A 72,089-nucleotide genomic window follows, 5' to 3' on the forward strand; every position below is an offset into this window, starting at 1 on the left:
CCTTGACTGGTTCACTTTGAAGCTGGATGCAGACAACAAGGAATTTGACGACTGAAAATGTATGTCGTTGTCTGCATCTCCATCTGGAACTTTGGCTGGCTGAAGTTCTGATGATCTGCAAATATATGAGGCTGACTGTTTGTATGCAGCTTTGTAACAGGTAAGTGATCATTCAGTTTCTATACATGTTTTGACTCTCTTTCTTCTCATACATTTTCGCAGGACACCATGACCAAATCCCTTTCTAAAGGTGGACTAACAAGGTTCCTTACATCTGCATCTCAGTTTACAACTATGGCTGGCTGGCTGACATTCTGTCCATCTGCAACTGTATGAGGATGACTGTTCGTATGCATCTGTGTAATAGGTAAGTGATCATTCAGTTTCTATACATGTATTCTCTATCTTTTTTTGTCATACAAGTTCGCCGGACCCCTTTGACTGGTTCACTTTGAAGCTGGCTGAAGTTCTGATGATCTGCAACTGGAGGAGGCTGATGGTTCGTATGCGTCTGTGCAACAGGTAAGTGATCATTCAGTCTCTATACATGTATTGACTCTCTTTCTTGTCATACAGGTTTGCAGAACAACATAATCGACTCCATCTCTGCATCACCGTTTACAACTATGGCTGGCTGGCTGACTTTCTGTCAATCTGCAACTGTATGAGGGTGTCTGTTTGTATGCAGCTGTATAACAGGTAAGTGATCATTCAGTTTCTATACATGTATTGACTTTTTTTCTTGTCATACAGGTTCGCAGGACCTTTTGACTGTTTCACATTGAAGCTGGATGCAGACAACAAAGGACTTGCCAACTGCAAATGTATGTGGTTGTCTGCATCTCCATCTGGAATTTTTGGCTGGCTGATGTTCTGATGATCTGCAACTGTATGTGGGTGACTGTTCGTATGCATCTGTGTAACAGGTCAGTGATCATTCAGATTCTGTACATGTATTCTCTATCTTTTTTTGTCATACAGGCTCGCAGGACCACACAAGTGGCTCACTTTGAAGCTGGATGCAGACAACAAGGGACTTGCCTTCTGCAAATGTATGTGGTTGTCTGCATCTCCATCTGGAATTTTTGGCTGGCTGATGTGCTGACAATCTGCAACTGTATTAGACTGACTAATACATACTGATCGCATACACCTGTGTAACACGTAAGTGATCATTCAGTTTCTATACATGTATTGATTTTTTTTCTTTTCATACAGGTTCGCAGGACCTTTTGACTGGTTCACTTTGAAGCTGGATGCAGACAACAAGGGACTTGCCTTCTGCAAATGTATTTTGTTGTCTGCATCCAGCTTCAATCTGGAACTTTGGCTAGCTGATGTTCTTATGATCTGCAACTGTATGAGGCTGACTGTTCGTATGCAGCTGTGTAACAGGTAAGTGATCATTCAGTTTCTATACATGTATTGACTTTCTTTTTTGTCATACAGGTTTGCAGGACACCATGACCGAATCCCTTTCTGAAGGTGGACCTGCAACTGTATGAGGATGACTGTTCATATGCATCTGTGCAACAGGTAAGTGATCATTCAGTTTCTATACATGTATTGACTTTTCTTCTCATACAGGTTCGCAGGACCTTTTGACTGGTTCACTTTGAAGCTGGATGCAGACAACAAGGGACTTGCCTTCTGCAAATGTATTTTGTTGTCTGCATCCAGCTTCAATCTGGAACTTTGGCTGGCTGATTTTCTTATGATCTGCAACTGTATGAGGCTGACTGTTCGTATGCAGCTGTGTAACAGGTAAGTGATCATTCAGTTTCTGTACATGTATTGACTTTCTTTTTTGTCATACAGGTTTGCAGGACACCATGACCGAATCCCTTTCTGAAGGTGGACCTGCACCTGTATGAGGATGACTGTTCATATGCATCTTTGTAACAGGTAAGTGATCATTTAGTCTCTATACATGTATTGACTCTCTTTCTTGTCATACAGGTTTGCATAACCACATAATCGACTCCCTCTCTGAAGCTGGTCTAACAAGGTTCTATGCATCTGCATCACCGTTTACAACTATGGCTGGCTGGCTGACTTTCTGTCGATCTGCAACAGTATGAGGGTGATTGTTCGTATGCAGCTGTGTAACAGGTAAGTGATCGTTCAGTTTCTATACATGTATTGGCTTTTTTTCTCTTCATACAGGTTTGCAGGACCCCTTGACTGGTTCACTTTGTAGCTGGTTGAAGTTCTGATGATCTGCAACTGTAGGAGGCTGAATTTTCGTATGCATCTGTGTAACAGGTAAGTGATCATTTAGTTTCTATACATGTATTGACTTTTTTTCTTGTCATACAGGTTCGCAGGACCCCTTGACTGGTTCACTTTGAAGCTGGATGCAGACAACAAGGAATTTGACGACTGCAAATGTATGTGGTTGTCTGCATCTCCATCTGGAACTTTGGCTGGCTGAAGTTCTGATGATCTGCAACTGTATGAGGATGACTGTTCGTATGCATCTGTGTAACAGGTAAGTGATCATTCACTTTCTATACATGTATTCTCTATCTTTTTTTGCCATACAGGTTCGCCGGACCCCTTTGACTGGTTCACTTTGAAGCTGGTTGAAGTTCTGATTATCTGCAAATGGAGAAGGCTGACGGTTCGTATGCGTCTGTGTAACAGGTAAGTGATCATTCAGTCTTTATACATGTATTGACTTTCTTTCTTGTCATACAGGTTCGCAGGACCCCTTGACTGGTTCACTTTGAAGCTGGTTGAAGTTCTGATGATCTGCAAATATATGAGGCTGACTGTTCATATGCATCTTTGTAACAGGTAAGTGACCATTTAGTCTCTGTACATGTATTGACTCTCTTTCTTGTCATACAGGTTTGCAGAACCACATAATGGACTCCCTCTCTGAAGCTGGTCTAACAAGGTTCTATGCATCTGCATCACCGTTTACAACTATGGCTGGCTGGCTGACTTTCTGTCGATCTGCAACAGTATGAGGGTGACTGTTCGTATGCAGCTGTGTAACAGGTAAGTGATCGTTCAGTTTCTATACTTGTACTGACTTTTTTTCTTGTCATACAGGTTCGACGGACCCCTTTGACTGGTTCACTTTGTAGCTGGTTGAAGTTCTGATGATCTGCAACTGTAGGAGTCTGAATTTTCGTATGCAGCTGTGTAACAGGTAAGTGATCATTCAGTTTCTATACATGTATTGACTTTTTTTCTTTTCATACAGGTTCTCAGGACCTTTTGACTGGTTCACTTTGACGCTGGATGCAGACAACAAGGGACTGGCCTTCTGCAAATGTATTTTGTTGTCTGCATCCAGCTTCAATCTGGAACTTTGGCTGGCTGATTTTCTTATGATCTGCAACTGTATGAGGCTGACTGTTCGTATGCAGCTGTGTAACAGGTAAGTGATCATTTAGTCTCTATACATGTATTGACTCTCTTTCTTGTCATACAGGTTTGCAGAACCACATAATCGACTCCCTCTCTGAAGCTGGTCTAACAAGGTTCTATGCATCTGCATCACCGTTTACAACTATGGCTGGCTGGCTGACTTTCTGTCGATCTGCAACAGTATGAGGGTGATTGTTCGTATGCAGCTGTGTAACAGGTAAGTGATCGTTCAGTTTCTGTACATGTATTGACTTTTTTTCTCTTCATACAGGTTTGCAGGACCCCTTGACTGGTTCACTTTGTAGCTGGTTGAAGTTCTGATGATCTGCAACTCTAGGAGTCTGACCGTTCGTATGCAGCTGTATAACAGGTAAGTGATCATTCAGTTTCTATACATGTATTGACTTTTTTTCTTTTCATACAGGTTCGCAGGACCTTTTGACTGGTTCACTTTGAAGCTGGATGCAGACAACAAGGAATTTGACGACTGCAAATGTATGTGGTTGTCTGCATCTCCATCTGGAACTTTGGCTGGCTGAAGTTCTGATGATCTGCAACTGTATGAGGATGACTGTTCGTATGCATCTGTGTAACAGGTAAGTGATCATTCACTTTCTATACATGTATTCTCTATCTTTTTTTGCCATACAGGTTCGCCGGACCCCTTTGACTGGTTCACTTTGAAGCTGGCTGAAGTTCTGATGATCTGCAAATGGAGAAGGCTGACGGTTCGTATGCGTCTGTGTAACAGGTAAGTGATCATTCAGTCTTTATACATGTATTGACTTTCTTTCTTGTCATACAGGTTCGCAGGACCCCTTGACTGGTTCACTTTGAAGCTGGTTGAAGTTCTGATGATCTGCAAATATATGAGGCTGACTGTTCATATGCATCTTTGTAACAGGTAAGTGACCATTTAGTCTCTATACATGTATTGAGTCTCTTTCTTGTCATACAGGTTTGCAGAACCACATAATCGACTCCCTCTCTGAAGCTGGTCTAACAAGGTTCTATGCATCTGCATCACCGTTTACAACTATGGCTGGCTGGCTGACTTTCTGTCGATCTGCAACAGTATGAGGGTGACTGTTCGTATGCAGCTGTGTAACAGGTAAGTGATCGTTCAGTTTCTATACTTGTACTGACTTTTTTTCTTGTCATACAGGTTCGATGGACCCCTTTGACTGGTTCACTTTGTAGCTGGTTGAAGTTCTGATGATCTGCAACTGTAGGAGGCTGAATTTTCGTATGCATCTGTGTAACAGGTAAGTGATCATTTAGTTTCTATACATGTATTGACTTTTTTTCTTGTCATACAGGTTCGCAGGACCTTTTGACTGTTTCACATTGAAGCTGGATGCAGACAACAAAGGACTTGCCAACTGCAAATGTATTTGTTTGTTTGCATCTCCATCTGAAATTTTTGGCTGGCTGATGTTCTGATGATCTGCAACTGTATGTGGGTGACTGTTCGTATGCATCTGTGTAACAGGTCAGTGATCATTCAGATTCTGTACATGTATTCTCTATCTTTTTTTGTCATACAGGCTCGCAGTACCACACAAGTGGCTCACTTTGAAGCTGGATGCAGACAACAAGGGACTTGCCTTCTGCAAATGTATGTGGTTGTCTGCATCTCCATCTGGAATTTTTGGCTGGCTGATGTGCTTACAATCTGCAACTGTATTAGACTGACTAATCGCATACACCTGTGTAACACGTAAGTGATCATTCAGTTTCTATACATGTATTGATTTTTTTTCTTTTCATACAGGTTCGCAGGACCTTTTGACTGGTTCACTTTGAAGCTGGATGCAGACAACAAGGGACTTGCCTTCTGCAAATGTATTTTGTTGTCTGCATCCAGCTTCAATCTGGAACTTTGGCTGGCTGATGTTCTTATGATCTGCAACTGTATGAGGCTGACTGTTCGTATGCAGCTGTGTAACAGGTAAGTGATCATTCAGTTTCTATACATGTATTGACTTTCTTTTTTGTCATACAGGTTTGCAGAACACCATGACCGAATCCCTTTCTGAAGGTGGACCTGCAAGTGTATGAGGATGACTGTTTGTATGCATCTGTGCAACAGGTAAGTGATCATTCAGTTTCTATACATGTATTGACTTTTTTTCTTGTCATACAGGTTCGCAGAACCACATAATCGACTCCCTCTCTGAAGCTGGTTTAACAAGGTTCTATGCATCTGCATCACCGTTTACAACTATGGCTGGCTGGCTGACTTTCTGTCGATCTACAAAAGTATGAGGGTGATTGTTCGTATGCATCTGTGCAACAGGTAAGTGATCATTCAGTTTCTATACATGTATTCTCTATCTTTTTTTGCCATACAGGTTCGCCGGACCCCTTTGACTGGTTCACTTTGAAGCTGGCTGAAGTTCTGATGATCTGCAACTGGAGAAGGCTGAAGGTTCGTATGCGTCTGTGTAACAGGTAAGTGATCATTCAGTCTTTATACATGTATTGACTCTCTTTCTTGTCATACAGGTTTGCAGGACCCCTTGACTGGTTCACTTTGAAGCTGGTTGAAGTTCTGATGATCTGCAAATATATGAGGCTGACTGTTCATATGCATCTTTGTAACAGGTAAGTGATCATTTAGTCTCTATACATGTATTGACTCTCTTTCTTGTCATACAGGTTTGCAGAACCACATAATCGACTCCCTCTCTGAAGCTGGTCTAACAAGGTTCTATGCATCTGCATCACCGTTTACAACTATGGCTGGATGGCTGACTTTCTGTCGATCTGCAACAGTATGAGGGTGACTGTTCGTATGCAGCTGTGTAACAGGTAAGTGATCGTTCAGTTTCTATACTTGTATTGACTTTTTTTCTTGTCATACAGGTTCGACGGACCCCTTTGACTGGTTCACTTTGAAGCTGGCTGAAGTTCTGATGATCTGCAACTGTAGGAGGCTGACTGTTCGTATGCATCTGTGTAACAGGTAAGTGATCATTCAGTTTCTATAGATGTATTGACTTTTTTTCTTTTCATACAGGTTCACAGGACCTTTTGACTGGTTCACTTTGAAGCTGGATGCAGACAACAAGGGACTTGCCTTCTGCAAATGTATTTTGTTGTCTGCATCCAGCTTCAATCTGGAACTTTGGCTGGCTGAAGTTCTGATGATCTGCAACTGTATGAGGATGACTGTTCGTATGCATCTGTGTAACAGGTAAGTGATCATTCAGTTTCTATACATGTATTCTCTATCTTTTTTTGCCATACAGGTTCGCCGGACCCCTTTGACTGGTTCACTTTGAAGCTGGCTGAAGTTCTGATGATCTGCAACTGGAGAAGGCTGCCGGTTCGTATGCGTCTGTGTAACAGGTAAGTGATCATTAAGTCTTTATACATGTATTGACTCTCTTTCTTGTCATACAGGTTTGCAGGACCCCTTGACTGGTTCACTTTGAAGCTGGTTGAAGTTCTGATGATCTGCAAATATATGAGGCTGACTGTTCATATGCATCTTTGTAACAGGTAAGTGATCATTTAGTCTCTATACATGTATTGACTCTCTTTCTTGTCATACAGGTTTGCAGAACCACATAATCGACTCCCTCTCTGAAGCTGGTCTAACAAGGTTCTATGCATCTGCATCACCGTTTACAACTATGGCTGGCTGGCTGACTTTCTGTCGATCTGCAACTGTATGAGGATGACTGTTCGTATGCATCTGTGCAACAGGTAAGTGATCATTCAGTTTCTATACATGTATTGACTTTTTTTCTTGTCATACAGGTTCGCAGAACCACATAATCGACTCCCTCTCTGAAGCTGGTCTAACAAGGTTCTATGCATCTGCATCACCGTTTACAACTATGGCTGGCTGGCTGACTTTCTGTCGATCTACAAAAGTATGAGGGTGATTGTTCGTATGCAGCTGTGTAACAGGTAAGTGATCGTTCAGTTTCTGTACATGTATTGACTTTTTTTCTCTTCATACAGGTTTGCAAGACCCCTTGACTGGTTCACTTTGTAGCTGGTTGAAGTTCTGATGATCTGCAACTGTAGGAGGCTGAATTTTCGTATGCATCTGTGTAACAGGTAAGTGATCATTTAGTTTCTATACATGTATTGACTTTTTCTCTTGTCATACAGGTTCGCAGGACCCCTTGACTGGTTCACTTTGAAGCTGGCTGAAGTTCTGATGATCTGCAACTGTAGGAGGCTGACTTTTCGTATGCATCTGTGTAACAGGTAAGTGATCATTCAGTTTCTATACTTGTATTGACTTTTTTTCTTGTCATACAGGTTCGACGGACCCCTTTGACTGGTTCACTTTGGAGCTGGCTGAAGTTCTGATGATCTGCAACTGTATGAGGATGACTGTTCGTATGCATCTGTGTAATAGGTAAGTGATCATTCAGTTTCTATACATGTATTGACTTTTTTTCTTTTCATACAGGTTCGCAGGACCTTTTGACTGTTTCACATTGAAGCTGGATGCAGACAACAAGGAATTTGACGACTGCAAATGTATGTGGTTGTCTGCATCTCCATCTGGAACTTTGGCTGGCTGAAGTTCTGATGATCTGCAACTGTATGAGGATGACTGTTCGTATGCAGCTTTGTAACAGGTAAGTGATCATTCACTTTCTATACATGTTTTGACTCTCTTTCTTCTCATACATTTTCGCAGGACACCATGACCGAATCCCTTTCTAAAGGTGGACTGACAAGGTTCCTTACATCTGCATCTCAGTTTACAACTATGGCTGGCTGGCTGACATTCTGTCCATCTGCAACTCTATGAGGATGACTGTTCGTATGCATCTGTGTAATAGGTAAGTCATCATTCAGTTTCTATACATGTATTCTCTATCTTTTTTTGTCATACAGGTTCGCCGGACCCCTTTGACTGGTTCACTTTGAAGCTGGCTGAAGTTCTGATGATCTGCAACTGAAGAAGGCTGACGGTTCGTATGCGTCTGTATAACAGGTAAGTGATCATTCAGTCTCTATACATGTATTGACTCTCTTTCTTGTCATACAGGTTCGCAGGACACCATGATCGACTCCCTCTCTGAAGGTGGACTAACAAGGTTCTATACATCTGATTCACTGTTTACAACTGTGGCTGGCTAGATGGGTTTCCATTCATCTGCAACTGTATTAGGCTGACTGTTCGCATACAGCTGTGTAACAGGTAAGTGATCATTCAGTTTCTATACATGTATTCTCTATCTTTTTTTGTCATACAGGCTCGCAGGACCACACGACTGGCTCACTTTGAAGCTGGATGCAGAAAACGAGGAATTTGATGACTGCAAATGTATGTGGTTGTCTGCATCTCCATCTTGATCTTTGGCTGGCTGAAGTTCTGATGATCTGCAACTGTACGAGGCTGACTGTTCGCATACCGCTGTGTAACAGGTAAGTGATTATTCAGTTTCTATACATGTATTGACTTTTTTTTCTTGTCATACAGGTTCGACGGTCCCCTTTGACTGGTTCACTTTGAAGCTGGCTGTAGTTCTGATGATCTGCAACTGTGTATGAGGATGACTGTTCGTATGCATCTGTGCAACAGGTAAGTGATCATTCAGTTTCTATACATGTATTGACTTTTTTTTCTTGTCATACAGGTTCGCAGGACCCCTTGACTGGTTCACTTTGAAGCTGGTTGAAATTCTGATGATCTGCAACTGTAGGAGGCTGACTGTTCGTATGCATCTATGTAAAATGTAAGTGATCATTTAGTTTCTATACATGTATTGACTTTTCTTCTCATACAGGTTCGCTGGACCCCTTGACTGGTTCACTTTGAAGCTGGTTGAAGTTCTGATGATCTGCAAATATATGAGGCTGACTGTTCATATGCATCTTTGTAACAGGTAAGTGATCATTTAGTCTCTATACATGTATTGACTCTCTTTCTTGTCATACAGGTTTGCAGAACCACATAATCGACTCCCTCTCTGAAGCTGGTCTAACAAGGTTCTATGCATCTGCATCACCATTTACAACTATGGCTGGCTGGCTGACTTTCTGTCGATCTGCAACAGTATGAGGGTGATTGTTCGTATGCAGCTGTGTAACAGGTAAGTGATCGTTCAGTTTCTGTACATGTATTGACTTTTTTTCTCTTCATACAGGTTTGCAGGACCCCTTGACTGGTTCACTTTGTAGCTGGTTTAAGTTCTGATGATCTGCAACTGTAGGAGGCTGAATTTTCATATGCATCTGTGTAACAGGTAAGTGATCATTTAGTTTCTATACATGTATTGACTTTTTTTCTTGTCATACAGGTTCGCAGGACCCCTTGACTGGTTCACTTTGAAGCTGGATGCAGACAACAAGGAATTTGACGACTGCAAATGTATGTGGTTGTCTGCATCTCCATCTGGAACTTTGGCTGGCTGAAGTTCTGATGATCTGCAACTGTATGAGGATGACTGTTCGTATGCATCTGTGTAATAGGTAAGTGATCATTCAGTTTCTATACATGTATTCTCTATCTTTTTTTGTCATACAGGTTCGCCGGACCCCTTTGACTGGTTCACTTTGAAGCTGGCTGAAGTTCTGATGATCTGCAACTGTATGAGGATGACTGTTCGTATGCATCTGTGTAATAGGTAAGTGATCATTCAGTTTCTATACATGTATTCTCTATCTTTTTTTTGTCATACAGGTTCGCCGGACCCCTTGACTGGTTCACTTTGAAGCTGGATGCAGACAACAAGGGACTTGCCTTCTGCAAATGTATTTTGTTGTCTGCATCCAGCTTCAATCTGGAACTTTGGCTGGCTGATGTTCTTATGATCTGCAACTGTATGAGGCTGACTGTTCGTATGCAGCTGCGTAACAGGTAAGTGATCATTCAGTTTCTATACATGTATTGACTTTTTTTCTTTTCATACAGGTTCGCAGGACCTTTTGACTGGTTCACTTTGAAGCTGGATGCAGACAACAAGGGACTTGCCTTTTGCAAATGTATTTTGTTGTCTGCATCCAGCTTCAATGTGGAACTTTGGCTGGCTGATGTTCTTATGATCTGCAACTGTATGAGGCTGACTGTTCGTATGCAGCTGTGTAACAGGTAAGTGATCATTCAGTTTCTATACATGTATTGACTTTTTTTTTGTCATACAGGTTTGCAGAACACCATGACCGAATCCCTTTCTGAAGGTGGACCTGCAACTGTATGAGGCTGACTGTTCGTATGCATCTATGTAAAATGTAAGTGATCATTTAGTCTCTATACATGTATTGACTCTCTTTCTTGTCATACAGGTTTGCAGAACCACATAATCGACTCCCTCTCTGAAGCTGGTCTAACAAGGTTCTATGCATCTGCATCACCGTTTACAACTATGGCTGGCTGGCTGACTTTCTGTCGATCTGCAACAGTATGAGGGTGATTGTTCGTATGCAGCTGTGTAACAGGTAAGTGATCGTTCAGTTTCTGTACATGTATTGACTTTTTTTCTCTTCATACAGGTTTGCAGGACCCCTTGACTGGTTCACTTTGTAGCTGGTTTAAGTTCTGATGATCTGCAACTGTAGGAGGCTGAATTTTCGTATGCATCTGTGTAACAGGTAAGTGATCATTTAGTTTCTATACATGTATTGACTTTTTTTCTTGTCATACAGGTTCGCAGGACCCCTTGACTGGTTCACTTTGAAGCTGGATGCAGACAACAAGGAATTTGACGACTGCAAATGTATGTGGTTGTCTGCATCTCCATCTGGAACTTTGGCTGGCTGAAGTTCTGATGATCTGCAACTGTATGAGGATGACTGTTCGTATGCATCTGTGTAATAGGTAAGTGATCATTCAGTTTCTATACATGTATTGACTTTTTTTCTTTTCATACAGGTTCGCAGGACCTTTTGACTGGTTCACTTTGAAGCTGGATGCAGACAACAAGGGACTTGCCTTTTGCAAATGTATTTTGTTGTCTGCATCCAGCTTCAATGTGGAACTTTGGCTGGCTGATGTTCTTATGATCTGCAACTGTATGAGGCTGACTGTTCGTATGCAGCTGTGTAACAGGTAAGTGATCATTCAGTTTCTATACATGTATTGACTTTTTTTTTGTCATACAGGTTTGCAGAACACCATGACCGAATCCCTTTCTGAAGGTGGACCTGCAACTGTATGAGGCTGACTGTTCGTATGCATCTATGTAAAATGTAAGTGATCATTTAGTCTCTATACATGTATTTACTCTCTTTCTTGTCATACAGGTTTGCAGAACCACATAATCGACTCCCTCTCTGAAGCTGGTCTAACAAGGTTCTATGCATCTGCATCACCGTTTACAACTATGGCTGGCTGGCTGACTTTCTGTCGATCTGCAACAGTATGAGGGTGATTGTTCGTATGCAGCTGTGTAACAGGTAAGTGATCGTTCAGTTTCTGTACATGTATTGACTTTTTTTCTCTTCATACAGGTTTGCAGGACCCCTTGACTGGTTCACTTTGTAGCTGGTTTAAGTTCTGATGATCTGCAACTGTAGGAGGCTGAATTTTCGTATGCATCTGTGTAACAGGTAAGTGATCATTTAGTTTCTATACATGTATTGACTTTTTTTCTTGTCATACAGGTTCGCAGGACCCCTTGACTGGTTCACTTTGAAGCTGGATGCAGACAACAAGGAATTTGACGACTGCAAATGTATGTGGTTGTCTGCATCTCCATCTGGAACTTTGGCTGGCTGAAGTTCTGATGATCTGCAACTGTATGAGGATGACTGTTCGTATGCATCTGTGTAATAGGTAAGTGATCATTCAGTTTCTATACATGTATTCTCTATCTTTTTTTGTCATACAGGTTCGCCGGACCCCTTTGACTGGTTCACTTTGAAGCTGGCTGAAGTTCTGATAATCTGCAACTGTATGAGGATGACTGTTCGTATGCATCTGTGTAATAGGTAAGTGATCATTCAGTTTCTATACATGTATTCTCTATCTTTTTTTGTCATACAGGTTCGCCGGACCCCTTGACTGGTTCACTTTGAAGCTGGATGCAGACAACAAGGGACTTGCCTTCTGCAAATGTATTTTGTTGTCTGCATCCAGCTTCAATCTGGAACTTTGGCTGGCTGATGTTCTTATGATCTGCAACTGTATGAGGCTGACTGTTCGTATGCAGCTGCGTAACAGGTAAGTGATCATTCAGTTTCTATACATGTATTGACTTTTTTTCTTTTCATACAGGTTCGCAGGACCTTTTGACTGGTTCACTTTGAAGCTGGATGCAGACAACAAGGGACTTGCCTTTTGCAAATGTATTTTGTTGTCTGCATCCAGCTTCAATGTGGAACTTTGGCTGGCTGATGTTCTTATGATCTGCAACTGTATGAGGCTGACTGTTCGTATGCAGCTGTGTAACAGGTAAGTGATCATTCAGTTTCTATACATGTATTGACTTTTTTTTTGTCATACAGGTTTGCAGAACACCATGACCGAATCCCTTTCTGAAGGTGGACCTGCAACTGTATGAGGCTGACTGTTCGTATGCATCTATGTAAAATGTAAGTGATCATTTAGTTTCTATACATGTATTGACTTTTCTTCTCATACAGGTTCGCCGGACCCCTTGACTGGTTCACTTTGAAGCAGGTTGAAGTTCTGATGATCTGCAACTGTAGGAGGCTGAATTTTCATATGCATCTGTGTAACAGGTAAGTGATCATTTAGTTTCTATACATGTATTGACTTTTTTTCTTGTCATACAGGTTCGCAGGACCCCTTGACTGGTTCACTTTGAAGCTGGATGCAGACAACAAGGAATTTGACGACTGAAAATGTATGTGGTTGTCTGCATCTCCATCTGGAACTTTGGCTGGCTGAAGTTCTGATGATCTGCAACTGTATGAGGATGACTGTTTGTATGCAGCTTTGTAACAGGTAAGTGATCATTCAGTTTCTATACATGTTTTGACTCTCTTTCTTCTCATACATTTTCGCAGGACACCATGACCAAATCCCTTTCTAAAGGTGGACTAACAAGGTTCCTTACATCTGCATCTCAGTTTACAACTATGGCTGGCTGGCTGACATTCTGTCCATCTGCAACTGTATGAGGATGACTGTTCGTATGCATCTGTGTAATAGGTAAGTGATCATTCAGTTTCTATACATGTATTCTCTATCTTTTTTTGTCATACAAGTTCGCCGGACCCCTTTGACTGGTTCACTTTGAAGCTGGCTGAAGTTCTGATGATCTGCAACTGGAGGAGGCTGATGGTTCGTATGCGTCTGTGCAACAGGTAAGTGATCATTCAGTCTCTATACATGTATTGACTCTCTTTCTTGTCATACAGGTTTGCAGAACCACATAATCGACTCCATCTCTGCATCACCGTTTACAACTATGGCTGGCTGGCTGACTTTCTGTCAATCTGCAACTGTATGAGGGTGTCTGTTTGTATGCATCTGTGTAATAGGTAAGTGATAATTCAGATTCTGTACATGTATTCTCTATCTTTTTTTGTCATACAGGCTCTCAGGACCACACAAGTGGCTCACTTTGAAGCTGGATGCAGACAACAAGGGACTTGCCTTCTGCAAATGTATGTGGTTGTCTGCATCTCCATCTGGAATTTTTGGCTGGCTGATGTGCTGACAATCTGCAACTGTATTAGACTGACTAATACATACTGATCGCATACACCTGTGTAACACGTAAGTGATCATTCAGTTTCTATACATGTATTGATTTTTTTTCTTTTCATACAGGTTCGCAGGACCTTTTGACTGGTTCACTTTGAAGCTGGATGCAGACAACAAGGGACTTGCCTTCTGCAAATGTATTTTGTTGTCTGCATCCAGCTTCAATGTGGAACTTTGGCTGGCTGATTTTCTTATGATCTGCAACTGTATGAGGCTGACTGTTCGTATGCAGCTGTGTAACAGGTAAGTGATCATTCAGTTTCTATACATGTATTGACTTTCTTTTTTGTCATACAGGTTTGCAGGACACCATGACCGAATCCCTTTCTGAAGGTGGACCTGCAACTGTATGAGGATGACTGTTCATATGCATCTGTGCAACAGGTAAGTGATCATTCAGTTTCTATACATGTATTGACTTTTTTTCTTGTCATACAGGTTCGCAGGACCCCTTGACTGGTTCACTTTGAAGCTGGTTGAAATTCTGATGATCTGCAACTGTAGGAGGCTGACTGTTCGTATGCATCTATGTAAAATGTAAGTGATCATTTAGTTTCTATACATGTATTGACTTTTCTTCTCATACAGGTTCGCCGGACCCCTTGACTGGTTCACTTTGAAGCTGGATGAAGACAACAAGAGATTTGACGACTGCAAACGTATGTCTTTGTCTGCATCTCCATCTGGAACTTTGGCTGGCTGAAGTTCTGATGATCTGCAAATATATGAGGCTGACTGTTTGTATGCAGCTTTGTAACAGGTAAGTGATCATTCAGTTTCTATACATGTTTTGACTCTCTTTCTTCTCATACATTTTCGCAGGACACCATGACCGAATCCCTTTCTAAAGGTGGACTGACAAGGTTCCTTACATCTGCATCTCAGTTTACAACTATGGCTGGCTGGCTGACATTCTGTCCATCTGCAACTGTATGAGGATGACTGTTCGTATGCATCTGTGTAATAGGTAAGTCATCATTCAGTTTCTATACATGTATTCTCTATCTTTTTTTGTCATACAGGTTCGCCGGACCCCTTTGACTGGTTCACTTTGAAGCTGGCTGAAGTTCTGATGATCTGCAACTGGAGAAGGCTGACGGTTCGTATGCGTCTGTATAACAGGTAAGTGATCATTCAGTCTCTATACATGTATTGACTCTCTTTCTTGTCATACAGGTTCGCAGGACACCATGATCGACTCCCTCTCTGAAGGTGGACTAACAAGGTTCTATACATCTGATTCACTGTTTACAACTGTGGCTGGCTAGATGGGTTTCCATTCATCTGCAACTGTATTAGGCTGACTGTTCGCATACAGCTGTGTAACAGGTAAGTGATCATTCAGTTTCTATACATGTATTCTCTATCTTTTTTTGTCATACAGGCTCGCAGGACCACACGACTGGCTCACTTTGAAGCTGGATGCAGAAAACGAGGAATTTGATGACTGCAAATGTATGTGGTTGTCTGCATCTCCATCTTGATCTTTGGCTGGCTGAAGTTCTGATGATCTGCAACTGTACGAGGCTGACTGTTCGCATACCGCTGTGTAACAGGTAAGTGATCATTCAGTTTCTATACATGTATTGACTTTTTTTCATGTCATACAGGTTCGACGGACCCCTTTGACTGGTTCACTTTGAAGCTGGCTGTAGTTCTGATGATCTGCAACTGTGTATGAGGATGACTGTTCGTATGCATCTGTGTAACAGGTAAGTGATCATTCAGTTTCTATACATGTATTGACTTTTTTTCTCTTCATACAGGTTTGCAGGACCCCTTGACTGGTTCACTTTGTAGCTGGTTGAAGTTCTGATGATCTGCAACTGTAGGAGGCTGAATTTTCGTATGCATCTGTGTAACAGGTAAGTGATCATTTAGTTTCTATACATGTATTGACTTTTTTTCTTGTCATACAGGTTCGCAGGACCCCTTGACTGGTTCACTTTGAAGCTGGATGCAGACAACAAGGAATTTGACGACTGCAAATGTATGTGGTTGTCTGCATCTCCATCTGGAACTTTTGCTGGCTGAAGTTCTGATGATCTGCAACTGTATGAGGATGACTGTTCGTATGCATCTGTGTAACAGGTAAGTGATCATTCAGTTTCTATACATGTATTGACTTTTCTTGTCATACAGGTTCACCGGACCCCTTGACTGGTTCACATCGAAGCTGGTTGAAGTTCTGATGATCTGCAACTGAAGGAGGCTGACTGTTCATATGCATCTGTGTAACAGGTAAGTGATCGTTCAGTTTCTATACATGTATTGACTTTTTTTCTCTTCATACAGGTTTGCAGGATCCCTTGACTGGTTCACTTTGTAGCTGGTTGAAGTTCTGATGATCTGCAAGTGTAGGAGGCTGAATTTTCGTATGCATCTGTGTAACAGGTAAGTGATCATTTAGTTTCTATACATGTATTGACTTTTTTTCTTGTCATACAGGTTCGCAGGACCCCTTGACTGGTTCACTTTGAAGCTGGATGCAGACAACAAGGAATTTGACGACTGCAAATGTATGTGGTTGTCTGCATCTCCATCTGGAACTTTGGCTGGCTGAAGTTCTGATGATCTGCAACTGTATGAGGATGACTGTTCGTATGCAGCTTTGTAACAGGTAAGTGATCATTCACTTTCTATACATGTTTTGACTCTCTTTCTTCTCATACATTTTCGCAGGACACCATGACCGAATCCCTTTCTAAAGGTGGACTGACAAGGTTCCTTACATCTGCATCTCAGTTTACAACTATGGCTGGCTGGCTGACATTCTGTCCATCTGCAACTGTATGAGGATGACTGTTCGTATGCATCTGTGTAATAGGTAAGTCATCATTCAGTTTCTATACATGTATTCTCTATCTTTTTTTGTCATACAGGTTCGCCGGACCCCTTTGACTGGTTCACTTTGAAGCTGGCTGAAGTTCTGATGATCTGCAACTGAAGAAGGCTGACGGTTCGTATGCGTCTGTATAACAGGTAAGTGATCATTCAGTCTCTATACATGTATTGACTCTCTTTCTTGTCATACAGGTTCGCAGGACACCATGATCGACTCCCTCTCTGAAGGTGGACTAACAAGGTTCTATACATCTGATTCACTGTTTACAACTGTGGCTGGCTAGATGGGTTTCCATTCATCTGCAACTGTATTAGGCTGACTGTTCGCATACAGCTGTGTAACAGGTAAGTGATCATTCAGTTTCTATACATGTATTCTCTATCTTTTTTTGTCATACAGGCTCGCAGGACCACACGACTGGCTCACTTTGAAGCTGGATGCAGAAAACGAGGAATTTGATGACTGCAAATGTATGTGGTTGTCTGCATCTCCATCTTGATCTTTGGCTGGCTGAAGTTCTGATGATCTGCAACTGTACGAGGCTGACTGTTCGCATACCGCTGTGTAACAGGTAAGTGATTATTCAGTTTCTATACATGTATTGACTTTTTTTCATGTCATACAGGTTCGACGGTCCCCTTTGACTGGTTCACTTTGAAGCTGACTGTAGTTCTGATGATCTGCAACTGTGTATGAGGATGACTGTTCGTATGCATCTGTGCAACAGGTAAGTGATCATTCAGTTTCTATACATGTATTGACTTTTTTTTCTTATCATACAGGTTCGCAGGACCCCTTGACTGGTTCACTTTGAAGCTGGTTGAAGTTCTGATGATCTGCAAATATATGAGGCTGACTGTTCATATGCATCTTTGTAACAGGTAAGTGATCATTTAGTCTCTATACATGTATTGACTCTCTTTCTTGTCATACAGGTTTGCAGAACCACATAATCGACTCCCTCTCTGAAGCTGGTCTAACAAGGTTCTATGCATCTGCATCACCGTTTACAACTATGGCTGGCTGGCTGACTTTCTGTCGATCTGCAACAGTATGAGGGTGACTGTTCGTATGCAGCTGTGTAATAGGTAAGTGATCGTTCAGTTTCTATACTTGTATTGACTTTTTTTCTTGTCATACAGGTTCGACGGACCCCTTTGACTGGTTCACTTTGAAGCTGGCTGAAGTTCTGATGATCTGCAACTCTAGGAGGCTGACTGTTCGTATGCATCTGTGTAACAGGTAAGTGATCATTCAGTTTCTATACATGAATTGACTTTTTTTCTTTTCATACAGGTTCGCAGGACCTTTTGACTGGTTCACTTTGAAGCTGGATGCAGACAACAAGGGACTTGCCTTCTGCAAATGTATTTTGTTGTCTGCATCCAGCTTCAATCTGGAACTTTGGCTGGCTGATTTTCTTATGATCTGCAACTGTATGAGGCTGCCTGTTCGTATGCAACTGTGTAACAGGTAAGTGATCATTCAGTTTCTATACATGTATTGACTTTCTTTTTTGTCATACAGGTTTGCAGGACACCATGACCGAATCCCTTTCTGAAGGTGGACCTGCAACTGTATGAGGATGACTGTTCATATACATCTTTGTAACAGGTAAGTGATCATTTAGTCTCTATACATGTATTGACTCTCTTTCTTGTCATACAGGTTTGCAGAACCACATAATCGACTCCCTCTCTGAAGCTGGTCTAACAAGGTTCTATGCATCTGCATCACCGTTTACAACTATGGCTGGCTGGCTGACTTTCTGTCGATCTGCAACAGTATGAGGGTGATTGTTCGTATGCAGCTGTGTAACAGGTAAGTGATCGTTCAGTTTCTGTACATGTATTGACTTTTTTTCTCTTCATACAGGTTTGCAGGACCCCTTGACTGGTTCACTTTGTAGCTGGTTTAAGTTCTGATGATCTGCAACTGTAGGAGGCTGAATTTTCATATGCATCTGTGTAACAGGTAAGTGATCATTTAGTTTCTATACATGTATTGACTTTTTTTCTTGTCATACAGGTTCTAAGGACCCCTTGACTGGTTCACTTTGAAGCTGGATGCAGATGTAGAGGGTTAGAAAATTGCCTCCATTTACAGTTTATTAGAACACAGACCCCCCCTCACTTATTTTTATTTTTTTATTTCATTGTTTGTACATTATTTCAATTATCAGAACTATTCTAACTATCATTAGCTTTTCAAGCCATTTCTATCTTTTTTTACATGGTATTACACCACTCAACCGCTAGATGGCGCATTATCCCAGTGAGTAGCAAGGAGAACACTTAAATTCGAGGTCTGAGCATGCGCAGTTCAGAAATAAACTCGCGCTGGCTTCGAACACACTGTTCACTGCTTTGTGTCCTTCACTGATTTACAGGTAACTAAAAAGGCTACTTAAAACGCTTTAGTTTAAAAAAGCAGTAGTAAAAGTGGCAAGGAGAGCCTTTTGTGATGTGTTTTAAGGTGGTTTGTTGTGATAAAAAACGTTTAGTTTCGCCTGTAATCTAATCTTTGGATCTGGGGGTTACTAGCTACCAAGCTGTGGGTGCCATCTTGCTCAACAATGAGAGTCTAAATTTATGCTTTTCATGACTGTTCTGGATGTTTTATTTCTAAAATATAGTGAATCTGTACATATTAAGCTTATAGTGTTTATTAAGCAGCATTTTGGTTCAAGTTCTGAAGCTAGAGCTAGCAACACTATCTTGGTGCTGTTGTCTAATTTTCTGAGTGGTTATACCACCATTTTGTGAGTTTCTGAGTACTATGTACAAATAAGTTACGAGTATCCATGCAAATGCATTTTGTCTGTATTTTGAAGTTAAAAGGTTGTTGTATTTGATTTATGGAAGCCTTAGCAGTGTAGTTTATGAAGTCTAAGTGTACTAAAGTGCAACTTCTGTTTTTCTGTGGTGCGTGAGCTAACACTGGCAGCATTAAGCTACAATGGCTGCTTCGGGTATGTGTTTGTTAAGATAATGTGTGTAAATGACGTTTGTGTAGCTATGTAATTGGGAAAAATGTAATGTTGAGTGAATGTGTGACTGTATAAGGTTAATATTTGAATATCTGCGTATCCGTATTTTATTGTACTGTTATTGGAGATACTGTTGAACTAGCTATAATTGTATATGTTAACAAAGAGACCAAATTGTATTATTCTTCTGTCCTTAACACTATTTACAACAAATTTAGAATGGAATAAATAATAATTACTGAAGTAATGAAATGGAAGGAAAAAAATATTGAAACAGAAATAAACTCGCGCTGGCTTCGAACACACTGTTCACTGCTTTGTGTCCTTCACTGATTTACAGGCCCAGTTATTTCTCAGGATACACAGTGCTGCCTGGTCTGTGTATCCATTGCTGCTGGCCCAGAAACCCCTAGACCTGGCGCCGGCAACAATTTGGGGGCTCGTCTGGGATCTAGCACCACCTAGCGGGGAAGGAGTGTCCTGCAACAACGACGAGGTGTCCAGAGCTTCAGGGAAGGCTGCAGTATTGTGCGTCATCCAGAGAGCGGAGGCCACCGTTGTCCAGTCCAAATGGCTACTTCTACCCCACGACGGATGCTAGTCTACACGATTCAGAAGAGACTCTCGGCTTTGAATGAGAGTCAGTTGCAGACAATTGCATGTGCCATCAACGAGGAACAGTCATCAGTCAGCCTAGCTGACTTAAGTGAGCCAGAACTTTATGACTTCATTGTTGATTATCTACGGAGTGAGCGACTGAGAGACATGGAAGACGAGGGCATGTCTCAACTCCTCATTCTTAATGACATGCTCATTAATCTTTTGGCCAAGGAAGTAGAAACTGATAAAGGTGACTGTGCCATGCCCCGTCAGACGGACCACGCATCTTCTCATCAGCCAGATCCTATCACACCAACTCCTCCCGATCCTACTCCTCCTGATCTACATCAGACTGTCGGAACTGCTGTTAGCGACACACAACATCTGCCCCAGGACCGAGACACTAATGCGTCACTCCAGAACTACCCAACCTCGACACCAGCCAGGTCTTCCACAAGGGGTGCTAATGGTGTCCCACCAGGTAGATCCAGTCCACAGTCCAGCATCGCTGATCAGGTAGTGAGGTTTACTGATGTAGCTGCTCTGTTTCCCCGCAGAGAATTTAAACTTCATGGTGGTCAAATCTCTGATACAGGGTCTGATATGTCATACAGTAGCCTGTGTAAACAACTTGATGAAGGGTTACGAGAAGGGTTTAGTGAGTCTGAGATTATTCGCTCAGTGCTCAGGATAACCAAACCAGGTACATTTAGAGAGATGCTTACCAATAAGGATGACCTGTCTGTAGGTGAGCTCAAGCGGTTTCTCCGCTCTCACATTAGAGATAAAAACAGTACTGAACTCTTTTTAGAGTTAAGTAATGCTAGGCAACAAGACAAAGAGAGTCCACAGCAGTTTTTGTACCGCATTTTGGGGCTAAAACAGCGAGTTCTTTTCGAGTCCCAGCAATCTGGTGCTGACTTTAGCTATGACCGAAAGCTTGTTCAAGGCACATTTCTACACACACTCTACCAGGGTCTTCATGAGAAAAGTAGTCATGTTAGACGTGATCTCAAACCTTACCTGACAGACTTGCAGGTTAGTGATGACTGTCTTTTAGAACAGATCACTAAGTCCACAAGCGAGGAGACAGATAGGTTAAAACGCCTTGGGTCAGTTGCCAAAGCCCGACCAGTGACCGTAAATACGGCTCAGCACACCAGTAGCGGACAGAATGACCAGCCTAAACCTGCCCATGTTGACTCAGAGTTACAGGCGAACCGCACGGCAATCATGGAATTGACAGCCCAAGTGTCCTCCTTAACCAAAAGCTTGGCCCAGATGGTAAAACCCACTGAGAGTATGACCTCTAATAATTTCTCACCTCCTGTTCACCACCCAGCACTAATGCATGAGGCAAAAGGCAGATGTCAAAACTGTGTACAACGAAACAACTTGAGCTGTTCGCACTGTTTTATATGTGGTCAGGAGGGACATAGGGCGATTGGCTGCATGCAGCGCAAGCCGCCGGGAAACGCGGTGGGGTCACTGGGGCGGGGGCTGCCAGTGACCGTCGCTACTGAAAAGCCCTCGGTACAGAAACAATATAAAGAGCCAGCCAAAGCCAAAAACCCAAAGCAACCTTGTCCCCCTCCTAGGAAGCATGTAGCTCAGCTCATAGGTAAAAGGTGTATGGTGTCGTGCACAATCAATGGAGTCCCAACCCAAATGCTACTTGATTCAGGGGCTCAGGTGACCATAGTAGGGAGGGGATGGATAGCAAAAATGTTACCCAAGCTCAAGATATTGCCCCTCAACACTCTTTTGACTGATCACCCTCTCGAAGTATCTGCTGCTAATGGTACCGGAGTTCCCTTTGAGGGTTGGGCAGAAGTTGATCTTCAGTTATGTAGTGAGAGTCAGGGACATGTAGCCATCCGAGTACCAATACTAATTGGTCATAGCTCTGTTAACTGTGCTCTTTTGGGTAGTAACGTCATAGCGGAGATCATCAAAGAAAACAAGGAAGAGCAGAGTGCAGTTAATATTACTGCCTTACTTAAGGAAGCTCTTAGTGTCAGTGAGAGTACAGCAGAGTCTCTGGTCTCTGTTCTTCAGATGCAAGTACCTGAAGAGGTATCCCAGTCCTTTAGTGTGAGAGTTGGAAAGCAGGGTGTAATAGTCCCTGCTGGTCAAATTTTTGAAGTCAAGTGCAGGGTCAGAACAAAGCCAAAAGGGGGAACAATGCTCTTCCAACCTAGTCCTGAGTGTTACTGTCCTGAGGGGTTAGAGCCATTTTCCACACTAATAGATGTTCCCAGTGGTTTCTCTAAACTTGCAAAGGTTCCCCTCCAGAACTCAACTAAACATGACATTTATCTTCCACGGAGAACTGTGCTAGGCACTCTTGAAGACATTATATCAATACAGCCAGTAAATGCGCCGGAACCTCTGCATTTCACCAATCCTCAAACGTGCACAGCACAGCTTAAACAAAGTGACGAGTACGGTCCAAGTCAAGACAAGTGGCACCCTCCTGTTGATCTGTCACATCTTAGTGAGGATGAGCAACAGGTGGTCAGAGAAATGCTATACTGTGAGTCAGATGTATTCGCTAAAGATGAAGCTGACATTGGGTGTATACCAAGCCTACAATTGAAAATACACCTGCGAGATGAGACACCTGTGCAGAAGTGTTATAATTCAATCCCCAAGCCCCTGTACCAAGAAGTGAAAGAGTATGTCCGAAATTTACTTGACCACGGTTGGATAAGAAAATCCACCTCCCCGTACTCATCCCCTGTAGTTTGTGTCCGAAAGAAGGACAAGAGCTTGCGTCTCTGTGTGGATTTCCGTGAGTTAAATCGCAAAACGATCCCTGACCGCCATCCACTTCCACGTATCCAGGATTTGCTGGATAATCTTGGTGGCTATTCCTGGTTCTCCATACTTGATCAGGGTAGTGCTTACCACCAGGGTTTTGTTGATGAGGCCTCCAGACATCTGACTGCTTTTAGTACCCCCTGGTCCCTTTATGAGTGGAATCGGGTTCCGTTTGGTCTAACGAATGCGCCTGCTGCATTTCAAAGGGCTATGGAAGGCATCCTTGATGGTTTGAGAGATGATTGCTGCTCTCCATACCTAGATGACATTCTTTGTTTTTCCAAGACGTTCTCTGACCATGTCCGAGATCTCAGGCGAGTGCTCTGCCGTCTAAGAGAGCATGGAGTGAAGTTGCGTCCAAAAAAATGTGAGCTGTTCAAGCGCCAGGTGAGGTACATAGGGAGGCTAGTGTCAAGCGAAGGCATTCAGATGGACCCTAAGGACCTGGAAGCAGTGCTTCAACTAAAAGAGAGAGAACCAAAGACGGTAGGAGAGGTCAGAGCTCTATTAGGGTTCTTGGGTTACTATAGGTCTTTCATACAAGACTTTTCGAGGATTGCACGCCCCCTGTTTAAGCTCCTGGAGGTTCCCAGTGAGGATAGCCAAGACAAAACCAGCCGTACAACTAAAACTAGACGCAACACTCAGGGTCAGCTTTCATCCAAGACATCTGTGCAGTGGACGCCTGAACATAGTTCCATCCTGTCTAGCCTGGTTGACATGTTGACCCACCCGCCCATCCTAGCATATCCAAACTTCGAACTACCATTTGTGTTACACACGGATGCTTCCAATGAAGGTTTGGGGGCTGTGCTTTACCAGCAGCAGGGGGCGGAACTCAGAGTTATAGCCTTTGGTTCCAGAACGCTCACACCTGCCGAAAGAAATTACCATCTCCACTCTGGCAAGCTTGAGTTTCTCGCATTGAAGTGGGCAATCTGTGATAAATTTCGAGATTATCTGTATTACGCGCCCACTTTTACAGTATATACTGATAATAACCCCCTTACTTATGTTTTAAGCACAGCCAGATTGAACGCAGTTGGACACAGATGGGTGGGTGAGTTAGCTGACTTCCATTTCACCATTAAGTACAGGCCAGGTAAAGCAAACATTGATGCTGACACCCTCTCAAGGTATCCACTGAAACTCCAGGATCATCTCAAGGAGTATACTGAGATAATGTCCCCAGAACTAGTGTCTGCTGTTTGGCAGGGAGGAGAAGCTGTGAGGAACCAAGACGTGCCGTGGGCAGCTGCCCTACAACTACGGATGGGTGACAAGGATGAGCTTTCGGTGAGTGTTCCTCTCATCACCCCAGAGGATATCAGAGCTGCTCAGAAGGAGGATACCTCCATCTGTGAGGTGATGAGATTAAAGAAAGGAGGCTGGAACCCTAACGACAAAGACAAGAGACAGATGGGACAAGAAACACGACGATTAGTGCACGAATGGAATCGACTGAATATTGACAAGGGAATTTTGTATAGGCAGATAGGAACCCGTAAACAACTGGTACTCCCGTGTAAACTTAAGCCATTGGTACTTAAGCAACTCCACAATGATATGGGGCATGTGGGGGCTGATAAGGTCATCCACTTAGCCAGGGAAAGGTTTTATTGGCCTTTCATGCAGAAGGAAATCGAAGACTATGTCATCAGACAGTGCTCATGCATCAAACAGAAGCGGCCTAACATTCCAGACAAAGCACCTATGGGGTCCATAACATCCACTTTCCCTTTCGAGTTAGTGTCTGTGGATTATCTTCACCTTGAACCAAGTAAAGGTGGCTACGAGTACATCTTAGTTCTATGTGACCACTTTACACGTTTCGCCCAGGCGTATCCAACTAAGAACAAATCTGGCAAAACTGCAGCCGAGAAGATCTTCTCAGACTTCATTCCTCGCTTTGGTTACCCTGAAAAGTTACATCATGATCAGGGGCGAGAGTTCGAGAACAGTCTCTTCCAACGACTCGAGCAGCTAGCAGGAGTCTCCCATTCTCGTACCACCTGTTATCACCCGCAGGGGAATCCGGTCGAAAGACTAAACCGAACACTTCTTCAGATGCTTCGCACCCTGCAGGAGGAGAAAAAGACAGAGTGGAAGGACCACTTGCCTCATCTCATCCACGCATATAACTGTACGAGGCATGAGGCAACAGGCTATTCCCCATTCTTTCTCCTATATGGAAGAGCTCCACGCCTGCCTATTGATTTACTGTTCGACCTCAAACCGGAAGAGGATACTCTAACCAAGCAAGAATATGCACAGAAGTGGGCTTCTCGAATGCAGGAGGCATACAAGATTGCCGCCAGTAACAGCCAGAAGTGCTCTGCCAAAGGTAAAAAGCACTATGACCGAGGTGTTAAAGGCATCGTTCTTCAGCCAGGGGATCGTGTACTCGTCCGCAACTTGTCAGAGAGAGGTGGCCCAGGCAAGCTTCGTCCATACTGGGAGAGCAAGGTGCACAAGGTCATAGAACGAGTGGGAGAGGGACCTGTGTATAAGATTCAAGCTGAGAGAGGAGACCGAAACATCCGTGTGCTACATCGCAACCTCTTGCTGCTTGTAAACGACTTGCCAATTGAATCAGATGAGCAGACCAGTCAGAGACAAAACAAGCCTCATGGACAAAACCGTAACAGACACAGTAAAGAGCTAGACCAGCACTGTTCTGATGATTCCGCTGATGAAGAACTATTTTACAACATCCGACCTTTACCTGTGTATGAAAGGAGAACGACCAGACCTCAGCCATTCCCATCCAAACCCCATTGCAACCTCCGAGCTGTAGCACCAGAATTCAGATCAGTGGGACAAGCAAGTGAGTCAGAGAGTGTGCAGCAAGAATCTGTGCCCTTGGCAGCACCCAACTCAACCCAAGCGTCAACAAATGATGTTGCACTTGCTGGTGAAAATATCCAAGAACTGCCTCAAGAAGACAGCGTGCTTTACCATGTAGATATGGAGGGATCCATAGAAGAGGCTGAGCCTGATGCAGAGTTGTCAGATGAGACAGAGCCACCTGTGAGGAGGTCCACTCGGGTTGCAAAGTCGAAAGAAATATTCACATATGAGCAGTTAGGTCAGCCTTCCTATCAACCTTGGGGACCTGGAGTGAATGCCATGTTTGCATGCGGGCTTTACCCTATGACAGTCTATCCACCCTTCACTGAAACGTGCTACTATGTAAGACCAGTATTGATGACTTAGATGGTTGACGAACAATAAGACTCACTAGACGTTATGTATATAGACACATTTACAGACAGTACACCAAACACAATTACTTGAAATAGCATCATTTAGTTAGTTCTAGATGTCCGGAGACATCTCTTGAAGCAGGGGAGAGTGTAGAGGGTTAGAAAATTGCCTCCATTTACAGTTTATTAGAACACAGACCCCCCCTCACTTATTTTTATTTTTTTATTTCATTGTTTGTACATTATTTCAATTATCAGAACTATTCTAACTATCATTAGCTTTTCAAGCCATTTCTATCTTTTTTTACATGGTATTACACCACTCAACCGCTAGATGGCGCATTATCCCAGTGAGTAGCAAGGAGAACACTTAAATTCGAGGTCTGAGCATGCGCAGTTCAGAAATAAACTCGCGCTGGCTTCGAACACACTGTTCACTGCTTTGTGTCCTTCACTGATTTACAGGTAACTAAAAAGGCTACTTAAAACGCTTTAGTTTAAAAAAGCAGTAGTAAAAGTGGCAAGGAGAGCCTTTTGTGATGTGTTTTAAGGTGGTTTGTTGTGATAAAAAACGTTTAGTTTCGCCTGTAATCTAATCTTTGGATCTGGGGGTTACTAGCTACCAAGCTGTGGGTGCCATCTTGCTCAACAATGAGAGTCTAAATTTATGCTTTTCATGACTGTTCTGGATGTTTTATTTCTAAAATATAGTGAATCTGTACATATTAAGCTTATAGTGTTTATTAAGCAGCATTTTGGTTCAAGTTCTGAAGCTAGAGCTAGCAACACTATCTTGGTGCTGTTGTCTAATTTTCTGAGTGGTTATACCACCATTTTGTGAGTTTCTGAGTACTATGTACAAATAAGTTACGAGTATCCATGCAAATGCATTTTGTCTGTATTTTGAAGTTAAAAGGTTGTTGTATTTGATTTATGGAAGCCTTAGCAGTGTAGTTTATGAAGTCTAAGTGTACTAAAGTGCAACTTCTGTTTTTCTGTGGTGCGTGAGCTAACACTGGCAGCATTAAGCTACAATGGCTGCTTCGGGTATGTGTTTGTTAAGATAATGTGTGTAAATGACGTTTGTGTAGCTATGTAATTGGGAAAAATGTAATGTTGAGTGAATGTGTGACTGTATAAGGTTAATATTTGAATATCTGCGTATCCGTATTTTATTGTACTGTTATTGGAGATACTGTTGAACTAGCTATAATTGTATATGTTAACAAAGAGACCAAATTGTATTATTCTTCTGTCCTTAACACTATTTACAACAAATTTAGAATGGAATAAATAATAATTACTGAAGTAATGAAATGGAAGGAAAAAAATATTGAAACAGAAATAAACTCGCGCTGGCTTCGAACACACTGTTCACTGCTTTGTGTCCTTCACTGATTTACAGGCCCAGTTATTTCTCAGGATACACAGTGCTGCCTGGTCTGTGTATCCATTGCTGCTGGCCCAGAAACCCCTAGACCTGGCGCCGGCAACACAGACAACAAGGAATTTGACGACTGCAAATGTATGTGGTTGTCTGCATCTCCATCTGGAACTTTGGCTGGCTGAAGTTCTGATGATCTGCAACTGTATGAGGATGACTGTTCGTATGCATCTGTGTAATAGGTAAGTGATCATTCAGTTTCTATACATGTATTCTCTATCTTTTTTTGTCATACAGGTTCGCCGGACCCCTTTGACTGGTTCACTTTGAAGCTGGCTGAAGTTCTGATGATCTGCAACTGTATGAGGATGACTGTTCGTATGCATCTGTGTAATAGGTAAGTGATCATTCAGTTTCTATACATGTATTCTCTATCTTTTTTTTGTCATACAGGTTCGCCGGACCCCTTGACTGGTTCACTTTGAAGCTGGATGCAGACAACAAGGGACTTGCCTTCTGCAAATGTATTTTGTTGTCTGCATCCAGCTTCAATCTGGAACTTTGGCTGGCTGATGTTCTTATGATCTGCAACTGTATGAGGCTGACTGTTCGTATGCAGCTGCGTAACAGGTAAGTGATCATTCAGTTTCTATACATGTATTGACTTTTTTTCTTTTCATACAGGTTCGCAGGACCTTTTGACTGGTTCACTTTGAAGCTGGATGCAGACAACAAGGGACTTGCCTTTTGCAAATGTATTTTGTTGTCTGCATCCAGCTTCAATGTGGAACTTTGGCTGGCTGATGTTCTTATGATCTGCAACTGTATGAGGCTGACTGTTCGTATGCAGCTGTGTAACAGGTAAGTGATCATTCAGTTTCTATACATGTATTGACTTTTTTTTTGTCATACAGGTTTGCAGAACACCATGACCGAATCCCTTTCTGAAGGTGGACCTGCAACTGTATGAGGCTGACTGTTCGTATGCATCTATGTAAAATGTAAGTGATCATTTAGTCTCTATACATGTATTGACTCTCTTTCTTGTCATACAGGTTTGCAGAACCACATAATCGACTCCCTCTCTGAAGCTGGTCTAACAAGGTTCTATGCATCTGCATCACCGTTTACAACTATGGCTGGCTGGCTGACTTTCTGTCGATCTGCAACAGTATGAGGGTGATTGTTCGTATGCAGCTGTGTAACAGGTAAGTGATCGTTCAGTTTCTGTACATGTATTGACTTTTTTTCTCTTCATACAGGTTTGCAGGACCCCTTGACTGGTTCACTTTGTAGCTGGTTTAAGTTCTGATGATCTGCAACTGTAGGAGGCTGAATTTTCGTATGCATCTGTGTAACAGGTAAGTGATCATTTAGTTTCTATACATGTATTGACTTTTTTTCTTGTCATACAGGTTCGCAGGACCCCTTGACTGGTTCACTTTGAAGCTGGATGCAGACAACAAGGAATTTGACGACTGCAAATGTATGTGGTTGTCTGCATCTCCATCTGGAACTTTGGCTGGCTGAAGTTCTGATGATCTGCAACTGTATGAGGATGACTGTTCGTATGCATCTGTGTAATAGGTAAGTGATCATTCAGTTTCTATACATGTATTGACTTTTTTTCTTTTCATACAGGTTCGCAGGACCTTTTGACTGGTTCACTTTGAAGCTGGATGCAGACAACAAGGGACTTGCCTTTTGCAAATGTATTTTGTTGTCTGCATCCAGCTTCAATGTGGAACTTTGGCTAGCTGATGTTCTTATGATCTGCAACTGTATGAGGCTGACTGTTCGTATGCAGCTGTGTAACAGGTAAGTGATCATTCAGTTTCTATACATGTATTGACTTTTTTTTTGTCATACAGGTTTGCAGAACACCATGACCGAATCCCTTTCTGAAGGTGGACCTGCAACTGTATGAGGCTGACTGTTCGTATGCATCTATGTAAAATGTAAGTGATCATTTAGTCTCTATACATGTATTGACTCTCTTTCTTGTCATACAGGTTTGCAGAACCACATAATCGACTCCCTCTCTGAAGCTGGTCTAACAAGGTTCTATGCATCTGCATCACCGTTTACAACTATGGCTGGCTGGCTGACTTTCTGTCGATCTGCAACAGTATGAGGGTGATTGTTCGTATGCAGCTGTGTAACAGGTAAGTGATCGTTCAGTTTCTGTACATGTATTGACTTTTTTTCTCTTCATACAGGTTTGCAGGACCCCTTGACTGGTTCACTTTGTAGCTGGTTTAAGTTCTGATGATCTGCAACTGTAGGAGGCTGAATTTTCGTATGCATCTTTGTAACAGGTAAGTGATCATTTAGTTTCTATACATGTATTGACTTTTTTTCTTGTCATACAGGTTCGCAGGACCCCTTGACTGGTTCACTTTGAAGCTGGATGCAGACAACAAGGAATTTGACGACTGCAAATGTATGTGGTTGTCTGCATCTCCATCTGGAACTTTGGCTGGCTGAAGTTCTGATGATCTGCAACTGTATGAGGATGACTGTTCGTATGCATCTGTGTAATAGGTAAGTGATCATTCAGTTTCTATACATGTATTCTCTATCTTTTTTTGTCATACAGGTTCGCCGGACCCCTTTGACTGGTTCACTTTGAAGCTGGCTGAAGTTCTGATAATCTGCAACTGTATGAGGATGACTGTTCGTATGCATCTGTGTAATAGGTAAGTGATCATTCAGTTTCTATACATGTATTCTCTATCTTTTTTTGTCATACAGGTTCGCCGGACCCCTTGACTGGTTCACTTTGAAGCTGGATGCAGACAACAAGGGACTTGCCTTCTGCAAATGTATTTTGTTGTCTGCATCCAGCTTCAATCTGGAACTTTGGCTGGCTGATGTTCTTATGATCTGCAACTGTATGAGGCTGACTGTTCGTATGCAGCTGCGTAACAGGTAAGTGATCATTCAGTTTCTATACATGTATTGACTTTTTTTCTTTTCATACAGGTTCGCAGGACCTTTTGACTGGTTCACTTTGAAGCTGGATGCAGACAACAAGGGACTTGCCTTTTGCAAATGTATTTTGTTGTCTGCATCCAGCTTCAATGTGGAACTTTGGCTGGCTGATGTTCTTATGATCTGCAACTGTATGAGGCTGACTGTTCGTATGCAGCTGTGTAACAGGTAAGTGATCATTCAGTTTCTATACATGTATTGACTTTTTTTTTGTCATACAGGTTTGCAGAACACCATGACCGAATCCCTTTCTGAAGGTGGACCTGCAACTGTATGAGGCTGACTGTTCGTATGCATCTATGTAAAATGTAAGTGATCATTTAGTTTCTATACATGTATTGACTTTTCTTCTCATACAGGTTCGCCGGACCCCTTGACTGGTTCACTTTGAAGCAGGTTGAAGTTCTGATGATCTGCAACTGTAGGAGGCTGAATTTTCGTATGCATCTGTATAACAGGTAAGTGATCATTTAGTTTCTATACATGTATTGACTCTCTTTCTTGTCATACAGGTTTGCAGAACCACATAATCGACTCCATCTCTGCATCACCGTTTACAACTATGGCTGGCTGGCTGACTTTCTGTCAATCTGCAACTGTATGAGGGTGTCTGTTTGTATGCATCTGTGTAACAGGTAAGTGATCATTCAGATTCTGTACATGTATTCTCTATCTTTTTTTGTCATACAGGCTCTCAGGACCACACAAGTGGCTCACTTTGAAGCTGGATGCAGACAACAAGGGACTTGCCTTCTGCAAATGTATGTGGTTGTCTGCATCTCCATCTGGAATTTTTGGCTGGCTGATGTGCTGACAATCTGCAACTGTATTAGACTGACTAATACATACTGATCGCATACACCTGTGTAACACGTAAGTGATCATTCAGTTTCTATACATGTATTGATTTTTTTTCTTTTCATACAGGTTCGCAGGACCTTTTGACTGGTTCACTTTGAAGCTGGATGCAGACAATAAGGGACTTGCCTTCTGCAAATGTATTTTGTTGTCTGCATCCAGCTTCAATCTGGAACTTTGGCTAGCTGATGTTCTTATGATCTGCAACTGTATGAGGCTGACTGTTCGTATGCAGCTGTGTAACAGGTAAGTGATCATTCAGTTTCTATACTTGTATTGACTTTTTTTCTTTTCATACAGGTTCGCAGGACCTTTTGACTGGTTCACTTTGAAGCTGGATGCAGACAACAAGGGACTTGCCTTCTGCAAATGTATTTTGTTGTCTGCATCCAGCTTCAATGTGGAACTTTGGCTGGCTGATTTTCTTATGATCTGCAACTGTATGAGGCTGACTGTTCGTATGCAGCTGTGTAACAGGTAAGTGATCATTCAGTTTCTATACATGTATTGACTTTCTTTTTTGTCATACAGGTTTGCAGGACACCATGACCGAATCCCTTTCTGAAGGTGGACCTGCAACTGTATGAGGATGACTGTTCATATGCATCTGTGCAACAGGTAAGTGATCATTCAGTTTCTATACATGTATTGACTTTTTTTCTTGTCATACAGGTTCGCAGGACCCCTTGACTGGTTCACTTTGAAGCTGGTTGAAATTCTGATGATCTGCAACTGTAGGAGGCTGACTGTTCGTATGCATCTATGTAAAATGTAAGTGATCATTTAGTTTCTATACATGTATTGACTTTTCTTCTCATACAGGTTCGCCGGACCCCTTGACTGGTTCACTTTGAAGCTGGATGAAGACAACAAGAGATTTGACGACTGCAAACGTATGTCTTTGTCTGCATCTCCATCTGGAACTTTGGCTGGCTGAAGTTCTGATGATCTGCAAATATATGAGGCTGACTGTTTGTATGCAGCTTTGTAACAGGTAAGTGATCATTCAGTTTCTATACATGTTTTGACTCTCTTTCTTCTCATACATTTTCGCAGGACACCATGACCGAATCCCTTTCTAAAGGTGGACTGACAAGGTTCCTTACATCTGCATCTCAGTTTTCAACTATAGCTGGCTGGCTGACATTCTGTCCATCTGCAACTGTATGAGGATGACTGTTCGTATGCATCTGTGTAATAGGTAAGTCATCATTCAGTTTCTATACATGTATTCTCTATCTTTTTTTGTCATACAGGTTCGCCGGACCCCTTTGACTGGTTCACTTTGAAGCTGGCTGAAGTTCTGATGATCTGCAACTGGAGAAGGCTGACGGTTCGTATGCGTCTGTATAACAGGTAAGTGATCATTCAGTCTCTATACATGTATTGACTCTCTTTCTTGTCATACAGGTTCGCAGGACACCATGATCGACTCCCTCTCTGAAGGTGGACTAACAAGGTTCTATACATCTCATTCACTGTTTACAACTGTGGCTGGCTAGATGGGTTTCCATTCATCTGCAACTGTATTAGGCTGACTGTTCGCATACAGCTGTGTAACAGGTAAGTGATCTTTCAGTTTCTATACATGTATTCTCTATCTTTTTTTGTCATACAGGCTCGCAGGACCACACGACTGGCTCACTTTGAAGCTGGATGCAGAAAACGAGGAATTTGATGACTGCAAATGTATGTGGTTGTCTGCATCTCCATCTTGATCTTTGGCTGGCTGAAGTTCTGATGATCTGCAACTGTACGAGGCTGACTGTTCGCATACCGCTGTGTAACAGGTAAGTGATCATTCAGTTTCTATACATGTATTGACTTTTTTTCATGTCATACAGGTTCGACGGACCCCTTTGACTGGTTCACTTTGAAGCTGGCTGTAGTTCTGATGATCTGCAACTGTGTATGAGGATGACTGTTCGTATGCATCTGTGTAACAGGTAAGTGATCATTCAGTTTCTATACATGTATTGACTTTTTTTCTCTTCATACAGGTTTGCAGGACCCCTTGACTGGTTCACTTTGTAGCTGGTTGAAGTTCTGATGATCTGCAACTGTAGGAGGCTGAATTTTCGTATGCATCTGTGTAACAGGTAAGTGATCATTTAGTTTCTATACATGTATTGACTTTTTTTCTTGTCATACAGGTTCGCAGGACCCCTTGACTGGTTCACTTTGAAGCTGGATGCAGACAACAAGGAATTTGACGACTGCAAATGTATGTGGTTGTCTGCATCTCCATCTGGAACTTTGGCTGGCTGAAGTTCTGATGATCTGCAACTGTATGAGGATGACTGTTCGTATGCATCTGTGTAACAGGTAAGTGATCATTCAGTTTCTATACATGTATTCTCTATCTTTTTTTGCCATACAGGTTCGCCGGACCCCTTTGACTGGTTCACTTTGAAGCTGGCTGAAGTTCTGATGATCTGCAACTGGAGAAGGCTGACGGTTCGTATGCGTCTGTGTAACAGGTAAGTGATCATTCAGTCTTTATACATGTATTGACTCTCTTTCTTGTCATACAGGTTCGCAGGACCCCTTGACTGGTTCACTTTGAAGCTGGTTGAAGTTCTGATGATCTGCAAATATATGAGGCTGACTGTTCATATGCATCTTTGTAACAGGTAAGTTACCATTTAGTCTCTGTACATGTATTGACTCTCTTTCTTGTCATACAGGTTTGCAGAACCACATAATCGACTCCCTCTCTGAAGCTGGTCTAACAAGGTTCTATGCATCTGCATCACCGTTTACAACTATGGCTGGCCGGCTGACTTTCTGTCGATCTGCAACAGTATGAGGGTGACTGTTCGTATGCAGCTGTGTAACAGGTAAGTGATCGTTCAGTTTCTATACTTGTACTGACTTTTTTTCTTGTCATACAGGTTCGACGGACCCCTTTGACTGGTTCACTTTGAAGCTGGCTGAAGTTCTGATGATCTGCAACTCTAGGAGTCTGACCGTTCGTATGCAGCTGTGTAACAGGTAAGTGATCATTCAGTTTCTATACATGTATTGACTTTTTTTTCTTTTCATACAGGTTCGCAGGACCTTTTGACTGGTTCACTTTGAAGCTGGATGCAGACAACAAGGGACTTGCCTTCTGCAAATGTATTTTGTTGTCTGCATCCAGCTTCAATCTGGAACTTTGGCTGGCTGATTTTCTTATGATCTGCAACTGTATGAGGCTGACTGTTCGTATGCAGCTGTGTAACAGGTAAGTGATCATTCAGTTTCTATACATGTATTGACTTTCTTTTTTGTCATACAGGTTTGCAGGACACCATGACCGAATCCCTTTCTGAAGGTGGACCTGCAACTGTATGAGGCTGACTGTTCATATGCATCTTTGTAACAGGTAAGTGACCATTTAGTCTCTATAAATGTATTGACTCTCTTTCTTGTCATACAGGTTTGCAGAACCACATAATCGACTCCCTCTCTGAAGCTGGTCTAACAAGGTTCTATGCATCTGCATCACCGTTTACAACTATGGCTGGCTGGCTGACTTTCTGTCGATCTGCAACAGTATGAGGGTGACTGTTCGTATGCAGCTGTATAACAGGTAAGTGATCGTTCCGTTTCTATACTTGTACTGACTTTTTCTTGTCATACAGGTTCGACGGACCCCTTTGACTGGTTCACTTTGTAGCTGGTTGATGTTCTGATGATCTGCAACTGTAGGAGGCTGAATTTTCGTATGCATCTGTGTAACAGGTAACTGATCATTTAGTTTCTATACATGTATTGACTTTTTTTCTTGTCATACAGGTTCGCAGGACCCCTTGACTGGTTCACTTTGAAGCTGGATGCAGACAACAAGGAATTTGACGACTGCAAATGTATGTGGTTGTCTGCATCTCCATCTGGAACTTTGGCTGGCTGAAGTTCTGATGATCTGCAACTGTATGAGGATGACTGTTCGTATGCATCTGTGTAACAGGTAAGTGATCATTCAGTTTCTATACATGTATTCTCTATCTTTTTTTGCCATACAGGTTCGCCGGACCCCTTTGACTGGTTCACTTTGAAGCTGGCTGAAGTTCTGATGATCTGCAACTGGAGAAGGCTGACGGTTCGTATGCGTCTGTGTAACAGGTAAGTGATCATTCAGTCTTTATACATGTATTGACTCTCTTTCTTGTCATACAGGTTCGCAGGACCCCTTGACTGGTTCACTTTGAAGCTGGTTGAAGTTCTGATGATCTGCAAATATATGAGGCTGACTGTTCATATGCATCTTTGTAACAGGTAAGTGACCATTTAGTCTCTGTACATGTATTGACTCTCTTTCTTGTCATACAGGTTTGCAGAACCACATAATCGACTCCCTCTCTGAAGCTGGTCTAACAAGGTTCTATGCATCTGCATCACTGTTTACAACTATGGCTGGCCGGCTGACTTTCTGTCGATCTGCAACAGTATGAGGGTGACTGTTCGTATGCAGCTGTGTAACAGGTAAGTGATCGTTCAGTTTCTATACTTGTACTGACTTTTTTTCTTGTCATACAGGTTCGACGGACCCCTTTGACTGGTTCACTTTGAAGCTGGCTGAAGTTCTGATGATCTGCAACTCTAGGAGTCTGACCGTTCGTATGCAGCTGTGTAACAGGTAAGTGATCATTCAGTTTCTATACATGTATTGACTTTTTTTTCTTTTCATACAGGTTCGCAGGACCTTTTGACTGGTTCACTTTGAAGCTGGATGCAGACAACAAGGGACTTGCCTTCTGCAAATGTATTTTGTTGTCTGCATCCAGCTTCAATCTGGAACTTTGGCTGGCTGATTTTCTTATGATCTGCAACTGTATGAGGCTGACTGTTCGTATGCAGCTGTGTAACAGGTAAGTGATCATTCAGTTTCTATACATGTATTGACTTTCTTTTTTGTCATACAGGTTTGCAGGACACCATGACCGAATCCCTTTCTAAAGGTGGACCTGCAACTGTATGAGGATGACTGTTCATATACATCTTTGTAACAGGTAAGTGATCATTTAGTCTCTATACATGTATTGACTCTCTTTCTTGTCATACAGGTTTGCAGAACCACATAATCGACTCCCTCTCTGAAGCTGGTCTAACAAGGTTCTATGCATCTGCATCACCGTTTACAACTATGGCTGGCTGGCTGACTTTCTGTCGATCTGCAACAGTATGAGGGTGATTGTTCGTATGCAGCTGTGTAACAGGTAAGTGATCGTTCAGTTTCTGTACATGTATTGACTTTTTTTCTCTTCATACAGGTTTGCAGGACCCCTTGACTGGTTCACTTTTTAGCTGGTTGAAGTTCTGATGATCTGCAACTGTAGGAGGCTGAATTTTCGTATGCATCTGTGTAACAGGTAAGTGATCGTTCAGTTTCTATACATGTATTGACTTTTTTTCTTGTCATACAGGTTCGCAGGACCCCTTGACTGGTTCACTTTGAAGCTGGATGCAGACAACAAGGAATTTGACGACTGCAAATGTATGTGGTTGTCTGCATCTCCATCTGGAACTTTGGTTGGCTGAAGTTCTGATGATCTGCAACTGTATGAGGATGACTGTTCGTATGCATCTGTGTAACAGGTAAGTGATCATTCAGTTTCTATACATGTATTCTCTATCTTTTTTTGTCATACAGGTTCGCCGGACCCCTTTGACTGGTTCACTTTGAAGCTGGCTGAAGTTCTGATGATCTGCAACTGGAGGAGGCTGATGGTTCGTATGCGTCTGTGCAACAGGTAAGTGATCATTCAGTCTCTATACATGTATTGACTCTCTTTCTTGTCATACAGGTTTGAAGAACCACATAATCGACTCCATCTCTGAACTTGGACTAACAAGGTTCTATGCATCTGCATCACCGTTTACAACTATGGCTGGCTGGCTGACTTTCTGTCAATCTGCAACTGTATGAGAGTGTCTGTTTGTATGCAGGTGTATAACAGGTAAGTGATCATTCAGTTTCTATACATGTATTGACTTTTTTTCTTGTCATACAGGTTCGCAGGACCTTTTGACTTTTTCACATTGAAGCTGGATGCAGACAACAAGGGACTTGCCTTCTGCAAATGTATTTTGTTGTCTGCATCCAGCTTCAATCTGGAACTTTGGCTGGCTGATGTTCTTATGATCTGCAACTGTATGAGGCTGACTGTTCGTATGCAGCTGTGTAACAGGTAAGTGATCATTCAGTTTCTATACATGTATTGACTTTCTTTTTTGTCATACAGGTTTGCAGAACACCATGACCGAATCCCTTTCTGAAGGTGGACCTGCAACTGTATGAGGCTGACTGTTCGTATGCATCTATGTAAAATGTAAGTGATCATTTAGTTTCTATACATGTATTGACTTTTCTTCTCATACAGGTTCGCCGGACCCCTTGACTGGTTCACTTTGAAGCTGGTTGAAGTTCTGATGATCTGCAACTGTAGGAGGCTGAATTTTCGTATGCATCTGTGTAACAGGTAAGTGATCATTTAGTTTCTATACATGTATTGACTTTTTTTCTTGTCATACAGGTTCGCAGGACCCCTTGACTGGTTCACTTTGAAGCTGGATGCAGACAACAAGGAATTTGACGACTGCAAATGTATGTGGTTGTCTGCATCTCCATCTGGAACTTTTGCTGGCTGAAGTTCTGATGATCTGCAACTGTATGAGGATGACTGTTCGTATGCATCTGTGTAACAGGTAAGTGATCATTCAGTTTTTATACATGTATTCTCTATCTTTTTTTGCCATACAGGTTCGCCGGACCCCTTTGACTGGTTCACTTTGAAGCTGGCTGAAGTTCTGATGATCTGCAACTGGAGAAGGCTGACGGTTTGTATGCGTCTGTGTAACAGGTAAGTGATCATTCAGTCTTTATACATGTATTGATTCTCTTTCTTGTCATACAGGTTCGCAGGACCCCTTGACTGGTTCACTTTGAAGCTGGATTAAGACAAGAGATTTGATGACTGCAAATGTATGTCGTTGTCTGCATCTCCATCTGGAACTTTGGCTGGCTGAAGTTCTGATGATCTGCAAATATATGAGGCTGACTGTTTGTATGCAGCTTTGTAACAGGTAAGTGATCATTCAGTTTCTATACATGTTTTGACTCTCTTTCTTCTCATACATTTTCGCAGGACACCATGACCAAATCCCTTTCTAAAGGTGGACTAACAAGGTTCCTTACATCTGCATCTCAGTTTACAACTATGGCTGGCTGGCTGACATTCTGTCCATCTGCAACTGTATGAGGATGACTGTTCGTATGCATCTGTGTAATAGGTAAGTGATCATTCAGTTTCTATACATGTATTCTCTATCTTTTTTTGTCATACAAGTTCGCCGGACCCCTTTGACTGGTTCACTTTGAAGATGGCTGAAGTTCTGATGATCTGCAACTGGAGGAGGCTGATGGTTCGTATGCGTCTGTGCAACAGGTAAGTGATCATTCAGTCTCTATACATGTATTGACTCTCTTTCTTGTCATACAGGTTTGCAGAACAACATAATCGACTCCATCTCTGCATCACCGTTTACAACTATGGCTGGCTGGCTGACTTTCTGTCAATCTGCAACTGTATGAGGGTGTCTGTTTGTATGCAGCTGTATAACAGGTAAGTGATCATTCAGTTTCTATACATGTATTGACTTTTTTTCTTGTCATACAGGTTCGCAGGACCTTTTGACTGTTTCACATTGAAGCTGGATGCAGACAACAAAGGACTTGCCAACTGCAAATGTATGTGGTTGTCTGCATCTCCATCTGGAATTTTTGGCTGGCTGATGTTCTGATGATCTGCAACTGTATGTGGGTGACTGTTCGTATGCATCTGTGTAACAGGTCAGTGATCATTCAGATTCTGTACATGTATTCTCTATCTTTTTTTGTCATACAGGCTCGCAGGACCACACAAGTGGCTCACTTTGAAGCTGGATGCAGACAACAAGGGACTTGCCTTCTGCAAATGTATGTGGTTGTCTGCATCTCCATCTGGAATTTTTGGCTGGCTGATGTGCTGACAATCTGCAACTGTATTAGACTGACTAATACATACTGATCGCATACACCTGTGTAACACGTAAGTGATCATTCAGTTTCTATACATGTATTGATTTTTTTTCTTTTCATACAGGTTCGCAGGACCTTTTGACTGGTTCACTTTGAAGCTGGATGCAGACAACAAGGGACTTGCCTTCTGCAAATGTATTTTGTTGTCTGCATCCAGCTTCAATCTGGAACTTTGGCTAGCTGATGTTCTTATGATCTGCAACTGTATGAGGCTGACTGTTCGTATGCAGCTGTGTAACAGGTAAGTGATCATTCAGTTTCTATACATGTATTGACTTTTTTTCTTTTCATACAGGTTCGCAGGACCTTTTGACTGGTTCACTTTGAAGCTGGATGCAGACAACAAGGGACTTGCCTTCTGCAAATGTATTTTGTTGTCTGCATCCAGCTTCAATGTGGAACTTTGGCTGGCTGATTTTCTTATGATCTGCAACTGTATGAGGCTGACTGTTCGTATGCAGCTGTGTAACAGGTAAGTGATCATTCAGTTTCTATACATGTATTGACTTTCTTTTTTGTCATACAGGTTTGCAGGACACCATGACCGAATCCCTTTCTGAAGGTGGACCTGCAACTGTATGAGGATGACTGTTCATATGCATCTGTGCAACAGGTAAGTGATCATTCAGTCTCTATACATGTATTGACTCTCTTTCTTGTCATACAGGTTTGCATAACCACATAATCGACTCCCTCTCTGAAGCTGGTCTAACAAGGTTCTATGCATCTGCATCACCGTTTACAACTATGGCTGGCTGGCTGACTTTCTGTCGATCTGCAACAGTATGAGGGTGATTGTTCGTATGCAGCTGTGTAACAGGTAAGTGATCGTTCAGTTTCTATACATGTATTGGCTTTTTTTCTCTTCATACAGGTTTGCAGGACCCCTTGACTGGTTCACTTTGTAGCTGGTTGAAGTTCTGATGATCTGCAACTGTAGGAGGCTGAATTTTCGTATGCATCTGTGTAACAGGTAAGTGATCATTTAGTTTCTATACATGTATTGACTTTTTTTCTTGTCATACAGGTTCGCAGGACCCCTTGACTGGTTCACTTTGAAGCTGGATGCAGACAACAAGGAATTTGACGACTGCAAATGTATGTGGTTGTCTGCATCTCCATCTGGAACTTTGGCTGGCTGAAGTTCTGATGATCTGCAACTGTATGAGGATGACTGTTCGTATGCATCTGTGTAACAGGTAAGTGATCATTCAGTTTCTATACATGTATTGACTTTTTTTCTTGTCATACAGGTTCGCAGGACCCCTTGACTGGTTCACTTTGAAGCTGGATGCAGACAACAAGGAATTTGACGACTGCAAATGTATGTGGTTGTCTGCATCTCCATCTGGAACTTTGGTTGGCTGAAGTTCTGATGATCTGCAACTGTATGAGGATGACTGTTCGTATGCATCTGTGTAACAGGTAAGTGATCATTCAGTTTCTATACATGTATTCTCTATCTTTTTTTGTCATACAGGTTCGCCGGACCCCTTTGACTGGTTCACTTTGAAGCTGGCTGAAGTTCTGATGATCTGCAACTGGAGGAGGCTGATGGTTCGTATGCGTCTGTGCAACAGGTAAGTGATCATTCAGTCTCTATACATGTATTGACTCTCTTTCTTGTCATACAGGTTTGAAGAACCACATAATCGACTCCATCTCTGAACTTGGACTAACAAGGTTCTATGCATCTGCATCACCGTTTACAACTATGGCTGGCTGGCTGACTTTCTGTCAATCTGCAACTGTATGAGGGTGTCTGTTTGTATGCAGGTGTATAACAGGTAAGTGATCATTCAGTTTCTATACATGTATTGACTTTTTTTCTTGTCATACAGGTTCGCAGGACCTTTTGACTGTTTCACATTGAAGCTGGATGCAGACAACAAAGGACTTGCCAACTGCAAATGAATGTGGTTGTCTGCATCTCCATCTGGAATTTTTGGCTGGCTGATGTTCTGATGATCTGCAACTGTATGTGGGTGACTGTTCGTATGCATCTGTGTAACAGGTAAGTGATCATTCAGATTCTGTACATGTATTCTCTATCTTTTTTTGTCATACAGGCTCGCAGGACCACACAAGTGGCTCACTTTGAAGCTGGATGCAGACAACAAGGGACTTGCCTTCTGCAAATGTATGTGGTTGTCTGCATCTCCATCTGGAATTTTTGGCTGGCTGATGTGCTTACAATCTGCAACTGTATTAGACTGACTAATCGCATACACCTGTGTAACACGTAAGTGATCATTCAGTTTCTATACATGTATTGATTTTTTTTCTTTTCATACAGGTTCGCAGGACCTTTTGACTGGTTCACTTTGAAGCTGGATGCAGACAACAAGGGACTTGCCTTCTGCAAATGTATTTTGTTGTCTGCATCCAGCTTCAATCTGGAACTTTGGCTGGCTGATGTTCTTATGATCTGCAACTGTATGAGGCTGACTGTTCGTATGCAGCTGCGTAACAGGTAAGTGATCATTCAGTTTCTATACATGTATTGACTTTTTTTTCTTTTCATACAGGTTCGCAGGACCTTTTGACTGGTTCACTTTGAAGCTGGATGCAGACAACAAGGGACTTGCCTTCTGCAAATGTATTTTGTTGTCTGCATCCAGCTTCAATGTGGAACTTTGGCTGGCTGATGTTCTTATGATCTGCAACTGTATGAGGCTGACTGTTCGTATGCAGCTGTGTAACAGGTAAGTGATCATTCAGTTTCTATACATGTATTGACTTTCTTTTTTGTCATACAGGTTTGCAGAACACCATGACCGAATCCCTTTCTGAAGGTGTACCTGCAACTGTATGAGGCTGACTGTTCGTATGCATCTGAATAAAATGTAAGTGATCATTTAGTTTCTATACATGTATTGACTTTTCTTCTCATACAGGTTCGCTGGACCCCTTTGACTGGTTCACTTTGAAGCTGGCTGAAGTTCTGATGATCTGCAACTGGAGAAGGTTGACGGTTCGTATGCGTCTGTGTAACAGGTAAGTGATCATTCAGTCTTTATACATGTATTGACTCTCTTTCTTGTCATACAGGTTTTGCAGGACCCCTTGACTGGTTCACTTTGAAGCTGGTTGAAGTTCTGATGATCTGCAAATATATGAGGCTGACTGTTCATATGCATCTTTGTAACAGGTAAGTGATCATTTAGTCTCTATACATGTATTGACTCTCTTTCTTGTCATACAGGTTTGCAGAACCACATAATCGACTCCCTCTCTGAAGCTGGTCTAACAAGGTTCTATGCATCTGCATCACCGTTTACAACTATGGCTGGATGGCTGACTTTCTGTCGATCTGCAACAGTATGAGGGTGACTGTTCGTATGCAGCTGTGTAACAGGTAAGTGATCGTTCAGTTTCTATACTTGTATTGACTTTTTTTCTTGTCATACAGGTTCGACGGACCCCTTTGACTGGTTCACTTTGAAGCTGGCTGAAGTTCTGATGATCTGCAACTGTAGGAGGCTGACTGTTCGTATGCATCTGTGTAACAGGTAAGTTATCATTCAGTTTCTATACATGTATTGACTTTTTTTCTTTTCATACAGGTTCACAGGACCTTTTGACTGGTTCACTTTGAAGCTGGATGCAGACAACAAGGGACTTGCCTTCTGCAAATGTATTTTGTTGTCTGCATCCAGCTTCAATCTGGAACTTTGGCTGGCTGAAGTTCTGATGATCTGCAACTGTATGAGGATGACTGTTCGTATGCATCTGTGTAACAGGTAAGTGATCATTCAGTTTCTATACATGTATTCTCTATCTTTTTTTGCCATACAGGTTTGCCGGACCCCTTTGACTGGTTCACTTTGAAGCTGGCTGAAGTTCTGATGATCTGCAACTGGAGAAGGCTGCCGGTTCGTATGCGTCTGTGTAACAGGTAAGTGATCTTTCAGTCTTTATACATGTATTGACTCTCTTTCTTGTCATACAGGTTTGCAGGACCCCTTGACTGGTTCACTTTGAAGCTGGTTGAAGTTCTGATGATCTGCAAATATATGAGGCTGACTGTTCATATGCATCTTTGTAACAGGTAAGTGATCATTTAGTCTCTATACATGTATTGACTCTCTTTCTTGTCATACAGGTTTGCAGAACCACATAATCGACTCCCTCTCTGAAGCTGGTCTAACAAGGTTCTATGCATCTGCATCACCGTTTACAACTATGGCTGGCTGGCTGACTTTCTGTCGATCTGCAACTATATGAGGATGACTGTTCGTATGCATCTGTGCAACAGGTAAGTGATCATTCAGTTTCTATACATGTATTGACTTTTTTTCTTGTCATACAGGTTCGCAGAACCACATAATCGACTCCCTCTCTGAAGCTGGTCTAACAAGGTTCTATGCATCTGCATCACCGTTTACAACTATGGCTGGCTGGCTGACTTTCTGTCGATCTACAAAAGTATGAGGGTGATTGTTCGTATGCAGCTGTGTAACAGGTAAGTGATCGTTCAGTTTCTATACTTGTATTGACTTTTTTTCTTGTCATACAGGTTCGACGGACCCCTTTGACTGGTTCACTTTGAAGCTGGCTGAAGTTCTGATGATCTGCAACTGTAGGAGGCTGACTTTTCGTATGCATCTGTGTAACAGGTAAGTGATCATTCAGTTTCTATACTTGTATTGACTTTTTTTCTTGTCATACAGGTTCGACGGACCCCTTTGACTGGTTCACTTTGGAGCTGGCTGAAGTTCTGATGATCTGCAACTCTAGGAGTCTGACTGTTCGTATGCAGCTGTGTAACAGGTAAGTGATCATTCAGTTTCTATGCATGTATTGACTTTTTTTCTTTTCATACAGGTTCGCAGGACCTTTTGACTGGTTCACTTTGAAGCTGGATGCAGACAACAAGGAACTTGCCTTCTGCAAATGTATTTTGTTGTCTGCATCCAGCTTCAATCTGGAACTTTGGCTGGCTGATTTTCTTATGATCTGCAACTGTATGAGGCTGACTGTTCGTATGCAGCTGTGTAACAGGTAAGTGATCATTAAGTTTCTATACATGTATTGACTTTCTTTTTTGTCATACAGGTTTGCAGGACACCATGACCGAATCCCTTTCTGAAGGTGGACCTGCAACTGTATGAGGCTGACTGTTCATATGCATCTTTGTAACAGGTAATTGACCATTTAGTCTCTATAAATGTATTGACTCTCTTTCTTGTCATACAGGTTTGCAGAACCACATAATCGATTCCCTCTCTGAAGCTGGTCTAACAAGGTTCTATGCATCTGCATCACCGTTTACAACTATGGCTGGCTGGCTGACTTTCTGTCTATCTGCAACTGTATGAGGGTGACTGTTCGTATGCAGCTGTGTAACAGGTAAGTGATCATTCAGTTTCTATACTTGTACTGACTTTTTCTTGTCATACAGGTTCGACGGACCCCTTTGACTGGTTCACTTTGTAGCTGGTTGAAGTTCTGATGATCTGCAACTGTAGGAGGCTGAATTTTTGTATGCATCTGTGTAACAGGTAAGTGATCATTTAGTTTCTATACATGTATTGACTTTTTTTCTTGTCATACAGGTTCGCAGGACCCCTTGACTGGTTCACTTTGAAGCTGGATGCAGACAACAAGGAATTTGACGACTGCAAATGTATGTGGTTGTCTGCATCTCCATCTGGAACTTTGGCTGGCTGAAGTTCTGATGATCTGCAACTGTATGAGGATGACTGTTCGTATGCATCTGTGTAACAGGTAAGTGATCATTCAGTTTCTATACATGTATTCTCTATCTTTTTTTGCCATACAGGTTCGCCGGACCCCTTTGACTGGTTCACTTTGAAGCTGGCTGAAGTTCTGATGATCTGCAACTGGAGAAGGCTGACGGTTCGTATGCGTCTGTGTAACAGGTAAGTGATCATTTAGTTTCTATACATGTATTGGATTTTCTTTTCATACAGGTTCGCCGGACCCCTTGACTGGTTCACTTTGAAGCTGGTTGAAGTTGTGATGATCTGCAAATATATGAGGCTGACTGTTCATATGCATCTTTGTAACAGGTAAGTGATCATTTAGTCTCTATACATGTATTGACTCTCTTTCTTGTCATACAGGTTTGCAGAACCACATAATCGACTCCCTCTCTGAAGCTGGTCTAACAAGGTTCTATGCATCTGCATCACCGTTTACAACTATGGCTGGCTGGCTGACTTTCTGTCGATCTGCAACAGTATGAGGGTGATTGTTCGTATGCAGCTGTGTAACAGGTAAGTGATCGTTCAGTTTCTATACTTGTATTGACTTTTTTTCTTGTCATACAGGTTCGACGGACCCCTTTGACTGGTTCACTTTGAAGCTGGCTGAAGTTCTGATGATCTGTAACTCTAGGAGGCTGACTGTTCGTATGCATCTGTGTAACAGGTAAGTGATCATTCAGTTTCTATACATGTATTGACTTTTTTTCTTTTCATACAGATTCGCAGGACCTTTTGACTGGTTCACTTTGAAGCTGGATGCAGACAACAAGGGACTTGCCTTCTGCAAATGTATTTTGTTGTCTGCATCCAGCTTCAATCTGGAACTTTGGCTGGCTGATTTTCTTATGATCTGCAACTGTATGAGGCTGACTGTTCGTATGCAGCTGTGTAACAGGTAAGTGATCATTCAGTTTCTATACATGTATTGACTTTCTTTTTTGTCATACAGGTTTGCAGGACACCATGACCGAATCCCTTTCTGAAGGTGGACCTGCAACTGTATGAGGCTGACTGTTCATATGCATCTTTGTAACAGGTAAGTGACCATTTAGTCTCTATAAATGTATTGACTCTCTTTCTTGTCATACAGGTTTGCAGAACCACATAATCGACTCCCTCTCTGAAGCTGGTCTAACAAGGTTCTATGCATCTGCATCACCGTTTACAACTATGGCTGGCTGGCTGACTTTCTGTCGATCTGCAACAGTATGAGGGTGACTGTTCGTATGCAGCTGTGTAACAGGTAAGTGATCGTTCAGTTTCTATACTTGTACTGACTTTTTCTTGTCATACAGGTTCGACGGACCCCTTTGACTGGTTCACTTTGTAGCTGGTTGAAGTTCTGATGATCTGCAACTGTAGGAGGCTGAATTTTCGTATGCATCTGTGTAACAGGTAAGTGATCGTTCAGTTTCTATACATGTATTGACTTTTTTTCTTGTCATACAGGTTCGCAGGACCCCTTGACTGGTTCACTTTGAAGCTGGATGCAGACAACAAGGAATTTGACGACTGCAAATGTATGTGGTTGTCTGCATCTCCATCTGGAACTTTGGTTGGCTGAAGTTCTGATGATCTGCAACTGTATGAGGATGACTGTTCGTATGCATCTGTGTAATAGGTAAGTGATCATTCAGTTTCTATACATGTATTCTCTATCTTTTTTTGTCATACAGGTTCGCCGGACCCCTTTGACTGGTTCACTTTGAAGCTGGCTGAAGTTCTGATGATCTGCAACTGGAGGAGGCTGATGGTTCGTATGCGTCTGTGCAACAGGTAAGTGATCATTCAGTCTCTATACATGTATTGACTCTCTTTCTTGTCATACAGGTTTGCAGAACCACATAATCGATTCCCTCTCTGAAGCTGGTCTAACAAGGTTCTATGCATCTGCATCACCGTTTACAACTATGGCTGGCTGGCTGACTTTCTGTCTATCTGCAACTGTATGAGGGTGACTGTTCGTATGCAGCTGTGTAACAGGTAAGTGATCATTCAGTTTCTATACTTGTACTGACTTTTTCTTGTCATACAGGTTCGACGGACCCCTTTGACTGGTTCACTTTGTAGCTGGTTGAAGTTCTGATGATCTGCAACTGTAGGAGGCTGAATTTTTGTATGCATCTGTGTAACAGGTAAGTGATCATTTAGTTTCTATACATGTATTGACTTTTTTTCTTGTCATACAGGTTCGCAGGACCCCTTGACTGGTTCACTTTGAAGCTGGATGCAGACAACAAGGAATTTGATGACTGCAAATGTATGTGGTTGTCTGCATCTCCATCTGGAACTTTGGCTGGCTGAAGTTCTGATGATCTGCAACTGTATGAGGATGACTGTTCGTATGCATCTGTGTAACAGGTAAGTGATCATTCAGTTTCTATACATGTATTCTCTATCTTTTTTTGCCATACAGGTTCGCCGGACCCCTTTGACTGGTTCACTTTGAAGCTGGCTGAAGTTCTGATGATCTGCAACTGGAGAAGGCTGACGGTTCGTATGCGTCTGTGTAACAGGTAAGTGATCATTTAGTTTCTATACATGTATTGGATTTTCTTCTCATACAGGTTCGCCGGACCCCTTGACTGGTTCACTTTGAAGCTGGTTGAAGTTGTGATGATCTGCAAATATATGAGGCTGACTGTTCATATGCATCTTTGTAACAGGTAAGTGATCATTTAGTCTCTATACATGTATTGACTCTCTTTCTTGTCATACAGGTTTGCAGAACCACATAATCGACTCCCTCTCTGAAGCTGGTCTAACAAGGTTCTATGCATCTGCATCACCGTTTACAACTATGGCTGGCTGGCTGACTTTCTGACGATCTGCAACAGTATGAGGGTGACTGTTCGTATGCAGCTGTGTAACAGGTAAGTGATCATTCAGTTTCTATACATGTATTGACTTTCTTTTTTGTCATACAGGTTTGCAGGACACCATGACCGAATCCCTTTCTGAAGGTGGACCTGCAACTGTATGAGGCTGACTGTTCATATGCATCTTTGTAACAGGTAAGTGACCATTTAGTCTCTATAAATGTATTGACTCTCTTTCTTGTCATACAGGTTTGCAGAACCACATAATCGACTCCCTCTCTGAAGCTGGTCTAACAAGGTTCTATGCATCTGCATCACCGTTTACAACTATGGCTGGCTGGCTGACTTTCTGTCGATCTGCAACAGTATGAGGGTGACTGTTCGTATGCAGCTGTGTAACAGGTAAGTGATCGTTCAGTTTCTATACTTGTACTGACTTTTTCTTGTCATACAGGTTCGACGGACCCCTTTGACTGGTTCACTTTGTAGCTGGTTGAAGTTCTGATGATCTGCAACTCTAGGAGTCTGACTTTTCGTATGTAGCTGTGTAACAGGTAAGTGATCATTCAGTTTCTATACATGTATTGACTTTTTTTCTTTTCATACAGGTTCGCAGGACCTTTTGACTGGTTCACTTTGAAGCTGGATGCAGACAACAAGGGACTTGCCTTCTGCAAATGTATTTTGTTGTCTGCATCCAGCTTCAATCTGGAACTTTGGCTGGCTGATGTTCTTATGATCTGCAACTGGAGGAGGCTGATGGTTCGTATGCGTCTGTGCAACAGGTAAGTGATCATTCAGTCTCTATACATGTATTGATTCTCTTTCTTGTCATACAGGTTCGCAGGACCCCTTGACTGGTTCACTTTGAAGCTGGATTAAGACAAGAGATTTGATGACTGCAAATGTATGTCGTTGTCTGCATCTCCATCTGGAACTTTGGCTGGCTGAAGTTCTGATGATCTGCAAATATATGAGGCTGACTTTTTGTATGCAGCTTTGTAACAGGTAAGTGATCATTCAGTTTCTATACATGTTTTGACTCTCTTTCTTCTCATACATTTTCGCAGGACACCATGACCAAATCCCTTTCTAAAGGTGGACTAACAAGGTTCCTTACATCTGCATCTCAGTTTACAACTATGGCTGGCTGGCTGACATTCTGTCCATCTGCAACTGTATGAGGATGACTGTTCGTATGCATCTGTGTAATAGGTAAGTGATCGTTCAGTTTCTATACTTGTATTGACTTTTTTTCTTGTCATACAGGTTCGACGGACCCCTTTGATTGGTTCACTTTGAAGCTGGCTGAAGTTCTGATGATCTGCAACTCTAGGAGGCTGACTGTTCGTATGCATCTGTGTAACAGGTAAGTGATCATTCAGTTTCTATACATGTATTGACTTTTTTTCTTTTCATACAGGTTCGTAGGACCTTTTGACTGGTTCACTTTGAAGCTGGATGCAGACAACAAGGGACTTGCCTTCTGCAAATGTATTTTGTTGTCTGCATCCAGGTTCAATCTGGAACTTTGGCTGGCTGATTTTCATATGATCTGCAACTGTATGAGGCTGACTGTTCGTATGCAGCTGTGTAACAGGTAAGTGATCATTCAGTTTCTGTACATGTATTGACTTTCTTTTTGGTCATACAGGTTTGCAGGACACATTGACCGAATCCCTTTCTGAAGGTGGACCTGCACCTGTATGAGGATGACTGTTCATATGCATCTTTGTAACAGGTAAGTGATCATTTAGTCTCTATACATGTATTGACTCTCTTTCTTGTCATACAGGTTCGCAGGACCCCTTGACTGGTTCACTTTGAAGCTGGATGCAGACAACAAGGAATTTGACGACTGCAAATATATGTGGTTGTCTGCATCTCCATCTGGAACTTTGGCTGGCTGAAGTTCTGTTGATCTGCAACTGTATGAGGATGACTGTTCGTTTGCATCTGTGTAACAGGTAAGTGATCATTCAGTTTCTATACATGTATTCTATATCTTTTTTTGCCATACAGGTTCGCCAGACCCCTTTGACTGGTTCACTTTGAAGCTGGCTGAAGTTCTGATGATCTGCAACTGTATGAGGATGACTGTTCGTATGCATCTGTGTAATAGGTAAGTGATCATTCAGTTTCTATACATGTATTGACTTTTTTTGCCATACAGGTTTGCAGGAACCCTTGACTGGTTCACTTTGTAGCTGGTTGAAGTTCTGATGATCTGCAACTGTAGGAGGCTGAATTTTCGTATGCATCTGTGTAACAGGTAAGTGATCATTTAGTTTCTATACATGTATTGACTTTTTTTCTTGTCATACAGGTTCGCAGGACCCCTTGACTGGTTCACTTTGAAGCTGGCTGAAGTTCTGATGATCTGCAAATATATGAGGCTGACTGTTCATATGCATCTTTGTAACAGGTAAGTGATCATTCAGTCTCTATACATGTATTGACTCTCTTTCTTGTCATACAGGTTTGCAGAACCACATAATCGACTCCCTCTCTGAAGCTGGTCTAACAAGGTTCTATGCATCTGCATCACTGTTTACAACTATGGCTGGCTGGCTGACTTTCTGTCGATCTGCAACAGTATGAGGGTGATTGTTCGTATGCAGCTGTGTAACAGGTAAGTGATCGTTCAGTTTCTATACATGTATTGACTTTTTTTCTCTTCATACAGGTTTGCAGGACCCCTTGACTGGTTCACTTTGTAGCTGGTTGAAGTTCTGATGATCAGCAACTGTATGAGGCTGACTGTTCGTATGCAGCTGTGTAACAGGTAAGTGATTATTCAGTTTCTATACATGTATTGACTTTCTTTTTTGTCATACAGGTTTGCAGGACACCATGACCGAATCCCTTTCTGAAGGTGGACCTGCAAGTGTATGAGGATGACTGTTCATATGCATCTTTGTAACAGGTAAGTGATCATTTAGTCTCTATACATGTATTGACTCTCTTTCTTGTCATACAGCTTTGTAGAACCACATAATCGACTCCGTCTCTGAAGCTGGTCTAACAAGGTTCTATGCATCTGCATCACCGTTTACTACTATGGCTGGCTGGCTGACTTTCTGTCGATCTGCAACAGTATGAGGGTGATTGTTCGTATGCAGCTGTGTAACAGGTAAGTGATCATTCAGTTTCTATACATGTATTGACTTTTTTTCTCTTCATACAGGTTTGCAGGACCCCTTGACTGGTTCACTTTGTAGCTGGTTGAAGTTCTGATGATCTGCAACTGTAGGAGGCTGAATTTTCGTATGCATCTGTGTAACAGGTAAGTGATCATTTACTTTCTATACATGTATTGACTTTTTTTCTTGTCATACAGGTTCGCAGGACCCCTTGACTGGTTCACTTTGAAGCTGGCTGAAGTTCTGATGATCTGCAAATATATGAGGCTGACTGTTCATATGCATCTTTGTAACAGGTAAGTGATCATTCAGTCTCTATACATGTATTGACTCTCTTTCTTGTCATACAGGTTTCCAGAACCACATAATCGACTCCCTCTCTGAAGCTGGTCTAACAAGGTTCTATGCATCTGCATCACTGTTTACAACTATGGCTGGCTGGCTGACTTTCTGTCGATCTGCAACAGTATGAGGGTGATTGTTCGTATGCAGCTGTGTAACAGGTAAGTGATCGTTCAGTTTCTATACATGTATTGACTTTTTTTCTCTTCATACAGGTTTGCAGGACCCCTTGACTGGTTCACTTTGTAGCTGGTTGAAGTTCTGATGATCTGCAGCTGTAGGAGGCTGAATTTTCGTATGCATCTGTGTAACAGGTAAGTGATCATTTAGTTTCTATACATGTATTGACTTTCTTTTTTGTCATACAGGTTTGCAGGACACCATGACCGAATCCCTTTCTGAAGGTGGACCTGCAAGTGTATGAGGATGACTGTTCATATGCATCTTTGTAACAGGTAAGTGATCATTTAGTCTCTATACATGTATTGACTCTCTTTCTTGTCATACAGCTTTGTAGAACCACATAATCGACTCCGTCTCTGAAGCTGGTCTAACAAGGTTCTATGCATCTGCATCACCGTTTACTACTATGGCTGGCTGGCTGACTTTCTGTCGATCTGCAACAGTATGAGGGTGATTGTTCGTATGCAGCTGTGTAACAGGTAAGTGATCATTCAGTTTCTATACATGTATTGACTTTTTTTCTCTTCATACAGGTTTGCAGGACCCCTTGACTGGTTCACTTTGTAGCTGGTTGAAGTTCTGATGATCTGCAACTGTAGGAGGCTGAATTTTCGTATGCATCTGTGTAACAGGTAAGTGATCATTTACTTTCTATACATGTATTGACTTTTTTTCTTGTCATACAGGTTCGCAGGACCCCTTGACTGGTTCACTTTGAAGCTGGCTGAAGTTCTGATGATCTGCAAATATATGAGGCTGACTGTTCATATGCATCTTTGTAACAGGTAAGTGATCATTCAGTCTCTATACATGTATTGACTCTCTTTCTTGTCATACAGGTTTCCAGAACCACATAATCGACTCCCTCTCTGAAGCTGGTCTAACAAGGTTCTATGCATCTGCATCACTGTTTACAACTATGGCTGGCTGGCTGACTTTCTGTCGATCTGCAACAGTATGAGGGTGATTGTTCGTATGCAGCTGTATAACAGGTAAGTGATCATTCAGTTTCTATACATGTATTGACTCTCTTTCTTGTCATACAGGTTCGCAGGACCCCTTGACTGGTTCACTTTGAAGCTGGATGCAGACAACAAGGGATTTGACGACTGCAAATGAATGTGGTTGTCTGCATCTCCATCTGGAACTTTGGCTGGCTGAAGTTCTGATGATCTGCAAATATATGAGGCTGACTGTTCGTATGCATCTTTGTAACAGGTAAGTGATCTTTCAGTTTCTATACATGTATTGACTCTCTTTCTTGTCATACAGGTTCGCAGGACACCATGATCGACTCCCTCTCTGAAGGTGGACTAACAAGGTTCTATACATCTGATTCACTGTTTACAACTGTGGCTGGCTAGATGGGTTTCCATTCATCTGCAACTGTATTAGGCTGACTGTTCGCATACAGCTGTGTAACAGGTAAGTGATCATTCAGTTTCTATACATGTATTCTCTATCTTTTTTTGTCATACAGGCTCGCAGGACCACACGACTGGCTCACTTTGAAGCTGGATGCAGAAAACAAGGGATTTGATGACTGCAAATGTATGTGGTTGTCTGCATCTCCATCTTGATCTTTGGCTGGCTGAAGTTCTGATGATCTGCAACTGTACGAGGCTGACTGTTCGCATACCGCTGTGTAACAGGTAAGTGATCATTCAGTTTCTATACATGTATTGACTTTTTTTCTTGTCATACAGGTTCGACGGACCCCTTTGACTGGTTCACTTTGAAGCTGGCTGTAGTTCTGATGATCTGCAACTGTATGAGGATGACTGTTCGTATGCATCTGTATAACAGGTAAGTGATCATTCAGTTTCTATACATGTATTGACTTTTTCTCTTGTCATACAGGTTCGCAGGACCTTTTGACTGTTTCACATTGAAGCTGGATGCAGACAACAAAGGACTTGCCAACTGCAAATGTATGTGGTTGTCTGCATCTCCATCTGGAACTTTGGTTGGCTGATGTTCTGACGATCTGCAGCTATATGAGGGTGACTGTTCGTATGCAGCTGTGTAACAGGTAAGTGATCATTCAGTTTCTATACATGGATTCTCCATCTTTTTTTGTGATTCACGTTCGCAGGACCACAAGACTGGCTTAGTTTGAAGCTGGATGCAGACAACAAGGGACTTGCCTTCTGCAAATGTATTTTGTCTTTTGCATCCAGCTTCAATCTGGAGCTTTGGCTGGTTGATTTTCTGATGATCTACAGCTGTATGAGGCTGACTGTTTGTATGCAGCTGTGTAACAGGTAAGTGATCATTCAGTTTCTATACATGTATTGACTCTCTTTCTTGTCATACAGGTTCGCAGGACCCCATGATCAAATCCCTTTCTGAAGGTGGACTTACAAGGTTCTGTACATCTGCATCTTCGTTTAAAAGTATGGCTGGCTGGCTGGCTTTCCATCCATCTGCAACTGTATTAGGCTGAATATTCACATACACGTTTGTAACACGTAAGTGATCATTCAGTTTCTAAACATGTATTGACTTTTTTTCTTGTCATATAGGTTCGACGGTCCCCATTGACTGGTTCACTTTGAAGCTGGCTGAAGATCTGATGATCTGTAACTGTAGGAGGCTGACTGTTCGTATGCATCTGTGTAACAGGTAAGTGATCATTTAGTTTCTATACATGTATTGACTTTTTTTCTTTTCATACAGGTTCGCAGGACCCCTTGACTGGTTCACTTTTAAGCTGGCTGAAGTTCTGATGATCTGCAACTGGAGAAGGCTGACGGTTCGTATGCGTCTGGGCAACAGGTAAGTGATCATTCAGTCTCTATACATGTATTGACTCTCTTTTTTGTCACATAGGTTTGCAGAACCACATTATCGACTCCCTCTCTGAAGCTGGTCTACCAAGGTTCTATGCATCTGCATCACCGTTTACAACTATGGCTGGCTGGCTGACTTTCTGTCAATCTGCAACAGTATGAGGGTGACTGTTCGTATGCAGCTGTGTAACAGGTAAGTGATCGTTCAGTTTCTATACTTGTATTGACTTTTTTCTTGTCATACAGGTTCGACGGACCCCTTTGACTGGTTCACTTTGAAGCTGGCTGAAGTTCTGATGATCTGCAACTTTATGAGGCTGACTGTTCGTATGCAGCTTTGTAACAAGTAAGTGATCATTCAATTTTGTATACATGTATTGAGTCTCTTTCTTGACGTACAGGTTCGCAAGACACCATGATCAACTCCCTCTCTGAAGGGGGACTAACAAGGTTCTATACATCTGGTTCACTGTTTACAACTGTGGCTGGCTAGTTGGGTTTCAGTCCATCTGCGACTGTATTAGGCTGACTGTTCGCATACAGCTCTGTAACAGGTAAGTGGTCATTCAGTTTCTATACATGTATTGACTCTCTTTTTTGTCATACAGGTTTGCAGGACACCCTGATCGAATCCCTTTCTGAAGGTGGATTATCATGGTTCTTTGCATCTGCATCTCAGTTTACAACTATGGCTGGCTGTCTGACTTTCTGTCGATCTGCAATAGTATGAGGATGACTGTTCGTATGCAGCTGTGTAACAGGTAAGTGATCGTTCAGTTTCAATACATGTATTCTCCATCTTTTTTGTCATACAGGTTCGCAGGACCCCTTAACTGGTTCAGTTTGACCCTGGATGCAGACAACAAGGGACTTGCCTTCTGCAAATTTATGTGGTTGTCTGCATCTCCATCTGGACTTTTGGCTGGCTGATGTTCTGACGACGTGCAGCTGTATGAGGGTGACTGTTCGTATGCATCTGTGTAACAGGTAAGTGATCCTTCAGTTTCTATACATGTATTGACTCTCTTTCTTGTCATACAGGTTTGCAGGACCCCATGACCGAATCCCTTTCTGAAGGTGGACTAACAAGGTTCTATGTGTCTGCATCACCGTTTACAACTATGGCTGGCTGGCTGACTTTCTGTCGATCTGCATCTGTATGAGGGTGACTATTCGTATGCAGCTGTATAACAGGTAAGTGATCATTCAGTTTCTATACATGTATTGACTCTCTTTCTTATCATACAGGTTCGCAGGACCCCTTGACTGGTTCAGTTTGAAGCTGGATGCAGACAACAAGGGATTTGACGACTGCAAATGAATGTGGTTGTCTGCATCTCCATCTGGAATTTTTGGCTGGCTGATGTGCTGACAATCTGCAACTGTATTAGACTGACAAATCGCATACACCTGTGTAACACGTAAGTGATCATTCAGTTTCTATACATGTATTGATTTTTTTTCTTTTCATACAGGTTCGCAGGACCTTTTGACTGGTTCACTTTGAAGCTGGATGCAGACAACAAGGGACTTGCCTTCTGCAAATGTATTTTGTTGTCTGCATCCAGCTTCATTCTTGAACTTTGGCTGGCTGAAGTTCTGATGATCTGCAGCTGTATGAGGCTGACTGTTTGTATGCATCTGTGTAACAGGTAAGTGATCATTTAGTTTCTATACATGTATTGACTTTTTTTCTTGTCATACAAGTTCGCAGGACCCCTTGACTGGTTCACTTTGAAGCTGGATGCAGACAACAAGGAATTTGACGACTGCAAATGTATGTGGTTGTCTGCATCTCCATCTGGAACTTTGGCTGGCTGAAGTTCTGATGATCTGCAACTGTATGAGGATGACTGTTCGTATGCATCTGTGTAACAGGTAAGTGATCATTCAGTTTCTATACATGTATTCTCTATCTTTTTTTGTCATACAGGTTCGCCGGAGCCCTTTGACTGGTTCACTTTGAAGCTGGCTGAAGTTCTGATGATCTGCAACTGGAGGAGGCTGACGGTTCGTATGCGTCTGTGTAACAGGTAAGTGATCATTTAGTCTCTATACATGTATTGACTCTCTTTCTTGTCATACAGGTTTGCAGAACCACATAATCGACTCCCTCTCTGAAGCTGGTCTAACAAGGTTCTATGCATCTGCATCACCGTTTACAACTATGGCTGGCTGGCTGACTTTCTGTCGATCTGCAACAGTATGAGGGTGACTGTTCGTATGCAGCTGTGTAACAGGTAAGTGATCATTCAGTTTCTATACATGTATTGACTTTCTTTTTTGTCATACAGGTTTGCAGAACACCATGACCGAATCCCTTTCTGAAGGTGGACCTGCAACTGTATGAGGATGACTGTTCGTATGCATCTGTGCAACAGGTAAGTGATCATTCAGTTTCTATACATGTATTGACTTTTTTTTCTTGTCATACAGGTTCGCAGGACCACTTGACTAGTTCACTTTGAATCTGGTTGAAATTCTGATGATCTGCAACTGTAGGAGGCTGACTGTTCATATGCATCTATGTAAAATGTAAGTGATCATTTAGTTTCTATACATGTATTGACTTTTCTTCTCATACAGGTTCGCCGGACCCCTTGACTGGTTCACTTTGAAGCTGGTTGAAGTTCTGATGATCTGCAAATATATGAGGCTGACTGTTCATATGCATCTTTGTAACAGGTAAGTGATCATTTAGTCTCTATACATGTATTGACTCTCTTTCTTGTCACATAGGTTTGCAGAACCACATAATCGACTCCCTCTCTGAAGCTGGTCTACCAAGGTTCTATGCATCTGCATCACCGTTTACAACTATGGCTGGCTGGCTGACTTTCTGTCGATCTGCAACAGTATGAGGGTGACTGTTCGTATGCAGCTGTGTAACAGGTAAGTGATCGTTCAGTTTCTATACTTGTATTGACTTTTTTTCTTGTCATACAGGTTCGACGGACCCCTTTGACTGGTTCACTTTGAAGCTGGCTGAAGTTCTGATGATCTGCAACTGTAGGAGGCTGACTGTTCGTATGCATCTGTGTAACAGGTAAGTGATCATTCAGTTCCTATACATGTATTGACTTTTTTTCTTTTCCTACAGGTTCGCAAGACCTTTTGACTGGTTCACTTTGAAGCTGGATGCAGACAACAAGGGACTTGCCTTCTGCAAATGTATTTTGTTGTCTGCATCCAGCTTCAATCTGTAACTTTGGCTGGCTGATTTTCTTATGATCTGCAACTGTATGAGGCTGACTGTTCGTATGCAGCTGTGTAACAGGTAAGTGATCATTCAGTTTCTATACATGTATTGACTTTCTTTTTTGTCATACAGGTTTGCAGGACACCATGACCGAATCCCTTTCTGAAGGTGGACCTGCAACTGTATGAGGATGACTGTTCATATGCATCTTTGTAACAGGTAAGTGATCATTTAGTCTCTATACATGTATTGACTCTCTTTCTTGTCATACAGGTTTGCAGAACCACATAATCGACTCCCTCTCTGAAGCTGGTCTAACAAGGTTCTATGCATCTGCATCACCGTTTACAACTATGGCTGGCTGGCTGACTTTCTGTCGATCTACAAAAGTATGAGGGTGATTGTTCGTATGCAGCTGTGTAACGGGTAAGTGATCGTTCAGTTTCTATACATGTATTGACTTTTTTTCTCTTCATACAGGTTTGCAGGACCCCTTGACTGGTTCACTTTGTAGCTAGTTGAAGTTCTGATGATCTGCAACTGTAGGAGTCTGAATGTTCGTATGCATCTGTGTAACAGGTAAGTGATCATTTAGTTTCTATACATGTATTGACTTTTTTTCTTGTCATACAGGTTCGCAGGACCCCTTGAGTGGTTCACTTTGAAGCTGGATACAGACAACAAGGAATTTGACGACTGCAAATGTATGTGGTTGTCTGCATCTCCATCTGGAACTTTGGCTGGCTGAAGTTCTGATGATCTGCAACTGTATGAGGATGACTGTTCGTATGCATCTTTGTAACAGGTAAGTGATCATTTAGTCTCTATACATGTATTGACTCTCTTTCTTGTCATACAGGTTTGCAGAACCACATAATCGACTCCCTCTCTGAAGCTGGTCTAACAAGGTTCTATGCATCTGCATCACCGTTTACAACTATGGCTGGCTGGCTGACTTTCTGTCGATCTGCAACAGTATGAGGGTGACTGTTCGTATGCAGCTGTGTAACAGGTAAGTGATCGTTCAGTTTCTATACTTGTACTGACTTTTTTTCTTGTCATACAGGTTCGACGGACCCCTTTGACTGGTTCACTTTAAAGCTGGCTGAAGTTCTGATGATCTGCAACTCTAGGAGTCTGTTCCTATGCAGCTGTGTAACAGGTAAGTGATCATTCAGTTTCTATACATGTATTGACTTTCTTTTTTGTCATACAGGTTTGCAGGACACCATGACCGAATCCCTTTCTGAAGGTGGACCTGCAACTGTATGAGGATGACTGTTCATATGCATCTTTGTAACAGGTAAGTGATCATTTAGTCTCTATACATGTATTGACTCTCTTTCTTGTCATACAGGTTTGCAGAACCACATAATCGACTCCCTCTCTGAAGCTGGTCTAACAAGGTTCTATGCATCTGCATCACCGTTTACAACTATGGCTGGCTGGCTGACTTTCTGTCGATCTGCAACAATTATGAGGGTGACTGTTCGCATGCAGCTGTGTAACAGGTAAGTGATCGTTCAGTTTCTATACTTGTACTGACTTTTTTTCTTTTCATACAGGTTCGACGGACCCCTTTGACTGGTTCACTTTGAAGCTGGCTGAAGTTCTGATGATCTGCAACTCTAGGAGTCTGTTCGTATGCAGCTGTGTAACAGGTAAGTGATCATTCAGTTTCTATACATGTATTGACTTTCTTTTTTGTCATACAGGTTTGCAGGACACCATGACCGAATCCCTTTCTGAAGGTGGACCTGCAACTGTATGAGGATGACTGTTCATATGCATCTTTGTAACAGGTAAGTGATCATTTAGTCTCTATACATGTATTGACTCTCTTTCTTGTCATACAGGTTTGCAGAACCACATAATCGACTCCCTCTCTGAAGCTGGTCTAACAAGGTTCTATGCATCTGCATCACCGTTTACAACTATGGCTGGCTGGCTGACTTTCTGTCGATCTACAAAAGTATGAGGGTGATTGTTCGTATGCAGCTGTGTAACAGGTAAGTGATCGTTCAGTTTCTATACATGTATTGACTTTTTTTCTCTTCATACAGGTTTGCAGGACCCCATGACTGGTTCACTTTGTAGCTGGCTGAAGTTCTGATGATCTGCAACTGTAGGAGGCTGAATGTTCGTATTCATCTGTGTAACAGGTAAGTGATCATTTAGTTTCTATACATGTATTGACTTTTTTTCTTGTCATACAGGTTCGCAGGACCCCTTGACTGGTTCACTTTGAAGCTGGATACAGACAACAAGGAATTTGACGACTGCAAATGTATGTGGTTGTCTGCATCTCCATCTGGAACTTTGGCTGGCTGAAGTTCTGATGATCTGCAACTGTATGAGGATGACTGTTCGTATGCATCTGTGTAACAGGTAAGTGATCATTCAGTTTCTATACATGTATTGACTCTCTTTCTTGTCATACAGGTTCGCAGGACCCCTTGACTGGTTCACTTTGAAGCTGGTTGAAGTTCTGATGATCTGCAAATATATGAGGCTGACTGTTCATATGCATCTTTGTAACAGGTAAGTGATCATTTAGTCTCTATACATGTATTGACTCTCTTTCTTGTCATACAGGTTCGCAGGACCCCTTGACTGGTTCACTTTGAAGCTGGTTGAAGTTCTGATGATCTGCAAATATATGAGGCTGACTGTTCATATGCATCTTTGTAACAGGTAAGTGATCATTTAGTCTCTATACATGTATTGACTCTCTTTCTTGTCATACAGGTTTGCAGAACCACATAATCGACTCCCTCTCTGAAGCTGGTCTAACAAGGTTCTATGCATCTGCATCACCGTTTACAACTATGGCTGGCTGGCTGACTTTCTGTCGATCTGCAACAGTATGAGGGTGACTGTTCGTATGCAGCTGTGAAACAGGTAAGTGATCGTTCAGTTTCTATACTTGTACTGACTTTTTTTCTTGTCATACAGGTTCGCAGGACCTTTTGACTGGTTCACTTTGAAGCTGGATGCAGACAACAAGGGACTTGCCTTCTGCAAATGTATTTTGTTGTCTGCATCCAGCTTCAATCTGGAACTTTGGCTGGCTGATTTTCTTATGATCTGCAACTGTATGAGGCTGACTGTTCGTATGCAGCTGTGTAACAGGTAAGTGATCATTCAGTTTCTATACATGTATTGACTTTCTTTTTTGTCATACAGGTTTGCAGGACACCATGACCGAATCCCTTTCTGAAGGTGGACCTGCAACTGTATGAGGATGACTGTTCGTATGCATCTGTGTAACAGGTAAGTGATCATTCAGTTTCTATACATGTATTGACTTTTTTTCTTGTCATACAGGTTCGCAGGACCCCTTGACTGGTTCACTTTGAGGCTGGTTGAAATTCTGATGATCTGCAACTGTAGGAGGCTGACTGTTCGTATGCATCTATGTAAAATGTAAGTGATCATTTAGTTTCTATACATATATAGACTTTTCTTGTCATACAGGTTCGCCGGACCCCTTGACTGGTTCACTTTGGAGCTGGTTGAAGTTCTGATGATCTGCAAATATATGAGGCTGACTGTTCATATGCATCTTTGTAACAGGTAAGTGATCATTTAGTCTCTATACATGTATTGACTCTCTTTCTTGTCATACAGGTTTGCAGAAACACATAATCGACTCCCTCTCTGAAGCTGGTCTAACAAGGTTCTATGCATCTGCATCACCGTTTACAACTATGGCTGGCTGGCTGACTTTCTGTCAATCTGCAACAGTATGAGGGTGACTGTTCGTATGCAGCTGTGTAACAGGTAAGTGATCGTTCAGTTTCTATACTTGTATTGACTTTTTTTCTTTTCATACAGGTTCGACGGACCCCTTTGACTGGTTCACTGTGAAGCTGGCTGAAGTTCTGATGGTCTGCAACTGTAGGAGGCTGACTGTTCGTATGCATCTGTGTAACAGGTAAGTGATCATTCAGTTTCTATACATGTATTGACTTTTTTTCTTTTCATACAGGTTCGCAGGACCTTTTGACTGATTCACTTTGAATCTGGATGCAGACAACAAGGGACTTGCCTTCTGCAAATGTATTTTGTTGTCTGCATCCAGCTTCAATCTGGAACTTTGGCTGGCTGATTTTCTTATGATCTGCAACTGTATGAGGCTGACTGTTCGTATGCAGCTGTGTAACAGGTAAGTGATCATTCAGTTTCTATACATGTATTGACTTTCTTTTTTGTCATACAGGTTTGCAGGACACCATGACCGAATCCCTTTCTGAAGGTGGACCTGCAACTGTATGAGGATGACTGTTCATATGCATCTTTGTAACAGGTAAGTGATCATTTAGTTTCTATACATATATTGACTTTTCTTGTCATACAGGTTCGCAGGACCCCTTGACTGCTTCACTTTTAAGCTAGCTGAAGTTCTGATGATCTGCAACTGGAGAAGGCTGACGGTTCGTATGCGTCTGTGTAACAGGTAAGTGATCATTCAGTCTCTATACATGTATTGACTCTTTCTTGTCATACAGGTTTGCAGAACCACATAATCGACTCCCTCTCTGAAGTTGGACTAACAAGGTTCTATGTATCTGCATCACCGTTTACAACTATGGCTGGCTGGCTGACTTTCTGTCGATCTGCAACTGTATGAGGGTGACTATTCGTATGCAGCTGTATAACAGGTAAGTGATCATTCAGTTTCTATACATGTATTGACTCTCTTTCTTGTCATACAGGTTCGCAGGACCCCTTGACTGGTTCACTTTGAAGCTGGATGCAGACAACAAGGGATTTGACGACTGCAAATGAATGTGGTTGTCTGCATCTCCATCTGGAACTTTGGCTGGCTGAAGTTCTGATGACCTGCAAATATATGAGGCTGACTGTTCGTATGCATCTTTGTAACAGGTAAGTGATCTTTCAGTTTCTATACATGTATTGACTCTCTTTCTTGTCATACAGGTTCGCAGGACACCATGATCGACTCCCTCTCTGAAGGTGGACTAACAAGGTTCTATACATCTGATTCACTGTTTACAACTGTGGCTGGCTAGATGGGTTTCCATTCATCTGCAACTGTATTAGGCTGACTGTTCGCATACAGCTGTGTAACAGGTAAGTGATCATTCAGTTTCTATACATGTATTCTCTATCTTTTTTTTGTCATACAGGCTCGCAGGACCACACGACTGGCTCACTTTGAAGCTGGATGCAGAAAACAAGGGATTTGATGACTGCAAATGTATGTGGTTGTCTGCATCTCCATCTTGATCTTTGGCTGGCTGAAGTTCTGATGATCTGCAACTGTACGAGGCTGACTGTTCGCATACCGCTGTGTAACAGGTAAGTGATCATTCAGTTTCTATACATGTATTGACTTTTTTTCTTGTCATACAGGTTCGACGGACCCCTTTGACTGGTTCACTTTGAAGCTGGCTGTAGTTCTGATGATCTGCAACTGTATGAGGATGACTGTTCGTATGCATCTGTGTAACAGGTAAGTGATCATTCAGTTTCTATACATGTATTGACTTTTTTTATCTTCATACAGGTTTGCAGGACCCCTTGACTGGTTCACTTTGTAGCTGGTTGAAGTTCTGATGATCTGCAACTGTAGGAGGCTGAATTTTCGTATGCATCTGTGTAACAGGTAAGTGATCATTCAGTTTCTATACATGTATTGACTTTTTTTCTTGTCATACAGGTTCGCAGGACCTTTTGACTGTTTCACATTGAAGCTGGATGCAGACAACAAAGGACTTGCCAACTGCAAATGTATGTGGTTGTCTGCATCTCCATCTGGAACTTTGGTTGGCTGATGTTCTGACGATCTGCAGCTGTATGAGGGTGACTGTTCGTATGCAGCTGTGTAACAGGTAAGTGATCATTCAGTTTCTATACATGGATTCTCCATCTTTTTTTGTGATACATGTTCGCAGGACCACACGACTGGTTCACTTTGAAGCTGGATGCAGACAACAAGGGACTTGCCTTCTGCAAATGTATTTTGTTGTCTGCATCCAGCTTCAATCTGGAACTTTGGCTGGCTGATTTTCTTATGATCTGCAACTGTATGAGGCTGACTGTTCGTATGCAGCTGTGTAACAGGTAAGTGATCATTTAGTTTCTATACATGTATTGACTTTCTTTTTTGTCATACACGTTTGCAGGACACCATGACCGAATCCCTTTCTGAAGGTGGACCTGCAACTGTATGAGGATGACTGTTCGTATGCATCTGTGTAACAGGTAAGTGATCATTCAGTTTCTATACATGTATTGACTTTTTTTCTTGTCATACAGGTTCGCAGGACCCCTTGACTGGTTCACTTTGAAGCTGGTTGAAATTCTGATGATCTGCAACTGTAAGAGGCTGACTGTTCGTATGCATCTATGTAAAATGTAAGTGATCATTTAGTTTCTATACATATATTGACTTTTTTTTGTCATACAGGTTCGCCGGACCCCTTGACTGGTTCACTTTGAAGCTGGTTGAAGTTCTGATGATCTGCAAATATATGAGGCTGACTGTTCATATGCATCTTTGTAACAGGTAAGTGATCATTTAGTCTCTATACATGTATTGACTCTCTTTCTTGTCATACAGGTTTGCAGAACCACATAATCGAATCCCTCTCTGAAGCTGGTCTAACAAGGTTCTATGCATCTGCATCACCGTTTACAACTATGGCTGGCTGGCTGACTTTCTGTCGATCTGCAACAGTATGAGGGTGACTGTTCGTATGCAGCTGTGTAACAGGTAAGTGATCGTTCAGTTTCTATACTTGTATTGACTTTTTTTCTTGTCATACAGGTTCGACGGACCCCTTTGACTGGTTCACTTTGAAGCTGGATGCAGACAACAAAGGACTTGCCAACTGCAAATGTATGTGGTTGTCTGCATCTCCATCTGGAATTTTTGGCTGGCTGATGTTCTGATGATCTGCAACTGTATGTGGATGACTGTTCGTATGCATCTGTGTAACAGGTAAGTGATCATTCAGATTCTGTACATGTATTCTCTATCTTTTTTTGTCTTACAGGCTCGCAGGACCACACAAGTGGCTCACTGTGAAGCTGGATGCAGACAACAAGGGACTTGCCTTCTGCAAATGTATGTGGTTGTCTGCATCTCCATCTGGAATTTTTGGCTGGCTGATGTGCTGACAATCTGCAACTGTATTAGACTGACTAATCGCATACACCTGTGTAACACGTAAGTGATCATTCAGTTTCTATACATGTATTGATTTTTTTTCTTTTCATACAGGTTCGCAGGACCTTTTGACTGGTTCACTTTGAAGCTGGATGCAGACAACAAGGGACTTGCCTTCTGCAAATGTATTTTGTTGTCTGCATCCAGCTTCAATGTGGAACTTTGGCTGGCTGATGTTCTTATGATCTGCAACTGTATGAGGCTGACTGTTCGTATGCAGCTGTGTAACAGGTAAGTGATAATTCAGTTTCTATACATGTATTGACTTTCTTTTTTGTCATACAGGTTTGCAGAACACCATGACCGAATCCCTTTCTGAAGGTGGACCTGCAACTGTATGAGGATGACTGTTCGTATGCATCTGTGCAACAGGTAAGTGATCATTCAGTTTCTATACATGTATTGACTTTTTTTCTTGTCATACAGGTTTGCAGGACACCATGACCGAATCCCTTTCTGAAGGTGGACCTGCAATTGTATGAGGATGACTGTTCATATGAATCTGTGCAACAGGTAAGTGATCATTCAGTTTCTATACATGTATTGACTTTTTTTCTTGTCATACAGGTTCGCAGGACCCCTTGACTGGTTCACTTTGAAGCTGGTTGAAATTCTGATGATCTGCAACTGTAGGAGGCTGACTGTTCGTATGCATCTATGTAAAATCTAAGTGATCATTTAGTTTCTATACATGTATTGACTTTTCTTCTCATACAGGTTCGCCGGACCCCTTGACTGGTTCACTTTGAAGCTGGTTGAAATTCTGATGATCTGCAAATATATGAGGCTGACTGTTCATATGCATCTTTGTAACAGGTAAGTGATCATTTAGTCTCTATACATGTATTGACTCTCTTTCTTGTCATACAGGTTTGCAGAACCACATAATCGACTCCCTCTCTGAAGCTAACAAGGTTCTATGCATCTGCATCACCGTTTACAACTATGGCTGGCTGGCTGACTTTCTGTCGATCTGCAACAGTATGAGGGTGACTGTTCGTATGCAGCTGTGTAACAGGTAAGTGATCGTTCAGTTTCTATACCTGTATTGACTTTTTTTTTTTTGTCATACAGGTTCGACGGACCCCTTTGACTGGTTCACTTTGAAGCTGGCTGAAGTTCTGATGATCTGCAACTGTAGGAGGCTGACTGTTCGTATGCATCTGTGTAACAGGTAAGTGATCATTCAGTTTCTATACATGTATTGATTTTTTTTCTTTTCATACAGGTTCGCAGGACCTTTTGACTGGTTCACTATGAAGCTGGATGCAGACAACAAGGGACTTGCCTTCTGCAAATGTATTTTGTTGTCTGCATCCAGCTTCAATATGGAACTTTGGCTGGCTGATTTTCTTATGATCTGCAACTGTATGAGGCTGACTGTTCGTATGCAGCTGTGTAACAGGTAAGTGATCATTCAGTTTCTATTCATGTATTGACTTTCTTTTTTGTCATACAGGTTTGCAGGACACCATGACCGAATCCCTTTCTGAAGGTGGACCTGCAACTGTATGAGGATGACTGTTCGTATGCATCTGTGCAACAGGTAAGTGATCATTCAGTTTCTATACATGTATTGACTTTTTTTCTTGTCATACAGGTTTGCAGAACCACATAATCGACTCCCTCTCTGAAGCTGGTCTAACAAGGTTCTATGCATCTGCATCACCGTTTACAACTATGTCTGGCTGGCTGACTTTCTGTCGATCTAAAAAAGTATGAGGGTGATTGTTCGTATGCAGCTGTGTAACAGGTAAGTGATCGTTCAGTTTCTATACATGTATTGACTTTCTTTCTCTTCATACAGGTTTGCAGGACCCCTTGACTGGTTCACTTTGTAGCTGGTTGAAGTTCTGATGATCTGCAACTGTAGGAGGCTGAATTTTCGTATGCATCTGTGTATCAGGTAAGTAATCATTTAGTTTCTATACATGTATTGACTTTTTCTCTTGTCATACAGGTTCGCAGAACCCCTTGACTGGTTCACTTTGAAGCTGGATGCAGACAACAAGGAATTTGACGACTGCAAATGTATGTGGTTGTCTGCATCTCCATCTGGATATTTTGGCTGGCTGAAGTTCTGATGATCTGCAACTGTATGAGGATGACTGTTCGTATGCATCTGTGTAACAGGTAAGTGATCATTCAGTTGCTATACATGTATTTTCTATCTTTTTTTGCCATACAGGTTCGCCGGACCCCTTTGACTGGTTCACTTTGAAGCTGGCTGAAGTTCTGATGATCTGCAACTGGAGAAGGCTGACGGTTCGTATGCGTCTGTGTAACAGGTAAGTCATCATTCAGTCTTTATACATGTATTGACTCTCTTTCTTGTCATACAGGTTTGCAGGACCCCTTGACTGGTTCACTTTGAAGCTGGTCGAAGTTCTGATGATCTGCAAATATATGAGGCTGACTGTTTATATGCATCTTTGTAACAGGTAAGTGATCATTTAGTCTCTATACATGTATTGACTCTCTTTCTTGTCATACAGGTTTGCAGAACCACATAATCGACTCCCTCTCTGAAGCTGGTCTAACAAGGTTCTATGCATCTGCATCACCGTTTACAACTATGGCTGGCTGGCTGACTTTCTGTCGATCTGCAACAGTATGAGGGTGACTGTTCGTATGCAGCTGTGTAACAGGTAAGTGATCGTTCAGTTTCTATACTTGTACTGACTTTTTTTCTTGTCATACAGGTTCGACGGACCCCTTTGACTGGTTCACTTTGAAGCTGGCTGAAGTTCTAATGATCTGCAACTCTAGGAGTCTGACTGTTTGTATGCAGCTGTGTAACAGGTAAGTGATCATTCAGTTTCTATACATGTATTGACTTTTTTTCTTTTCATGCAGGTTCGCAGGACCTTTTGACTGGTTCACTTTGAAGCTGGATGCAGACAACAAGGGACTTGCCTTCTGCAAATGTATTTTGTTGTCTGCATCCAGCTTCAATCTGGAACTTTGGCTGGCTGATTTTCTTATGATCTGCAACTGTATGAGGCTGACTGTTCGTATGCAGCTGTGTAACAGGTAAGTGATCATTCAGTTTCTATACATGTATTGACTTTCTTTTTTGTCATACAGGTTTGCAGGACACCATGACCGAATCCCTTTCTGAAGGTGGACCTGCAACTGTATGAGGATGACTGTTCATATGCATCTTTGTAACAGGTAAGTGATCATTCAGTTTCTATACATGTATTGACTTTTTTTCTTGTCATACAGGTTCGCAGGACCCCTTGACTGGTTTACTTTGAAGCTGGTTGAAATTCTGATGATCTGCAACTGTAGGAGGCTGACTGTTCGTATGCATCTATGTAAAATGTAAGTGATCATTTAGTTTCTATACATGTATTGACTTTTCTTCTCATACAGGTTCGCCGGACCCCTTGACTGGTTCACTTTGAAGCTGGTTGAAGTTCTGATGATCTGCAAATATATGAGGCTGACTGTTCATATGCATCTGTGTAACAGGTAAGTGATCATTCAGTTGCTATACATGTATTTTCTATCTTTTTTTGCCATACAGGTTCGCCGGACCCCTTTGACTGGTTCACTTTGAAGCTGGCTGAAGTTCTGATGATCTGCAACTGGAGAAGGCTGACGGTTCGTATGCGTCTGTGTAACAGGTAAGTCATCATTCAGTCTTTATACATGTATTGACTCTCTTTCTTGTCATACAGGTTTGCAGGACCCCTTGACTGGTTCACTTTGAAGCTGGTCGAAGTTCTGATGATCTGCAAATATATGAGGCTGACTGTTTATATGCATCTTTGTAACAGGTAAGTGATCATTTAGTCTCTATACATGTATTGACTCTCTTTCTTGTCATACAGGTTTGCAGAACCACATAATCGACTCCCTCTCTGAAGCTGGTCTAACAAGGTTCTATGCATCTGCATCACCGTTTACTACTATGGCTGGCTGGCTGACTTTCTGTCGATCTGCAACAGTATGAGGGTGATTGTTCGTATGCAGCTGTGTAACAGGTAAGTCATCATTCAGTCTTTATACATGTATTGACTCTCTTTCTTGTCATACAGGTTTGCAGGACCCCTTGACTGGTTCACTTTGAAGCTGGTCGAAGTTCTGATGATCTGCAAATATATGAGGCTGACTGTTTATATGCATCTTTGTAACAGGTAAGTGATCATTTAGTCTCTATACATGTATTGACTCTCTTTCTTGTCATACAGGTTTGCAGAACCACATAATCGACTCCCTCTCTGAAGCTGGTCTAACAAGGTTCTATGCATCTGCATCACCGTTTACAACTATGGCTGGCTGGCTGACTTTCTGTCGATCTGCAACAGTATGAGGGTGACTGTTCGTATGCAGCTGTGTAACAGGTAAGTGATCGTTCAGTTTCTATACTTGTACTGACTTTTTTTCTTGTCATACAGGTTCGCAGGACCTTTTGACTGGTTCACTTTGAAGCTGGATGCAGACAACAAGGGACTTGCCTTCTGCAAATGTATGTGGTTGTCTGCATCTCCATCTGGAATTTTTGGCTGGCTGATGTGCTGACAATCTGCAACTGTATTAGACTGACTAATCGCATACACCTGTGTAACACGTAAGTGATCATTCAGTTTCTATACATGTATTGATTTTTTTTCTTTTCATACAGGTTCGCAGGACCTTTTGACTGGTTCACTTTGAAGCTGGATGCAGACAACAAGGGACTTGCCTTCTGCAAATGTATTTTGTTGTCTGCATCCAGCTTCAATGTGGAACTTTGGCTGGCTGATGTTCTTATGATCTGCAACTGTATGAGGCTGACTGTTCGTATGCAGCTGTGTAACAGGTAAGTGATAATTCAGTTTCTATACATGTATTGACTTTTTTTCTTGTCATACAGGTTTGCAGGACACCATGACCGAATCCCTTTCTGAAGGTGGACCTGCAACTGTATGAGGATGACTGTTCGTATGCATCTGTGCAACAGGTAAGTGATCATTCAGTTTCTATACATGTATTGACTTTTTTTCTTGTCATACAGGTTTGCAGGACACCATTACCGAATCCCTTTCTGAAGGTGGACCTGCAACTGTATGAGGATGACTGTTCATATGAATCTGTGCAACAGGTAAGTGATCATTCAGTTTCTATACATGTATTGACTTTTTTTCTTGTCATACAGGTTCGCAGGACCCCTTGACTGGTTCACTTTGAAGCTGGTTGAAATTCTGATGATCTGCAACTGTAGGAGGCTGACTGTTCGTATGCATCTATGTAAAATCTAAGTGATCATTTAGTTTCTATACATGTATTGACTTTTCCTCTCATACAGGTTCGCCGGACCCCTTGACTGGTTCACTTTGAAGCTGGTTGAAATTCTGATGATCTGCAAATATATGAGGCTGACTGTTCATATGCATCTTTGTAACAGGTAAGTGATCATTTAGTCTCTATACATGTATTGACTCTCTTTCTTGTCATACAGGTTTGCAGAACCACATAATCGACTCCCTCTCTGAAGCTAACAAGGTTCTATGCATCTGCATCACCGTTTACAACTATGGCTGGCTGGCTGACATTCTGTCGATCTGCAACAGTATGAGGGTGACTGTTCGTATGCAGCTGTGTAACAGGTAAGTGATCGTTCAGTTTCTATACTTGTATTGACTTTTTTTTTGTCATACAGGTTCGACGGACCCCTTTGACTGGTTCACTTTGAAGCTGGCTGAAGTTCTGATGATCTGCAACTGTAGGAGGCTGACTGTTCGTATGCGTCTGTGTAACAGGTAAGTGATCATTCAGTTTCTATACATGTATTGACTTTTTTTCTTTTCATACAGGTTCGCAGGACCTTTTGACTGGTTCACTTTGAAGCTGGATGCAGACAACAAGGGACTTGCCTTCTGCAAATGTATTTTGTTGTCTGCATCCAGCTTCAATCTGGAACTTTGGCTGGCTGATTTTCTTATGATCTGCAACTGTATGAGGCTGACTGTTCGTATGCAGCTGTGTAACAGGTAAGTGATCATTCAGTTTCTATACATGTATTGACTTTCTTTTTTGTCATACAGGTTTGCAGGACACCATGACCGAATCCCTTTCTGAAGGTGGACCTGCAACAGTATGAGGGTGACTGTTCGTTTGCAGCTGTGTAACAGGCAAGTGATCGTTCAGTTTCTATACATGTATTGACTTTTTTTCTCTTCATACAGGTTTGCAGGACCCCTTGACTGGTTCCCTTTGTAGCTGGTTGAAGTTCTGATGATCTGCAACTGTAGGAGGCTGAATTTTCGTATGCATCTGTGTAACAGGTAAGTGATCATTTAGTTTCTATACATGTATTGACTTTTTTTCTTGTCATACAGGTTCGCCGGACCCCTTGACTGGTTCACTTTGAAGCTGGATGCAGACAACAAGGAATTTGACGACTGCAAATGTATGTGGTTGTCTGCATGTCCATCTGGAACTTTGGCTGGCTGAAGTTCTGATGATCTGCAACTGTATGAGGATGACTGTTCGTATGTTCTTTTGTAACAGGTAAGTGATCATTCAGTTTCTATACATGTATTCTCTATTTTTTTTTGTCATACAGGTTCGCCGGACCCCTTTGACTGGTTCACTTTGAAGCTGGCTGAAGTTTTGATGATCTGCAACTGGAGGAGGCTGATGGTTCGTATGCGTCTGTGCAACAGGTAAGTGATCATTCAGTCTCTATACATGTATTGACTCTCTTTCTTGTCATACAGGTTCACAGGACCTTTTGACTGTTTCACATTGAAGCTGGATGCAGACAACAAAGGACTTGCCAACTGCAAATGTATGTGGTTGTCTGCATCTCCATCTGGAATTTTTGGCTGGCTGATGTTCTGATGATCTGCAACTGTATGTGGGTGACTGTTCGTATGCATCTGTGTAACAGGTAAG

This window comes from Salminus brasiliensis, chromosome 16, assembly GCF_030463535.1.
Source record: "Salminus brasiliensis chromosome 16, fSalBra1.hap2, whole genome shotgun sequence".
Classification (NCBI taxonomy): domain Eukaryota; kingdom Metazoa; phylum Chordata; class Actinopteri; order Characiformes; family Bryconidae; genus Salminus; species Salminus brasiliensis.